General features: G+C 43.2%; 1 protein-coding gene across 2 annotated transcripts; it reads left to right on the top strand.

Annotated features, from left to right (window-relative positions):
* Positions 1-12,218: 12,218 nt before the first annotated feature.
* Positions 12,219-43,457, top strand: LARP6 (La ribonucleoprotein 6, translational regulator). Of its 2 annotated transcripts, XM_074328205.1 has the most exons (3): positions 12,219-12,876; positions 37,790-38,000; positions 41,870-43,457. In XM_074328205.1, exons 1-3 carry the CDS (start codon positions 12,677-12,679, stop codon positions 42,935-42,937), a joined length of 1,479 nt encoding a protein of 492 aa, XP_074184306.1. In that variant the 5' UTR covers positions 12,219-12,676; the 3' UTR covers positions 42,938-43,457. The 2 variants fall into 2 exon arrangements, with proteins under 2 accessions (XP_074184306.1, XP_074184307.1); XM_074328206.1 differs by lacking the exons at positions 12,219-12,876; positions 37,790-38,000 and adding an exon at positions 41,592-41,754.
* The last annotated feature ends 17,169 nt before the right edge of the window (positions 43,458-60,626 follow it).

Genomic DNA, 60,626 nt, shown 5'->3' with positions numbered 1-60,626 from the left:
TCCTGACACACGACTTCACAACCAACCCGGGGATTGTGAGATGAGTTAATGGCCATCTTGAAGTCGTTGCCCTGTGGGCAGCATGTTATACAGTGACACTACCTGCTGTAGACGTGGTGGTAAAGACTCCCTCAGGAAAGGCAGGCAGCATTTTCCTCTTTCCTCCTCATCTGGGTCCTCATCCTCCGACTTTTCTATCGTAACAGGTTTAGTTAGGCATTTTGACTGTACATGATATTTCACCTCAGTGAGGGAACGGCAGAACGTAATTGCTATTAAAATTGTATCAACTACAGGTTTAGATGTAGGTTACCTCTGCTTGACAATCCGTCATTAAGAGTCATTTCTCTCACAGGTCTTGGTATCTCTGGGGAAATAAGATCCTCTTTCTCTCTAGGCACAGGTCCACCCTGTGCTTTCAGATCTGTGTGACTCTCCTCACGGACCTGACAGCTTTCTTAGAGTCTACTTACAGAACTTCTCCAGTGTTGATGTTCTCTTTTATTACAGTGCTAATTATTTTCTCCTTCTTGACAATTTCCATCCTTTTAGAACACACACACCTTTGGAGACCGTAAATTGTATCATCAACATCATCCCCGGCTTCTAAACCACAATTCTAGGTCCCCAAACTGAACCCCTCAGGAAGTTACTTCCAAATACTCGTCCCCTAGGTTCATCTCTTAGCATAATAGGAATACTTTTACACCCATTCAACAAACAGGATAAAATCAGACATGACAGAATCAGCCCTTCCCATAAAGATTTTACAGTGTATCTAAAAATTCTTAAGTCCAATTTCAACCACAAATTCATTAGAATTTGGTTCCCACTGGGGAAGAGGATGAAATGATGACCTTGAGAGAGATAAGAATTACCTAACAGGCTTGTTCTGAATAGTCCTGCCTGAAGTGTATGACCCTTTGGGGTTGATGCAACTTCACATGAATCTGATGTGTTACAAGAAAGTGGTAACCAACTGTGTGGCATTCGCTCATATTTCTAAAAATGAAAAGCCACAATTGAGCTAGTGAGATATTGTATATATATAGTGTGGCATGACAGAGCGTGGCTGCTCTGCGACAGTGCTTTCCAATTCACATTGCTGATGACTCACCCTTTTCGATCTTAAAGTTAGTGGCAGAAACCACGCTCTGCATCTTTTACTTGCCATCAGTCTTTGCTGTTGGGGTCCTCAAAGAGTCTCTGGGGGAAATGACAGGGCTTGGCCCTCCCAAGTGTTTCCCCATTTCAAGTGCCCAAATGCTACCTTCTGGGCCCTGACCAGTTAGTTACAAGGGACAATGTGATGTAGGATAAAGGCAGTGGCTGTTAGTTTAGAGGGTCTCACTTGTAAGTTCTGGATGACTCCTAGTGGGGGATGCATCCAAACGCATTTGACAGTCAAGGTGAACATTCTTCTATGTCGCTTAGCCCAAACGTGACACTGGAGGGAAGTTTTAAGCTAAGTTTCCCCAGATGTTTCATGGTTACGCAAGAGTGCAGAAGAAAACATGTTTTCTCCACTAGACTAAAACACAATATAAGTTTTCTTTAGCAGCTGTGGCTAGAGATTGCAAAATGGAAAATCTGGCCACCCTCCAGGCTGTCCACACCCGCCCCTTCCCCTGAGGGCGAAGGACAATCCAACCAAAGAGAAGGAAAAACAGAATGCTCTCAAGTTCACAGCTAATACTGAGAAATGGAGCTGCCAGAGCATCTGGGATGTGTCAGAATGGAGGTGACAGAGAGGAGGAGTACCGAGGACCTCACCCCATCACCTCTGGACCCGACTAGTTCATTGAGAATGTCTCTGAGAGGCGTAACCCCGATATTCATCTCAAAGCAATGCATGCCAGGATTTCAGGGCATGTGGGGGGTGTGGAAGAGGAAATTGGGGAGCAAAACCATCTTTCCAGTGTCCATCAGAGAGCATGGCAGCAATGACTGTGTTCTTCACCAGGATTCAATCATGCCCCCACTTCTGCAGCTGTTTCGTCCTTGGTCCGTTGCATCCCCGGAAGAGTGCAGTGTGGTATAGTGGGAAAGGTGTAGATTTGGATGGAGTCAGACAGCTCAGGTATAAATATTCATGCTCTGCCACATCCTAGCCATATACCCTTTAGCAAGTCACTTGATTTTGCTAAACCTCAGTTTCCCTAAACAATTGCCTCATTGAGATTGCTGCAAGGATGAAATGAGGTCGTGTGCAAAGCACACAGTAATTGTTCCGTGAATAGCCGTTTCTTATCTCCTTTACAATACTTTGGTGTCTTCTCAGTCTGTCAGTCCCCCACCCTGGTGTGAGGGACACATAAACATTACTCTGTTGATGTTCAGGATAAAAGAAATCTAATCATGTATTTCAAAATTTCTTCATAGTTAGCAAAGCTTTTTTTTTTTTTTTTTAACTTTTCTTATTTATTTTAAGTGTGTTTTTCCAGGACCCATCAGCTCCAAGTAAAGTAGTTGTTTCAACCTAGTTGTGGAGAGCACAGCTCACAGTGGCCCACGTGGGGATCAAACCGGCAACCTTGTTGTTAAGAGCACCGCTCTAACCAACTGAGCTAACAGTCAGCCCCACGCAAGGTCTTTTCTAAATGCTCTTGTCTATCAAGTCTTTCTTTGATACATTGTAGTTACCATGACACCTCTTCCTCCAAGTATCTGAACTAAGTATTCCTGCCACAAAGCCAGCCCTTTATGAGTTAGCCTGGGTCCCAACCGGACCCTCCTTTGGGGAGGGAAGAAGGAAGGCGAGAGCGTGCATTGAGGTGTGGTGTCCTCCATGTGGACCTTGCCAGTCCTGGGCACTGGGCTCTTCAAGACTCTCGTCCAGGTCAGCCTCTAGCTGAATTCTCTACAATCAGGTACCCAATGCTACTCCCAGTTTGTCACCAAATCCTCAGTCCAGAAGACTTCCCAAAGGCCAGACTTGACCTTGAACCAATCTGAAGTTCAGGCCAGCTCCGGAATTACACTATGTTTCAGTTGCCTCCCCAACCCCAGTCCCTCCTTCTTGGCCGCTCAGAAACCAATCATTTAATGGCCCTGAGGGGTTCAAATCTGGAGAATGGCACAAGGACGGAGTAGAATTATTATTTTAATTTCTACCTCACTTAACTGAGTTTTCTTGCAGTGTGGTTGATTTCCTTAGGACCCTGGTACACGGGCCAGCATTGCTTAGCCAATGGGTTAAGTGTCTCCAGATCCCCAGGAAACCCCTACCCTTATCTATCCCCTCATTGCATGAGCCCTCTGAGGACTTGGACGCTAAGGTCTGAATTTGATCTTAAAGATTATTTAAACTTCCAGAATCTTACTGAGCTAGCCAAGGCCATTGTGTAGGATGTTTGTTAAGATTTCCATGCAGGAACATAACCTAATATTAGGGGATTAGAGGCATGGAGATTACCAACCAGGGTTGCAGTCTTAGAAGTATCTTACCTGGACATTCAAAATATAGATGCTGAATTCTACTTTATACATTCGATTCTGAAACACCCTGAAATAATTCAATTATTTCTTCATTCAGTAAATATTTAATAAACACTTGATATGTACAAGGACTATGGGAATACAGTGGGATAAGAGTAATAAGAAAGACATGCATACAAGTCCCTGCCTCATGGAGTTTATAATTTGGGGGGAAATTTAGGCATTAAACAGAGTAAAAAATATGATGAGCGTTGCAAAAGGGGAGTCACATGAAGCTATGAAAGTATTTATGGATCAAGTGCAGCTGTATAATATTGGGTAACTATTTGTTTTAGGGTTTTACCCTGTGCCTTGCGACTATTTAAGCAAGTATCCAATTCTGTGCTTCCTTTCCTTGAGGGTAACCAACTCATCCTAGCTTGTCCAGGACTTTCTTGGGTTTTGCACTAAAATTCTCCTGGTCAGAGAAAGCCCTCAATCCTGAGGAAACCAGGACAGGCTGGTTAAACTTCTTGCCTGAGGGAAAGTTTGGAGCAGAGTTCTTTGGCTTTTATTCCCAAATCCTGAGTCTTTTAGGAAAACTGACATGAATCCTTCAAAAGTCAACATCATGAAGCAGCAACTGCCGAAAGAAGAGGAGGAAATGTTCTAGATTAAAATAGACCAGGGAGATATAAAGAGAAACTGCAATGTGTGACTTTTAATGGAATTCCGGTTTTTTGTTTTTAAGCATTAAAAATGATTGGAACAGAACATTTGAGAGAAATTCAACTATGAACTATATATTAGATGATTTTGTAGAACTGCAGATAATTTTGTTAGATATGGCCATGGCGTTGTGGTTACTAGGCAAATGCCCTTATTTTTAGAAGACTTAGGCTGCAGAACATAGTGGTGAGGAAACAATGATGGAAAAATTTTAACAATTTTTTAATCCAGTAGAGTTTATAAGGATGTTCATTTTATTATTCTTTCAACATTTTTATATCCATGAAAATAAAATTTGGGGAAAGAAGTCAGCAACCATTGAGCTGAATAGGGTTTGAAATGAAAGCAACTTCTTCCTAATCCAGAAAATGATTCCTCCAGAATGGAAGCAAGATAAAAAAAAAAAAAAAGGCAAATGATTGCATGTCAGTGGTGTTGACTCCGGCACATGGGGAACCAGAAAGCTTAGCAAAGATCCCTGTGCCCCAAACTTGGCATTGGAGCAGCCATGAGGCCACTGACTGATGATGTAGACATCTCGGTAGATAAATTCCTGGGTAAACATGACTGGTGACCAGATGCCTGGTATTTTGATCCAAGTCCAAGTTATGGGTTGCACCCAAACTAAAACTGAGAGTCAGTTTCCATCACCCCAAAGAGTTACATTTTCTATATAGCTGAGTTTATGGACTGCATTTAATATCCTATATACTAAACTGGTCCATCAGAAAGGTCCACCGGAGTCAGTGATATTTTGGCTGAAACCTGGAAGATTAGTAGGAGCTGGCCAGGTGAAAGAGGGGAGAATCAGCATGTCAAGCATCTGAAATGGCATGTTTAAAGGCTAGGAAGCTAAAGAGAATGGTGCCTTGGAGTAAACTGAGAGAACGTCCCCATGGCTGGAGCAGAGCGAGTGAAGGCCAGGATGACATGAGATGAGCAAGGAAAGGTGGGCAGGGGCCACACATGCTAGACCTTCCAAAGTGAGCCAAGGAAATGCCCCTCACTGCCTCCCCTCAGGGACTCTGGGGTCCTTCTCTCTCAGTGCCCTGTCCCATCCCAGTGCCCATGCCTCAGGGCTCTTCCAAGGGCTCGGTCTGGGCTACAAATTAGAAGTTACTCTGATTAGGCACAAAGTTTTTTCTGCAAAAGGGATGATGAATGAAAAGAAGCCAAATCTTGAGTCTGTTGCCCATGTTTTAGAGCTCCCTCCACCGGGCCCCCTCTCATCCACTAATGCCGTTAGTACCTGATCCTAGCGGCCACCCGCATACACTCCCAGGTGTCTGTGGGCATTCCCTGGGGTCTCACAACATGTGTTCACAGACAAGCCTGGCTAGTCTGCACCTGGTGCCTACAGGTTGTCCCTCCTCTGCTGTCACACCAGCTCTCTGTTAGAGCCCCTGTGTCCTGTCCCCAGGGCACAGCTGTGTCCATCAGGCACCTCAGGCTGCCCCTGCAGCTGAGGAGCACAGGGGATATCAAAGCTGTGAGCTGTTGTTCTGTGCTGTGGCAGGAATGCCTCCCCCTTTGTGTGTATGTTCAGTTAGTGGGGCCCCAAACTCATACTCCTTCTGCCCAAATGACTCACATGGGTTATAGGGAAACCCTTCTTTCAGTTTGAGCGCACATGCTCCCAGTTTTCCCTGGGACTCAGATATACAACCACAGGGTATCAACGGGGTTTGGGCGTTGGGGCTTTGGCCCACGCATCAGACACTAAGCTGTCCCTCAAATCACTCCTCCCTTCTGACAATGGAGGCTTTGTCAGTGGGTTGGGATTGTGGCGCCTGGCGCCTACTTCCCCAGGATGACTCTTCTTCTGAGAGGAGCTTCAGTCCCTTCTGTAGCCATCTCTGGGTCTGCTCACCAGTTCTCTGAATGTGCCAGACCCAGCTGAACCCAGCAGAGGTCATAGCTTAGGCTCTTGGGACCCACATTTTTTGTCTGTTTCTCCCAGTAGCTCAGGAGGAAGGGACAGGGTCTTGTTTGCTCTTGCAGCCCTGAAAGGTGGCATGGGCCCCGCCTGCAGGAGGGGCTCAACTTATTTTTATTGAAAGACCATCCCATGGCCTAGGCCACTGGTCACCAAGCTTCAGCTTGATGGAAATCACTTGGGATATAGTTAAAACACAGATTGCTCAGTCCCATCCCCAAAGATCTGATTCATTAGGTCCAAGGGCCCAAAAAGCTGTGTTTCAATAAGATGCCAGGCAATTCTCATGCAGGTGGTTCTTGAATCTCCCTTTGCCTCTGTCTCAGGCAGGCCTGAACCAGGGACACTACTAGACCTTTAGCTCCTTTGTGAGAAGTAGAAATAGGCACCTCTTCCCCTTCTAGTTGCACCAAGTCCAGGGCCAGGGTGACGACTCGGCGAGCAGAGTTTACGCTGTGATTTCATCCCCTTTGCTAAGGAAACTTGTGCTATGTACAACCTGCATAGCTGCTTGCAGCAACCTGGTCTAAAACCTGTTCCTGCTAAGAGATGATACGACTGAGAAATGCATCTTTAAGTCACCCCAATCTCTCAGTCAATTCCAGGAACACTGTGCGGTTACTTGCTCCTGGATATGAGGTGAGCCAGTAACCAGGGTCCAGACTTCCTGGGAGGGGTCTGGAGAATACGAGCTTGAAATATCTAACAGAGGTTCTTAACCTTTGCCACGTGTTGGAATCACTTTGGAAGCTTTGAAAGATTCTGATGCCTGGGCTCTACCCCCAGAACTTAATTGAGTGGGGGTGCAGCCTGAGCATCAGAATATTTAAAAGGTCCCAGGTGATTCTAATGCGCAAACTCTGACCTAATACAGCCCTCACCCTGATCAGAAGCATGAGCTGCTGTGTTTCTTCCTAGGGGTTGGAGCTCCCCGGCTGGGCTCACCTCTCTGACTGGAGAACGCAGCTGGCTCTCTTGCTCTTTGTGCAAGTTCTTCTGGCTATTCCTCTGGCATTTCTGCCAGTCACCTTTACCCCTGCAATGTCTGAACACTCTCCTGTACCTAGCCCTCCTCACACCTCCCTCCCCCAAATAAAACCCAACGATTTTAATGTGTCATATTCTTCGTTAGTTTGATAACTGGTCTTCCACAGGCATAAATGGCAGGCAAAGCTTAAATATACTCTCTGAAGTATGTGCCAACACAATCTGTTAACGTGCCACAACAAAGGTAATGTTATACCAGCGCCGTGTTCTTTTTACATGGTGGGAACCCAATTTGGGATTTTGTTGCTTTTTTCGGTGGGGGAATACCTCAAACTTAGGGGAGTGGGAGACAGTAACTGAGAGCCTTTTTGGAAGCCCCACTGTTTTTGCCACTTGCAACAATGGTTGACTTCCGTTAATAATGTTGGTGATGCTATTCTTGCAAAAGGGTTAGAACAAGGAATACAGAATCTAATTCTCCTATTAGAACATGAGTTCTTAGAAAGAGAGACCATATTCTATTCCTTTTTGATCTTGCATCATTCTTACCACATAATTTGTGTACTTGCATCATGCAATGAATGCTACTGAGTTGTCAAATTTTAAAAATTCAAATTCAGCACCAATTTATTGAGTGGCTACTTAGTCCTGGGCCCTGAACTAGGTGCTTCCATACGTTGTTTCATTCAATCTTACTCAATCCTCAGGTGTTAGTTAGGATACAGGCCAAGCTGCTATAAGAAAGATATCTCCAGATACAGGATTACACAAGGTGTGAGTTTCTTTTTTTCTCAAATGATGGTCCAGATGATGGTCCACTAAACAAATCCAGAGCTTGTTTGTTGGCTCTCCCAACCTTAACATGTGGATTCTATCCTTGGGTCCAACTTGGCTGCTCCAGCCAACTGATAGAGGAAAAAGGCCGGGGAAGCCATCCATATTTCTAGAAGCACAACCTAGAAAACATTTTACTCACATTTTATTGGCCAGAATTTAATCATATGGTTGTAACAATATGCAAAGTGTGCTAGGAAATGTAATCTCTAATTAGATGGACATGTATCCATCTAAAACTGGTTGATGTTATTATTTGATATTTGATATTATTAAACAATGGAAAATATGTATTGATGGACAAGTCTTATAAAACACCTCATACCTATGGATGAGTATCTTAGTTTTTATTGAAGCTGGAAATGAATTCTAGGAAGATGCTAATTTGCTGCCCAGAGAAGTCCTCTGTTTTCTCAATATATTCAGAATTAAGTTGGCTCTGAAAGGCTACCTCAATTTATAAGAGCTTTGCATATTGACAAAATAATAATAATAATAATACCAATTTCTTAATTGCCAATGGAGGAAAATACGTATCAGTAACTAGAATGTTTGTGTTCCCCATTCAGGCTAAGATTTTCCCAGAATGCAGTTACTTAGAAGAACACATGACAGTATATACTAGCATGTACTGAGCATCTAATCTGGGCCAGGTACTGTGCTGGACATTTTCCACAAATGATCTGATTTGATCTACATCCCCTACTTGCTGAGGTAAGTATCATTCAAATCATTTTACCGGTAAGAAAACTGAACAGCAGAGAGGTTATGTAGCTAAGATGTGGCAAGGCTGGTGTCTGAACAAAGGTCCATTCGATACCAGAGCAAGTGTTTTTTCCACTACACTCCATTGCTTATGTGGGAGTTTTTCTAGTTAGCTTCATGACACCCTTGGTGATATTTTCACTGGCTTTGCCTCTGCACAGATTTCTGCTACGGAATTTGTTGCAGTAGACACTCTTATGGTCGAAGGCTATCCTTTCCAGGCTTTCTCTATCTCCTGGTATTTATGGATCATATCTCAGTCATTTTACAAAGTCGACACCAGCACAGGGCCTGGTATTTGTTGTATGCGTAAGCAAGTGATTAAATGAGTAAATAAATCCCCCTTTCACCTACAGCTAAAAACGGACACTTTACACTATACCCCATATTATCAATTCTTGCCTTCAACATTTAGCCCACTCCCAGTTTCAGCACATTAATATCTTATTCTAAGTTCTTGGTTTCCAACTCTAATGCCAGGGACATTCAAATATATTTCCAACTGACTCCAAAACAAGAACCTTTTATACACTGGGAAGGTCTTCTGTGGTTGATTTTTACTTCAACCTAACCTCAGTTATCTTGATGTCTTGTCAATGTGTTACTTTTTTGTCTCATCCTCAGAAGCAATAGAAGAAAGCTATTTCCCATTTCCAGTTTACTAGAAAAATGAGCCCTCAAGATTCCAGGGAAAGGGACTGATGCCAGCTCCACACTGAGGTCATGATGTTATTGAAGAAGACTTTACTAATCAGTAAAATCAGTGCTGACGCAAACTCCCGGCAATGATGCTCAACACAGGCCTGGGTGGGACTGGCCTCATCCTCCAGCCACAGTTCTGCGAAGGAAGGAGCTGGAAACCAGAAGGGGCTCTTTCAAAGGCCTGGTTCCTTCACTAGTGACACAAATGATGAGGTCTGTAAGTAGAACTAATCAAATCACACCACATGTGAGGTTGCCTTAAAAATTCCATGCAAATTTTGCATCTGATTCCACAGTATATTCCAAGTTGCTAAATATACATATTTATATAAAATATAAAAAGTATTAAAGTACATATCAGGTGTGTGATCAAAAACTATGGTGAATGCTGCTGCTGAGTGCCATCCAACAGAAAGACAGGGATCTTCAATATGTGTAGCAGTGAGTCAAACCTTAGTTACAGTGTGTGACAAGTTTCAACTTGTTGGGTGCAGTCAGTCGGGTGTGAGCTATGATTGAGAAAAGGTGTGTTTTAAAGTGCGCCGTAAACCATGGATCACGAACAATGGTGAAATTTTGTTTCAAACTGCAAAAAAGTGCTAACGAAGCACACAGAATGTTAAAATTAGTTTATGGTGATGCTGCAGTGACCATGATCTGGCACCATGTAACTTCTGGCTCTTCCCCAAAGTCAAAATGACCATGAAAGGAAAACGTTTTGAATCGATTCAAGACATGGAGGCAGCCATGACAGCTCAACTAAAGACACTCACGAAAGAGGACTTCCAGAACTGCTTCAGGAAGTGGCAAGAATGATGGGACAAGTGCATTTGAAGTGAGGGGGAGTATTTTGAGAGGGATTAATGGCAATGTGACTTTTATTGAAATAATTTTTTAAAATTTAAATAGTCACTGTAATTTTTTTATCACACCTCATATATATATACATATATACATATATACATATATGTATATATGTATATATATATATATACTTTTCTCTCAGTGGAGCCCTGGAAGAAAGGGGTTTGTTCTCTTGGGGGCACCCATTCCCTAACAGGAGGCACTCAGAGCTGTGTGATGTCTGACATCCTTCCTACCATGTTTCCCCGAAAATAAGACCTAGCCAGACAATCAGCTCTAATGTGTCTTTTAATACAAAATTAATATAAGACCTGATTATATTATATTATATTATATTATATTATATTATATTATATTGTATTGTATTGTATTATATTATATTATATTATATTATATTATATTATATTATATTATATGTGGTATTATATTATACCCAGTCTAATATTATAGTAAAATAAGACTGGGTCTTATATTAATTTTTGCTACAAAAGACACATTAGAGCTGATTGTCAGGCTAGGTCTTATTTTCAGGGAAACATGGAAGATCCAAAATTCTTTTATGAAGAGTCAGGAATAAGTAATATCAGAATCGGCATAGGCAAATATATTTGAATCTAAGGGCATATAAAATCATTTTATTTTTCAAAACTCTAACCAAATAAAACCCTTCTTCAGATACCAACTGGCAGTTCTCAAGCTATGGGGGCTTAGGAACCTATATTTTCAGAAAAATCCTCAGGGAACTCATATGATCAGGCAATTGGAAACCCTGAGATAATGTACGCATAAATTCTTCATAAACTTTAAAACCTGGTACAACTGTGAGCCATTATTGTGGGTAAGGATTATAATCCCTCTTGTCTTTGCCACACAGGATGGTTTAAATGAAAGAATGTGTATTGCTTTGTAACATTCAGGAACTAAAGTGATCCGATCTGCAGGCATGGAGAGGACTACAAACTTCTCTCCTCTCCATCCACATTGCAGGGGTAGACCAGCTGGCTAGAGACTTTATAAACTCCATAACCCTGGAGAGAGGCACAGCTGGCTTGGAAAAGATCCTTTCCATTTGTTGCTTCTTCCTTCAGTAGCTCAGACCTAGGGCTGGGAGCTGTCCTCTCCAGAACGCCAAGCGTCTCTCTCTTTCTTCATTTATTCATTCAAAGGCCTCTTCTGTCAAAAGACAGATCTGACAAAGAAATGGTGGCCGATTCCAGTCAAACCTTAATAAGAAGGGCTGTCCTTCCTGCATCCCTGGGTCTTTCCTGGCCCCAGCCCAGACACCCAGCGCCCCATGCATGGTGCTCTGTTATAAGGGCACTTCTTTCCTAGAGAGCCCATTTCTTGAACCTCTCCCGACTTGCTTCCCTATATCAAAATGCCTTGGTGCAGGGTTCTGTCCTTTTGGAGTCCTAGAGTGGCAAATTAATATGATAAATTATGTTTAAGGCACTAAATTAAGAGTTTCCTGAAAGCAGATTCAGGTTTTATTCATTTCTATGCCTCTGTCCCTAGTTTGTGGGTCACATTTGAAGGGTTGAGATGGAACTAATGAAAACTAAATGTGGAAAGGTGGCAGTGTTTTCGAACATACTGGCATTCAATAGCTCCCTTTATTCATTCAACGAGTATTTGAATGCTTACTATGTGCAGGGCGTATTCTAAGAAGCAATACAGGGCAGTGGCTTTCAACCTTTAGTAAACTTCAGCGTCACTCGGAGGGCTTGTTAAAAGGCAAAGTTCTGAATCATAGATTCTGATTCAGGAGGTCTGGCTGGGCCCTGAGAATTGGCTTTTCTAACCAGTTCCCAGGGAAGGCCGGTGCTGCTGATCTGGGGGGCCACACTCTGAGAACCACGGGTATAGGACATGGTAGGCACCAAGTCTGACCTGGCAGGACGCAGTCGTGGGTGGTTATACCAGTGGTTCGTGGGTGGTTATACCAGTGGTATAACGGTGGAGATTTCCGTCACCTTGGCAGGTCAGTGGAAAAGACACTGAAGAGGCACTCAAGCCCCTTAAGCTGATGTCTGCGCCTGCTCCCCCCAGACACAGCAATGAGATGCGCTGTGCCCCTCCACTCCCCAGGGCAGTGGTATAACAGCAGCGGGCTCCAGGCCGGAGCCCTGACTCCTCCCCTCCGGTTCGGGCCCCTCGAGCGGAGGGCGCGCACTGGAAGGCTCTGGGGTCCAGGGGATCGTTCCCGGACAGGCCTCTGCGGGAGCAAAGCAGAGGAAGTTACCCTCCCCGTTGACGGCCCCGCCTACGCTGGCTCTCCGCTAGCGGCCGGGCGGTGGCGGCTGCGGCGCGGGGCGGGGCGCCGCGACCCCCGTCCCTCCCCGGCCGCCTCCGCTCCCTCGGTCGCAGACGCAGCCGCCCGGCTGGCTCGGCCTCGCGGCGCGGGGACCCGGCGTCGCCGCAGTCCCGACCGGCCCGCGCGCCATGGCCCAGCCCGGCGAGGAGGCTCTGCCCGGGCCTGAGACTGCGGTGCAGATCCGCGTCGCCATCCAGGAGGCCGAGGACACGGAGGAACTAGAGGACGAGGAGGAGGGCGCGGAGGCGCAGGGCGCGGGGGACCCGGCTCGGTATCTCAGCCCCGGCTGGGGCAGCGCCAGCGAGGAGGAGCCGAGCCGCGGGCACAGGTAGGCGCGGCAGCGCCCCGGCCCAGGGGGAGCCGCCGACCCCCGAGTCCGGGCGAACGGGAGTTCGGGGACGGCAGCTCAGCGAGCGGAGGGGTTTGAGTCAGGGCGGTCGCACCGCGTCAGGACCGGCTTGTGTCGGTCGTTGGTGCTCGGATCCGCAGCTTTGTAACCCCACCGAGGCTCCCTCCAGGGGCCGGCGGCGGGTTTCTGAGGGCCTGGACGTGGACATGCTCTGGGACCCAGGAGTCCTTCCAGGGCCATCTTCGTCCTGTCTCGCCTTTGGTGAGCTCACCCAAAGACCCTCCAAAAAGCCCGCCCAGCCCGGTCTTCACCTCCGAGGCTGCACCACCCCCTCCCCAACCCACCCCGAGAGTGGTCCCTCCTAGACCTCACTTCCCTTTCTGTTTATCCACATGGCTTCACTCAGTCTCTGGGTGGGGGCAGGCCAGGCATAGCTGACACTTGCTGCTGGGGGATCCCAGGAGGGGTGATTTCATGGTGTAAAGTGCTCTCTTGCCCTGGTTTGGAATCAGTTCCAGGCCTGCTGCCTGCATCCTCCCTGGCTAGGGGATTCCCATTTTCAAGCAGCCGTCCCCATCCGATTTCTAGGTTTGCATCATCAGCTTGCTGCCTTGGCCTTGGGTTCCTGGGTGATGGGTTGTACGGAGCTGGTATGGCACCAGAAACCACCTGTCTCACCTTGTCTCTGGGCTTTGAGCTTGGTCGTCAGCTGGAGATCTTAGTCTTGTGTCCACTAAGGATAGGCCTTTCACAACTCTGGTTTTGTTTCTGCTGTTGAAAGGAGATCCTCCATGTTGTATGGAGTATCCATAGGGATGAGATCCATAGGGCAATGGCAGAACTTGCAAATTATGGGAAAGGCCAACAGGCACTTATGAAGAGCCCTGTTCTGGGGTTCTGCTCATGCTTTTAGCTGTCCGGGCTCTGCAGGATTCTTCTGTGGCAGACATGTATCTTCTTCACTGGGAGAATACTCAACTCAGGGCATAAGGAGACTGGGGCCAGAGCCATTCCCCTTCACTGGCTGACACTTTCCCAATGGAAAGGGTCTGGATTTACGGACCCAGAGATTCAGGGCAGTTCAGTGGAAACAGGTATTCCAGGAGGAAAATCCAGCTCAACAGTTTAGAGCAGGAAAGCTGGGCCACAGCAGATGACACAGGAGATATGTCAGCACTTTATATACTGTAAAGCCTGATTCATTCATTCAGCTCTGCTGAGTATTGAGAGTATATAAATAATGAATCCCTAGTCGCTGGCTTCTCACAGTCTTGAGGAGAAGGCAGCCACCTGGTCAGATAATTTCAGAGGTCACGTATAATAGCCTCAAGTGGTTTATACTTCTGACTTCGTTTTTGCCTGTAACTAGCAAAAAGCTGTCCCCTGTCCTGGGTGCTAAGTTTCGAAACTGTACCATTAGCCGGGATGAAAGCCCTACTTATTTCTTGGGCCTGGAAAGATCCCTCATGAGATCTAGGAGAACATGATCCTCGGCTCTGGGAGGCCTCTTGCCCCCCCCCACCCTCCCCACTCTCTCACTGCAGAGCCACCCTTCTTTCCCAGTCCCAGTGGCTGGAGTCTCATGGAGTTTTCAGTCTGAAGCGTTTCCTGCTGCCCACTGGCATAGAGTTGACCCCAGAAAATCCCTGGGGCTCTTCAGGGTGGTGGAGCTGGCAGAGCCCAGCAGGCAAACATCCAGAGCACAAGGAGGTCCAGCCAAGAACAGGAGCCACACTGTTTGGGCCCAGCCTGGCACGGGAGCAGCCACCACCCTAAGAGAACACTTCTGAGCTCCCAGAACCTGCAGGAAAGGAAAGCCCAGGTTCCTAAATTTGCTGGGTGAGACATGGCGCCCACCCCTCAGCCCACTGCATCATCCCCTCAGCCCACTGCTTCTTTCCCTGCCTGTCCTAACAATTCGTACTACTCACAGAACCGACCCCCTCTAGGTCCCCGAACACAGGGTGCAGTTTGTGTCCACGTGCCTTTGCACTCGCACTTGTGTCCCTCTGACTGACTGATTGCTAGTCACCTGAAAACTTAGCTGCCTCTTCCCCACCATCCCCATCCCTACCCCAAAGCTGGATTTGCTTTCTCTCCGCGGTGTGGCGGTAGCCCTCTGTCCGTTTTATGCCTAGCACTTACCCACAATTGTAATTCTAGAGTTCTGTGTGCCTCACCAGTGTATGAGCCCTGCGAATTCAGGTGCTAGGCTTGCCCTATTCTCATTGTATCCTCAGCACCCGGCACATAGTGGGTGCTTTATAAATATTTGTTGAATGAATGCATGTCTCTATCATCACACTCACTCCATGGAATTGAAATATCTGTGTGTTTCTCCTCTACTAGACAGTGAAATCCTTGAAGGCAGTGACCTGTCCTGAGTCCTCACCGTATCTCCAGTACCTAGCCCAATACTTGGCTTATACCCGGGGGAAAAGGGATAAATGGAAATAAGGAAAAATCTTTATAACCTTCACATGTCCATTAGTCTTCTCACATCTTGTTCACTAAAAAGGTGTCTTTCTTTTCAGTTTTACCTTTTTAACATACAAATTTCACACATAACAGGTGACAGAGTAGTACTGTGAGCAATCATCTATGTACCCACCACCTAGATTTAACAATTGTTAATATTTTGCCATATTTCTTTGATGGACATATAATGTGTGTGGTTTTCCCTGAATCATTTGAAAATATCTTGTGCATAAGATTTACACCCTAAGTACTTCGTTTTGTAGTACTTCATTAATGTTGACATTCTCCCATAAAACCGTAGCTCTATTATTGCAACTAAAAAAACTAACAATGATTTCCTAAAATAATCTGATAGCCAAGTTTCATATTCAAGTTTCTCACAATTGTCCCATACTGTGTTTTACAACTATTTCTTTTCCACCCTAAACTAGAACTCAATCCAGGTCGAGACATTCATCTATTATATCTCTTTAGAATCTTTTAATCTAGAACATTATTCCCCCCGCCACCCCCTCCCACCCCCAATGCTTTGCTATCTTGGAACTAAGAAGCCAGATGTCTTGAAATGTTTCACACAGTTTGGTTATGTTCTCATCATCTAGTTTAACTTGCTCCTTTGTACTGTGTTTCCCATAAATTGGGATTTAGAGCTACAGGGTTGATTAGATTCAGATCAAACATTTTCTCATGAGCACTTCATATGCAATACCAGGAACTTTTCCTTGCATCACCTTAGGCAGCACCCACCGTTAGTGATTCTAAATTTGACCCCTTGGTTAAGGCGATCTTGCCCTTGCAATTAACAAGTAATATGTGTGGGCTTCTTGTGAATATTCTTTCACCAATGAACTTTCCCCTAATGGTTTTAGCATCTGCTGATGACCCTTGCCTGAGTCAGTTCATTGGGAATTACAAATAGGTGGTGTTCTATCATTCTCTGTGTGTTTATTAGCTGGCATTCCTCTATAAAAGAGAGCTTTGCCTCATTATCTGGGCTTGAATAAGAGTTCCTCCTAATGAGGCAAGCAGAAATGGTTCATTATTCCTTTCTTGGAGCACTTCCTTGCTTTCTGATACTAGATATTCTAGGCCTAACTTGTACACTTCCTACTCCAGTCATGGGATCCAGCCATTTCCACAGAAATCCCAAGTACTAGTGGGAAGGTATTTAGAAACCAGGACTTGGAATTAAGAGTGCTGATTTCTACTGGCGTTTCATTGCTTTTAGGCCCTTTCAATAGACAGAACTAGGAAATATGTTTTCTAAAAAGAAATTTGTGTTGATAATTCCAATTAAAATTTAATATTATACTGTTTTTGCTTTGTTTCTTTTATTTCTTACACTGGAAATCTTGATTCCTAATAACATGAACCTATTTACTTGTTTGCTTTGTCTTAGAATGTATAAAAATGATTATAGTACTAAATATCAGTACAAATAATAAAACCAGTGGCATGTCTGCTTTTCATTTAACACACAGAAACATCTAAGTTTCTTTCTTCTCGTGATGTTTAGGGACATTGCACAAGCTATCATTTCCCTGTTCTGGATGATGATAATGCAAGCCTCCATTTATCAACGCCAGCTTTGTGCCAGACGTGGAACTAAGCACTTTGTATATCTTATCTCTGCTGCACACCACAAATCAGTATTTAGATCGGCGGAGACAGCCACTAGTTGTACTCCTTTCCCAGGCTCTAGGAAATACACCAGAATGTCATGTCAAGACAGGTCATGATCTCTGTCATAAATCTATAAGAACCCATGGGCCACAAAACACAGGATGTGGCTTCCCTAGTGCCATCCAAATGTAGTTGTTCCCAAAATGGTTTTTCCAAAGTCGGAAACATACTTGTATATATTTTCTGTCTGTCTCTATGAAGAAACTTCATCTTTTGACTGTGCTCTCGTGTTTTTATATTGCATTATAAATTGTTTGCTTTTTTGAACCGTTTCAGGTTCGTTATCTTTTTCTAGAGGCGAGGCAAAAGAAACTTCACACAGATGGTACTGGACCCTAGTGTTTTTCATAAGTGATGTTTTCTCTTTTCTGTTCAATATCTTTCTTGTTGCTGTCCAGCATTTTCCTGGTCTTGGTGGCCAAAGCGCCACCTTAGGCCATCTGCAAGGATGAGTGAGTCCAGGAAATCTTTTCCGTGTTGAAAGTCACAGTGAGGAGCTCATTGCTGCACCATTTCTGTTTTGGGATTTTCCTTCTGTAAGGTATCATTTGAATAACCACTCAACGAATATACGCGTATCCAAATTAGCTTGAGATTTTATCAGAAAAGCAGCCTTGGAGGTTTTATGCTGCACTTGTTTCTCCAAATTATTTACAAATATGATAAATATTTCCACACTGGTCTGTGGAGCTAAATCATGTGTTTTGAAATGTGGCTCCTTATTGCTACCCCTTGTTTCCGTTTCTTGCAGGTTTACAGCTGTAACAGAACTGAGCACCACTCTAGATTTGCAATACTTTGTTTAAAATGAAACAATAATGTAAATGTAAAAATTAAATGTAAAACTTTTTCAAAGTCCTCTTGAAAGGCCACTAACAAAATATACCTCTGTCTCAAAGAATCCTGATAGGTGTGATTTGCCCTACGGAAATGATTCCCCTTACGTTGGTGACACTTTTTAAATTCCTAGTGTGCAAGGCTCTAGGTTGGTGCTAGAATGAAAGAAAACAGTATGACTCCTACTGTCCAGACACTTAGGGTTCGGGGCACTAAGAGATGTAACTCCCCACTCCTTAAGTGTGGGCTGTGTAGGGTGACTTCCTTCCAAAGTGTACAGTATGGAAAGGGGCAAGAAAGAGTCACTTGACAGTGGAGACAGACTCCCTCAGCCAGGTGATCAGGGTCACACCAGATCAGTCATGTTGATAGTATGTTGCCTTGGTGTGACGTGAGGAAAATGGAAATTTACTTCTGTTGTCCTCCCCAAAACCCACATCCTCAGTCGAATCATGAGAAAAATATCAGACAAATCCCAAATGAGGAGTATTCTACTACATACCTGAATAGTGCCCTTCAGCACTGCCAAGGCCATCAGCAACAAGGAAAGTCTGAGGAACTGTCACAGCCAAGAGGAACCTGGGGAGACATGATGACTAAATGTAATATGTCATCCTGGATGGGATCCTGAAACAGAACAAGGACATTAGGTAAATACTAAGAAAATCTGAATAAAGTATGGGCTTTAGCTAATAATAATGCATCAGTGTTAGTTTATTACATTATCATGCTAATGTAAGCTATTAATAATAATAAAAACGCCTTGTGTGGGGTATATAGGAACTATTTTCACAATATTTCTGTATATCTAAAACTATTCTAAAATAAATTTATGTTTTAAAATGCTTATAAAGAAAAGGATGAATTTTTGACCAGTCACATGAAGAGAATCAATGACATGAAAGTTAAATAGAAAAAGTGACCCCACAGGATACAGAGGTGATACTGTTGGAAACAAAAAGACTAAAAGTATATACTCCAGTTAATACCTTGAGAAACAATTTAAAATATCGCATTCACAAAGCAAAAGCCAGATGATATTAAAAAGGAACAATCTGAAGACACAGAAGAGTTTTCAGAGAAAAAAGTAAATACTTAACAAAATTTAAAAATTCACTAGGAAAGGTTGGAAGGCAATGTCAAGGACATCTCTAACCGTGTTTCCCCGAAAATAAGACCAGGTCTTATATTAATTTTTGCTCAAAAAGACACATTAGGGCTTATGTTCAGGGGATGTCATCCTGAAAAATCATGCTAGGGCTTATTTTCCAGTTAGGTCTTATTTTCGGGGAAACATAGTACCATGTAAATCAAAGACAAATGCAAAGACAGACAACGTGAGAGAAAAGATAGAAGACATAGAGGATCAGTCCAGAGCCAGTCAACTAATAGGACTTTAAGAAAGAAACGTAATCTTAGCAAATACCTTCTTCCTGCAGTGAGCAGTATTTACATAGCCATACAAATACATGCAACTGGTTCACTTTCACTATCTATCTATAGACAAAACATAGAAATTTAGTTACAGAATAGAATGTAAATATTACGAACCATGACAAAATGAAATAAAGGTATGTCTGATAGAATTTGAAAGGTTGGAGGGGGATGAAGAGGTGAAGGAAAAGGTAGGGTAATGATGTGCACATCCTCTATAGTGAGGAATTGAGAAATATTATTTACTGTTGATGGAATAAGCAACAGGGTTTTAAATGTATTATTTAAAAACACAATTAGAAGGTTAATAGAAAAATTAAAAATAATGTAAAGTTTTAAAAATTGGAAGAAGAGGCTTTGGGGGATGAATAACCCCAAATCAACATATAATAGGACATGCATACTGTCTAAAATTGGCAGAGAAACAGAGCCATAAGCATATCTTATAGACAATCAGGCAACTCTCATAGAACAAACTGGTTAAATATAGGATGCCTGTAGGGAGGAGAGGTGGAACAGGGACTTACTGTTTTCTTTATAAGTTCTCTATTATTTTATTTTAGTTTTTGCTATGGATATGTATTGCTTTAATTTTGAAGATTCACTTTTGATGAGCTATTAATATGTCCAAGGGTTACATAAATGAGAACAGTTGGAATGGAAAAGAGAACAGATGGGAGACACGCAGAATGAAATCAACACTTGATAACTGACTTAATGTGGGCCTGACAGATGCATCTTAGGTTTTGAGCCTAAGTGCAGAGATGAGTGAATAGGGAAAGTAGTTGGGGAAGTTTGGGAGGGATGATATATGGTTTTTACAGGACTATTGTGTTTGACCAAAAGTTGCCAATATTTATATTTAAAGAATATAAACTTCTTTAATGTCTGTAAAGGATACAGGGTCTGTTTCGTTCAAAGGCTGTTGCATAAACCAGGATACAGTGCAACATGCTCCCAGATACAAAATAGGTTTTCCTGCTCTTCCAGCGCAGTTGCTGTTGACAGCCCCCATGCAAGGGAGGGGTTCCCTGGGTGCAAGAAACTCACCTCTGCACTCACAGAGGGGTGATAGATCACCTCCCCAGAGCTGCCCGCCTGTTCTAGTATCTCTGGCTACCTGCTATCTGCTCACTGGGTGCAAATAACTGATGCAGAGTCACCACCCAACATGTTATGGGTTGTTGACTGTGAGACTCAAAGGAAGAGGAGCTTCCCAGATAGAATGTCTCTTGGTAGGTCAAGTTCTGCAGAAGCCAATAATTTGATTCTGGACATAATTGAATTTGAAGTAATATCAGACTATTCAAGTGGAAATGTCAGGCAGGCACAAGGCAGTTAGGAATTGAGGACTAGAGCTCAGGAGTGAGAGAAGGATGAAGGGGTGCAAGGAGAGGCAGATTTGAATTGGATGAGCTAATCAGGGACTGAAGTGTAGAGTTTGCCAGGGATAAAGCGTCAAGGAGAGATCCTTGGGGAATACCTACATTTAGAAATGGGAGAGGAAAGAGGAGACAGAAAGGGCAGCTAAATGGGGAGAAGAATCAGAAAAGAACAAATCATATAATCTCAGGGGGAGAGTATCAAGAAGAAGGTGGCCGTTCTGCATCCGGGGCGAGAGGACCAAGATGGAAAGAAAGCACCTGGATATGGCCATTGGGGTCTTTGGTGGATTTCCAGACACAGAACAAACTTGGGGGTAGGAGGGTGAGGCACAGGGGAGGTCTGAGCAAGTCTGATTGGATGAACTTCACTTTCTCAATCAAGTCTGAAATAGAATCATCTGCAGGGAGTAGTGTCTCCCCATGGCAGATCTTGGGAAGAACAGGAGGCACTGGAATGGGTCTGGAGGGTTGAAAAATTACATCACCTTCGTTCCTTTTTTTTTTTTTTTTTAATTTTTTTACAAGTACAGTTTTTATAATAGCTTCAACTGCTCTAGTTTGGGAGTAGGACTTAGTGATCTGTGGGTCCCTTCGATGGTCTGGTCACCTCTGATATACTAGCCACTTGTAGTAAGTTAGGCCATTTTGCTAATACCCAAGTCCACCCAAAATTCTTCATTGGTCATTATTACACACGTCACCCCACCCTCTGCTTTTATTGTCATCCTTGTCAGCTGGGCTCAGAATTTCCTGTGCGTTTGTAGTTATTTTTATCTGGTATATTCAACCTGTTTTCACTGCTATCTAGGGTATAAAATTTCTCTAATAAGTGAAATTTTGTTTTGTCCTTTTTTAAATTAGTTTCAGGTATACAAAACAACATAATGGTTAGACATTTACACCCCTTACAAAGTCATAACCCCAACAAGTCTACTACCCATCTGACATGGTATATAGCAGTTATGATACCATTGACTATATTCCCTATGCTGTGCTTTATATCCAGTGACTTATATATAATATATATGTCATGCCAGGTGTTATGCGGGGTCTCCTCTGGGGTCTCTAGTCCCGGTCCCCACATAAGAACACAGGATATGGTGAGGCCAAAAAGGAACACCCACGGAGCCATAGGTAGGGGAGTCACACCACTATATTCTCACTGGCAGCTGGGTTGGAGACACAGGAAGCAGGAGCCACACTAACTGCAACCTGCCGTCCTAACTGCAATCCGCGCTTGCTAGCCCAGCCACCATCTTCTTGCTAGCCCCATTTTCTGCTAGCGTAGCCACAGCAGTTATATTAGTGGACAATGGCTCACTGGTTACAGCTGACGGCCAACTGGCCACAGCTGATGGCCATCCAATCACAGTTGATGGCCATTTACTACCCGAGTGAGCACCTTTCCACGTGAGGCCGAGACCCTGGAAGCTGCTCTCTGGGGCTCTATCCCCACAATATATTTATCAGGGGTGCCAAAAAATGTATACACATTTTAAGATTTGTTATCTATGCTCACACAGTAGTTTGCGGTAATCAGAAGTGTCTGGACGCTCATGGTAACCACTTTGAGCACCTCTTGCAATTGCAGAAGTCAAACGTAATTTGTATTCATCTTTTCTTATCGGAATATATTGAGTACTATAATTAATATAGTTTCTCCCTTTCTTAAAATGTAGATACATTTTTTGGCACCCTCTGTGTGTGTGTGTGTATATATATATATATATATATATATATATATATATATATATATAATTATAGTTGACATTCAATATTATTTTAGTTTCAGCAGTGATTAGGCATTTATATAATTTATAAAGTGATTTCCCCCAACTCCAGTATCCATTTGACACCTTACATAGTCTTTACAACATTGTTGATTACATTCCTCATACTGTGTTTCACATCCCCGTGACTATTTTGTGACTACCAATTTGTACTTCCTAACCCCGTCACCTTTCTCATCCATCCACCAACCCCTTTTCCATCTAGCAACCATCAGTTTTTTTTCTTGTATTTGAGTCTATTTCTGCTTTGTTCGGTCGTTTATTGTGTTCTTTAGGGTCCACATGTAAATGAGATCATATGGTATTTGTGTTTCTCAGTCTGACTTATTTCACTGAGCATAATATTCTCTAGGTCCACCCATGTGTTGCAAATGGTAAGATTTCTTTCTTTTTTATGGCCAAGTAATACTCCATTGTAGAAATGTACCACAGTTTCTTATTGATGGGCATTTTGGTTGTTTCCATGTCTTAGTTATAGTGAATAGCGCTGCAATAAACTTAGGGTTGCATGTATTTTTTGAATTAGTGTTTTGGATTTCTTTGGATACATACCCAGCAGTGGAATTGCTGGGTCATAAGGTAGTTTCATTTTTCATTTTTATTTGTTTAAAGTCTTCCTCTCTCTTTTTTGTTTGTTTTTTGTATCTTTTTGTTTTGTTTTTTGGGGTTTTTTTAAAGATTTTTATTGGGGAAGGGGAACAGGACTTTATTGGGAACAGTGTATACTTCCAGGCCTTTTTTCCAAGTCAAGTTGTTGTCCTTTCAGTCTTAGTTGTGGAGGGCGCAGCTCAGCTCCAGGTCCAGTTGCTGTTTCTAGTTGCAGGGGGCGCAGCCCACCATCCCTTACGGGAGTCGAACCGGCAACCTTGTGGTTGAGAGGATGCGCTCCAACCAACTGAGCCATCCAGGAGCTCAGCGGCAGCTCAGCTCAAGGTGCCATGTTCAACCTTAGTTGCAGGGGGCGGAGTCCACCATCCCTTGGTGGGACTCGAGGAATTGAACTGGCAACTTTGTGGTTGGGAGCCCACTGGCCCATGTGGGAATCGAACCGACAGCCTTCAGAGTTAGGAGCATAGAGCTCTAACCTCCTGAGCCACCAGGCCGGCCCTATTTTTAATTTTTTGAGAAACCTCCATACTGTTTTCCACAGTGGCTGCACCAGTTTGTAATCCCACCAACAGTGTATGAGGGACCCCTTTTCTCTGCATCCTCACCAACGCTTGTTGATTTATTGATGATAGCCATTCTGACAGGAGTGAGGTGTTATCTCATTGTGGTTTTTAATTTGCATTTCTCTGATGATTCGTTATGTTAACCATTTTTTCATGTCTATTGGCCATCTTTATGTCCTCTTTGGAAAAATATCTGTTCAGGTCCTCTGCCCATTTCGTAATTGGATTATTTGATTTTTTTGGTGTTGAGTTGTATGAGTCCTTTATAAATGTTGGATGTTAACCCCTTATCAGATGTAACATTGGCAAATATCTTCTCCCATTCAGTAGGATGTTTTTCCATTTTGTTGATGGTTTCCTTTACTGTGAAAAAAACTTTTGAGTTTGATGTAGTCCATTTGTTATTTTTTCTTTTGTTTCCCTTGCCTGAAGAAATATATCGGTAAAAATATTACTAAGGGTAATGTCTGATAGTTTACTGCCTATGTTTTCTTCTAGGAATTTTATGGTTTCGGGTCTTACATTTAAGTCTTTAATCCATTTTGAGTTTATTCTTGTAAGAAGGTGATCCAGTTTTATTTTATTGCGTGTATCTGTCCAGTTTTCCTAGCACCATTTATTGAAGAGACTGTCTTTACTCCAGTGTAAACTCTTGCTTCCTTTGTCATAGATTAAATGACCATGTAGGTGTGGATTTATTTCTGGGTTCTCTATTCTATTCCATTGATCTATGTGTCTGTTTTTATGCCAGTACCATTCTATTTTGATTGCTATGGCCTTGTAATGTATTTTGATATCAGGTAGCGTAATATCTCAAACTTTGTTCGTCTTTCTCAGGATTGCCATGGCTATTCGATGACTTTTATGATTCCATATAAATTTTAGGATTATTTGTTCTAGTTCTGTGAAAAATGCCATTGGCATTTTGATAGGGATTGCATTGAATCTATATATTGCTTTGGGTAGTATGGACATTTTTACTATATTCTTTCTATCCATAAGCATGGTATATATGTTTCCATTTATTTATATCTTCTTTAATTTCTCTCTTCAATGTCTTACAATTTTCTGAGAATGGGTCTTTGATTTCCTTGGTTAAATTTACTCCTAAGTTTTTTGTTTTTTTGGTGCAATTGTAAATGGAATTGTTTTCTTAATTTCTTTTTCTGGTCGTTCATTATTGGTGTAAAAAAATGCAACCGATTTCTGAATATTAATTTTTTATCCTGCTACTTTACTAAATTCATTTATCAGTTCTAATAGTTTTTTTGGTGGAATCTTTGGAGGTCTCTATATATAATATAGAATCATCTGCAAAGAATGACAGTTTTACTTCTTCCTTTCCAATTTGGATGCCTTTGATTTCTTTTGCTTGTCTGATTGCTGTGGCTAGGATTTCCAGTACTATGTTGAATAAAAGTGGTGAAAGTGGGCATCCTTGTCTTGTTTCTGATCTTAAGGGGAATGCTTTTAGATTTTCCCCATTAAGTATGATATTAGCTGTGGGTTTGTCATATGTGGCCTTTATTGTGTTGAGATATGTTCCATCTATTTCCACTTTGCTGAGAGTTTTTGTCACAAATGAATGCTGGATTTTGTCAAATGCATTTTCTACATCGTTTGATATGACCATGTGGTTTTGATTTTTAATTTTGTTTATGTGGTGCATCACATTAATTGATTTGCAAATATTGAACCAACTTTGCATACTAGGAATGAATCCCACTTGATCGTCATGTATGATATTTTTAATGTATTGCTGAATTCGATTTACTGATATTTTGGTGAGGAGTTTTGCATCTATGTTCATCAGGGATATCAGCATATAGTCTTCTTTTTTTGTAATGTCTTTGTCTGGTTTTGGAATCAGGGTGATAAAATGGTGGCCTCATAAAATGAGCTTGGGAGCCTTTTCTCCTCTTGGAAGTTTTTGAAATAGTTTTAGTAGAATAGTGGGTATTAATTCTTCTTTGGATGTTTGGTAAAATCACCTGTGAAGCCTTCTGGTGCAGGACTTTTGTTTGTTGGGAGCTTCTTGATTACTAATTTGATTTCATTGGTAGTAGTTGGTCTGTTCAGATTTTTGGTTTCATCTTGATTCAGCCTTGGAAGATTGTATGCTTCTAGTAATTTATCCATTTCTTCCAGATGGTGCAATTTGTTGGTGTATAGACGCTTGTAGTAGTTCCTTAAAATTTTTTGTATTTCTATAGTGTCATTGTCACTTCTCCCTTTCATTTCTGATTTTATTTATTTGGGTCCTCTCTTTTTTTCTTGATGAGTCTGATTCAAGGTTTGTCAATTTTGTTTATCTTTTTTTTTTTTTTTTTTTTTTTAAATGGCTCTTGGTGTCATTGATCTTGTGTATTTTTTTTTTAGTCTCTGTTTCATTTATGTCCACTCTGATCATTACTATTTCCTTTCTTGTACTCACTTTGGGCTTTGTTTGCTGTTATTTTTTCAGTTCCCTTAGATGTAAAGTTAGACTGTTTATTTGAAATTTTTTTTGTTTCTTTAGGTTAGGCCTGTATTGATATAAATTTCTCTCTTAGGACTGCTTTCGTTGTGTCCCATAGATTTTCGGGTCATTGTGTTTTCATTTTTGCTTGTCTCAGGTATCTTTTGATTTCTCCTTGATCCTATTGTTGACCCATTCATTTTTAGTAGAATGTTATTTAGCCTCCATGTGTTTATGTGTTTTTCAGTATTTTCCTTGTAATTGATTTCTAGTTTCATACCATTGTTGTCGGAGAGGACACTTGATATGATTTCAGTGTTCTTAAATTTATTGAGACTTGTTTTGTGGCCTAACATATGGTCTATTTTGGAAATGCTCCATGTGCACTTGAAAAGAATGTATATTCTGCTGTTTTGGAGTGAAATGCTCTAAGAATATCAATTAAATCCATCTGGCCTGTGTGTCATTTAAGGCTGCAGTTTCTGTGTTGATTTTCTGTCTGGAGGACCTGTCCATTGTTGTCAGTGGGGTGTTAAAGTCTCTGCTATGATGGTGTTACTGTTGATCTCTGCCTTTATGTCAGTCAATCTTTGTATTACATATTTAGGTGTTCCTGGGTTGGGTGCATAAATGTTTACTAGGGTGATTGTCTTTTGTCAGATCGATCCCTTTATTATTAGTTAATGTCCTTTGTCTCTTATTATAGTCTTCATTTTAAAGTCTATTTTATCCAATATAAGTATTGCTACCCTAGCTTTTTTCTCATTTTCTTTTCATGAAATATCGTTTTCCATCACTTTCAGTCTGTGTGTGTCTTTCAATCTGAGGTGGGTCTCTTGTAGACAGCATATGCATGGGCCTTATTTTCTTACCCATTCAGCTATTCTATATCTTTTGAATGGAGCATTTAACCCATTTACATTTAAAGTGATTATTGATAAGTACATAGTTATTGTCATTTTATTATTCATATTTTTAATCTTCATTTGTTTGTTTTCTCCTTTCTTCTGCTTAAAGGAGTCCTTTTAACATTTCTTGTAACACTGACTTGGTGGTAATGAATTTCTTTAGCTTTTAGCTTTTTCTTGTCTAGGAAGCTCATTATCTCTCCTTCAATTTTAAATGATAGACTTGCTGGGTAGAGTAGTTTTGGTTGTAGGTCCCTGCTTTGCATTGCTTTGAATATTTCCTGTCACTCCCGTCTGACTGAGAAGTTTCCTTTGAGAAATCAGCTGAGTCTTATGGGAACTCCCTTGTAAGTAACTAGTTGTCTTTCTCTTGCTGCTTTTAGGATTCTCTCTTTGTCTTTAAATGTTGGCATTTTAAGTATGATGTGTCTTGGTGTGGGCCTCTTTGGGTTCATCTTGTTTGGGACTATCTGCATTTCCTGGGTTTGTATGCCTATTTCCTTCACCAGGTTAAAGAAATTTTCAGTCATTATTTCTTCAAATAGGTTCTCAATCCCTTGCTTCCTCTCTTCTTCTGGTACTCCTGTGATGTAAATGTTGTTACGATTGATGTTGTCCCATAGTTCCTTAAACTATGTCAATATTTAAAATTCTTTTTGTTGTTCCAATTTGGGTGTTTTTTGCTACCTTGTCTTCTAAATCGCTGATTCAGTCCTCTGCTCCATCTAACCTACTGTTGATTCCTTCTAGTGTATTCTTCATTTCAGGTATTGTATTCTTTATTTCTAACTGTTTCTTTTTTATGGTTTCTATGTCCTTTGTTATGCTTACTCTCTTTGTTGAAGTTCTCACTAATTTCCTTAAGCATTCTTATAACCACTGTTTTAAACTTTGTTTCTGGCTGGTTCGTTGCCTCCATTTCATTTAGTTCTATTTCTGGAGGTTTCTCCTGTTCTTTTATTTGGGACATGTTTCTATGTTTTCTCATTCTGGCTGCCTCTGTGTGCTTGCAACTATGTCCTAGGTATATCTCCTATGTCTCTCAGTCTTTGCTTGGTGGCCTTATGTAGTATGTATCCTGTGTGGCCCAATGGCACAGTCTCCATGATAACCTGTGCATGTGTTCCAGGAGTGTGCCTTGAGTGTGTTGTGTGTGTTCTTCTGTTATAATTGAGCCTTGATTGTTTTTGGTGCATCAGTGGGTGGGATTGACTCCCACACTGACTGACTGAGAGGATTGGCTACTCCCACAGTGTATGAGCTGCTGTGTGGGGGCTGACCCCTCAGAGGAGGATTCACCCCTATGGGCTCTTTTGCATGTTGAGACTATCCTTTGGGTGTGCTGCTTGGGGGTATAACCAGGTAGTGCTCTGGTGTGGTCTGAAGCTGGCCTCTGGGTGTGTTGTTTCTGGTGTCTCTTGGAGGGGTTTCTGTGCAGGCCAATTTTAGCCTTGCCTGTGACTGGCCCGTGGCTGTGTGGTAGGAGCCACAAAGCTGTATGTGGTTGGCTGCTGCCTGTGCTATACCTGGAAGTGTGTGTGGGTGGCCTTCCTGTGAACTGAGGCCAGCTGCCACCAGTATTGGGCCTGAGGCAGCTTAGCAAAAGGACCAAAGCCCCCTAGGCCTATTGCCACTTTCTGGCACAGTTGTTGAGAGAACCTCCGTAGGTGCACACACCGGACTGGTTGACCCTCTGTCGAGAGTGCCCTTGGCTGTGCAGTACTAGCTGGGTGGGATGGGGTCCCAGGGAGTCATGAGATGTGGCTGGTAGTTTTTACAAAGTTAATGCAGTTTTGGTTCTTGCACTGGTCCTGGGCCCATGACCACTTTGCAAAATCCCCTGAGAACACTGTGGCCAGCCACTGCTCGCCTCAGGCCCGCAGGTCCCTGAGAGCTGCCCAAGAGAATCTGTGGTCCATGTTTTGGGTTACTGCCCACCACCAAAAGTTCTCTGCTGCTACAGGCCATCTGCTGCTGTAAAAGGCTTCCACAACTTGTGGAGCAGGGCCTGTTGCTCAGTAGTCATGAGTGTCCCGGATGATGCAGTATTAGCTGTGCAGGGCATCATGAAGGTAGTACATACATGCAGATTTTACCAGACCAACACAGTCTCAGATTGGGCCTTTTGGGGGAGGGTTCAACATAGAAAAGATGGCACCTTCCTGTAGATAACACATGAGTCAGGCTCCACACAGGGATAATGGCTCCTCTCCCTCCAGTCCTCACTCTGAAGTCGTACAACTCAGTCTTTCCCCATGTATCTCTGGCACCTCTCGAATTGCTGCCCCACTACTAGAGACCAGGTGAGTGATTGCAGACACGTGAGTCTGTGTGTGGGTTCTTTGAGAGGACTTCTGGGTTTCCAGCTGCGTTCCATCTCACCAGGAGGAGCAGACACAGTCCTCACTGATTTTCACTGCCAGATGTTGTGGCGGATCTACTTCCCAGTACAGGACCCCTGGGCTGGGGACCCTTCCTTCTTCCAGGGGGACCTCCACCACCAAGGTGTCCCTCCTGATGTTCAACCACTATCTGTGGGTTTGGGGTCAGTCCATTTCACGTCTCCACCCCTCCTACAAGTCTCGATGTGGTCTCTTCTTTATATCCTTAGTTATAGGGGTTCTGTTCAGCTGCTCTTCAGATGATTCTTGAGATTGATTGTTTTATAATTTATTTGTAATTTTGGTGTGATCCTGGGCTGCATGCAATAGGCATAGTGTTCACCTAATCCACCATCTTGGACCCTCTCCCACTCTTTGTCTTTTGATTGGAACATTTAATCCATTTACATTTAAAGTAATTGCTGATAGATATGCAGTTATTGCCATTTTATGATTATTATTTTCATTTTAAATAAGCCCCTCTAAGATTTTTTATAATACTGATTTGGTAGTGATGAACTCCTTTAGATTTTTTTCTTGTCTGGGAGGCTCTTTATCTGTCCTTCAATTCTAAATGATAGCTTTGCTGGGTACAGTAATCTTGATTGTAGGTTCTTGTTTTTCATCGCTTTGAATATTTTGTGCCAATCCCTTCTGGCCTGCAAAGTTTCTGTTGAGAAATCAGCTGATAGTCTTCTGAGAGCTCCCTTGTAGGTAACTAACTGCTTTTCTCTTGCTGCTTTTACATTCTTTCTTTGATTTTAACCTTTGGCATTTTAATTATGATGTGTCTTGGTGTGGGACTCTTTGGGTTCATCTTGTTTGGGACTCTGCGCTTTCTGGGGTTGTATATATATTCCCTTTGCCAGGTTAGGGAAATTTTCAGTCATTATTTCTTCAAATAGGTTTTCAATTCCTTGCTCTCGCTCTTCTCCTTCTGGTACCCTTATAATGAGAATGTTGGTATGCTTGATGTTGTCCCAGAGGCCCCTTTAACTCTCCTCATTTTTTTGGATTCTTTTTTCTTTTAGGTGTTCTGTTTGAGTGTTTTCTGCTACCTTACCTTCTAAATCACTGATTCGATCCTATGCTTCAACTAATCTACTGTTGATTCCCGCTAATGTATTCTTCATTTCAGTTATTGCATTATTTCTGACTGATTCTTTTGTGTTCTCTATCTCCAATTTTATGTTTCCTATCTCTGTTGAAGTTCACCCTGAGATCACTGAGCATCCTTATAACCAGTGTTTCTAATTCTATAATACATCTGGTAGATTGCTTTTTTCCATTTTGTTTAGTTATTTTTATGGAACTTATTCTGTCCTTTTATTTGGGACATGTTTCTTGGTCTCCCCGTTTTGGCTGCCTCCCTATGTTTGTTTCTATGTATTAGGTTGGACTGCTATGTCTCCTGGTCTTAGTAGAGTGGCCTTATGTAGTAGGTGTCCTGTGGGACCCAGTTGCGCAGTCTCCCATGTCACCTGAGCCTGGTACTCCAGGTGTGTCACTTGTGTGGGTTGTTTGTGCCCTTCTGTTGTAGTTGAGCCTTGGTTGCGGTTTGCACATCAATGGGAGGGATTGGTCACCAGAATGATCGGTTGTGAGGACTGGCCGTGACTACAGTGGAGGAGCTGTGATGCAGGAGCTGACCCTATGGAACAAGATTCACTTTAGCAGGGCTCTGGTGCCTGTCCAGTCTGCCCTTTGGGTGTGTCATCCCTGAAGGTGGCTGGGTGATGCTCCGACTGGGTCCAAAGCTGCCCACCGAGTGTGCCAGCCCCAGGGCTTCCTGGGAGGATTCCCACCACAGGCTAAGTTTATGTTGTAGCATGGTGTTGTCACACAACAGCCTAGCCGATTGTCCCCCTGTGTGTTTCCTTAAGGAAAGAAGGGTCTGTGAGACTGTGCATCTCTGGGACTTTATACTTCTCTCTATTTAGTCTCCAAAAGAGGGTTTGCAGCCAATGACGAGTAAGATTCCCCAAGGGGGGGGGGGCGCAACTCAAGCCAGGCGGAACCCTGTGGAGACCCCCATGAGCTGCCTTAGAAAGATCTAGGAAGGGGCCTTGCCCCACCTTTCCCCTGCCTGGGAAAAGCCGCTGCTGACTCTGGCTTTCCCCTCTCACCTAATTGTGAGTAGAGTCTTTAGAGCGATAAGATTAAGCTCTCTCTGCTCAGCTCTGTAAAACAATTTTGACATGTGATATATGTCCCTCAAGGGAGTCACATATCTCACCTCAAGGACTTTCTGCTTCGGCTGTTTAAAGATCAACATAATTGGTTTGGGTTATTTCTAAAACGTGATAAATGAGACTCACAGACCATGTCAAAAACAGTAACACTCCCTTGCATACTTATCAATAAAAACCGCCAGTTGGCTTAATTCTGGGCTCCAGTCTTTCATGACTGTGAGACCCCTGGCCTTCTGAGATTTAACTGCATTAAGTCTCTGTTTCTTACTTTCTTAAAAACTTAACCCAAAGCTGTCCCTTCTCTTACCCTCACTGCCTGTGTTGCACTAGACGCAACAGTATGGGTCAGAATATTTTTCTTTGAGGCTCAAATATATTTTACCATATATATATATGAAGAATTTTGATTCTGTCCATGATTAAGTCTGAAGATGTGACCAAGTCAAATGATCTCTCTAGGATTTGACTTCTTCATTTATAAATAAGAAGTTTGGGCAACATGCTATCTAAAGCTCTTCTGGCTCTACTGCCATAGGAACCTATGATAGATGATAGTGAAGGTTCTTTTCAAGAGCCTAGCTTATATTTTCCATTCTTAAAATTCTTAAATTAAAAAGACACTTTTGGGGGGTATCCACAAATAGCACTTGGGTAAATGCATTAAAAATAAGTAAACATATCTATTTCTATTTCTTGAAACATCAATTCAAATTTAAAATTAAAGGAGCGTTATATGTTTATTCGTTCATTGACATGGAAGACAAATCTGGCTTATTAAGACAGCTTCAATTATGACAGGGCAGGCAGAGGAACACTACTGAGACAAATGAAGTTGCATCACTATGAATTTGTTAAAACCCAGTGGTTCTCAACTGGGGGCAATTTTCCTCCAGGGAACATTTGGTAGAAACTATTGACATTCAGTGTGTAGAAGCCAAGAGTGCTGCTATTCATCCTACATTGCACAGAACAGCCCCTACAACATAGAATTATTCAGCCCCAAGTGTCAATAGTTTTGAGGTTGAGAAACCCTGATATACCCTCTCAGGTCCACTAACCATATTATATCAAGCTTTAAATGCCCCAGTTGATACTGAGACTAGTACCCTCACCACAAAATGTTCCTTTTGGCTTTGCCTAGAGTGAAATCATTCTCTCAGATGAAATTCTTTAAAGGAGTTTGGCAAAAACTTATTACTTTTGTGGATGCAGGATCCTGGATGCATTTATTCCTGTATTCTGAGTTAAAATCCAGCAAACTCAGCTGTTTCATGTTTCATATATTCTATTCCATGTCTTGATTTCTAAATATTCTTTTTTAACCTGTAGCAAAAAAAGTACCTAATATTAGGTATGGTCATATTGAGAAAAATGAAAACCCAGAAAGCTAGTCAGGTTTTCAGGCATCCCTGAGCACTATCAAATGAGAAAGTGTAATAATAACAGAGAGTTACGTGGTGGTTTCAAGCACCCCATCTGCTACTAACTAGTTGTGTTCTCTGTGTCTGATAGACTTTTGTGATGGGTAGCCTTTTCCATATTTCAAATAAACACCTGTAGCTGACATTTTAAAAAGAGAAATTTATTATTCAACAATTGAAAAGGAATTTCTAAAAGCTCCTGACATAAATACAGGGGACTATATTGACAAAAGCTCAAATGTGTAATGTTAGTCATTCCTACTTTCAAACCTATTGTCTTCTATTAATTACAGTGTGGAGCTTGTATGCAAAGATAGCCACCTCCAGTTCATTCCATTCCTGTGCATGCATGCCACTCACGTATCAAATGCTGTCTATTCCTTCATCCTCTCTAATCTTGGCTGGCCTGGGACTGCTTTGGCCATTAAAATACAGCAGAAATATTGTGCCAGTTGGAGGACCCATCTTTAAGAGGACTCATGGTTTTTGCTTTGTCCCTCTTGGAGCCCAACCCCCATGCTGTGAGGAAACCCAAGCAGCTACATTCTTGTGAAGAAGAATCAAAGGCTCCAGCCAAGAGTCTCTGCTGAGCTATCAGCTGACAGCCAACAACAAACTGTTTACCATGTGAGTAGGTGAGCTTAGAAGTAGATCTATTGGCCTCATTTGGGCCACGCCCACTGAAACCACACAGAATTGAGGCAAACTGCCCACACCTAATCCTGCCCAAATTACAAATTCATGAACAAATAGTTTTGTTCTATTTTTTCAAGCTTATTGAGGTATAATTGACTCTGTTCCTATGAATTTAACTTCTTTTAGATTCCACATATAAGTGAGATCATATATTATATGTCTTTCTGTGTTTTGCTTATTTCACCTACCATAATGTCCTCCAGATTCATCCATTTTGTCTCAAATAACAGGCTTTCTGTTTTGCTTATGGCTGGATAATATTTCATTATACACATCATACTTCATCCATTCATCCATAAATGGACGCCTAGGTTGCTTCCATATCATGGCTATTGTGAATAATGCTGCAATGAACATGGGATTACCAATACATCTTCCAGATATTGATTTCATTTCCTTTGGATAAATACCCAGGAATGGGATTTCTGGGTCATATTGCAGTTGTATTTCTAATATTTTGAGGAACCTCCATAGTTTTCTGTAATAGCTGGACCAGTTTACATTCCCAACAATAGTGCACAAGGGTTCCCTTTTCTCCACATCCTCACCAACACTTATCTTTTCTCTTTTTGATAATAGCCATTCTAACCGATCTGAGGTGATATCTCATTATGGTTTTGATTTGCATTTCCCTGATGATTAGTGATGTTGAGCACCTTTTCATATGCCTTTACCACTTGTATGTCTTCTTTTAAGAAATGTCTATTCAAATTCTTTGCCCATTTTTGAATTGGATTTTTTGTTTTCCTGCTATTGAGTTGTCTGAGTTCTTTACACAATTAGCTATTAACCTCTTATCAATACATGATTTACAAATATTTTCTCCTATTTCATTTGGTTTTGTTTTAAGTCACTAAGTTTTGGGGTAGATTTTTATCAACAATAGAGTACCAAAACATACATCAAAGTCTGAATTTAAAAAAAATGATTCCTATTAATAGCTCTTGTTAATACTGTATAAAGAATCATTCTATTTCTATTAACAGTAAATGTCCTATTATATATTGTTTTTCTTATAGACAGGCTCTTTGGGAGTTTGAGATGTTAAAACATAAACAATGTTAATTTTATAATCTGTTGATGAGATAAGTACATGGTTTTTGCTGTGAAGTACATGTGATTTTCAGGATTCTAGGACCGAATGTCTCACACCTAGCATCTTTTTTGTGGTGGCTTAGGCAAAACAAGGACATGGCATTACATGAATTTGGAATCCTTTACCTATTTAGAGGCAATTGTTTCCAATACCCTAACTCCCTCCACTCAAAGGAATGGAGCTGAATCCATACCTTGTGGAAAGGCACAGTTAGCAAAAAGTTATGGGGCTATAATGAGAAGCCACTTCAATTCTTCTTTGTAGTCGGCAGCCACCATTGCACCTTCTGCTGACTTTGTATTTCACGCTTACCAACCCTAAGCCAGTCAGGATTTAATAGGATGTCTTCAAATATATTAGTTAATGCTTTATATTTTACGTACAACGTAAGGAGCCTACGCTAGAGTGAAAGCACCAAGAAATTTGGAAAGTGTTTCTTTTTCTTGTTTTATAAGAACATTCCAAATATTAATATTTTTTATAAATTCTAGCTGGTTGTCCTGATAACCTTTAAAGTATAATTCAAACTGACAAAGGCTTACTTTATCAGAAACTACAATCAAATCTGACTGCTACAGATCCAACTGCTGTAATTTTTATCAAATGTAATAGAAAGTCTGGAGGCCAGAGGTCACAGACGATAGGCCTCTTTATCTATATCTGAAACTCATGCACTTTAGAAAAGATAAAATAGTCAATGAAAAGATTTGGAGTAGACTTAATATAAATATGCAAATTGCATTTAAAAATAGAAGACATAGGCAGAATTAAAAAATGGGTAGCTTATATCAGGAAAATCTATCCTATTCACTTTCTAACTGCAACGTCTAGAGCCACCGAAATGTTGAGTCACAAATATTTCTATTGATATCTTTGTGGCCCCTGTGTGACCTGGCAGTTATTTGAACAGATAAAAATGGAAAACTTTGAATTTCACCCAGCGAGAGGAAGTCATTCACAATAAAAGTAACTATACTTTTATTTCAGGGACAAGAACTTGATGTTCCATAAAGCTTTGTGAAGCGTGGTTACTATAAGAGTTGGAGTAGTTTGAGGGAAACTTTTGACTTCTAAAGGCAACTGAGAGAGAGGTCAGCAGAACGGATTATTGGAGTAGTCTGGACAAATGAAAATGTCTGCAGCACCAATCAACTAGGAAAGGGGACTGAAACGAAATGGGTCATTTTAATGGACCTGACGCCACATGAACTGATCTCATTTTACCTAGATTTGCTTAACCATGCCTTCCATGCAATCACTGGAATATATTTAATCCATGAATTGGGTCATTCAATGTCCAGTTTGGAAATAATAATAATGTGCATTATAAATCAGTATAATAAGTGCTGTCTATTCAGTACTTGAAAGAGCAGTTATACCATGACAACATGCATATGTGCATTTGTGTATCCATGTATACTTTGTGAGAAAGCCAATTTCTCTAGTTTGTTTTTGCTTTTATTGAATAAGAACATTTATTGTGAGATCTACTCTTTTACCAAAGTTTAAGTGTATCATACAGTATTGTTCACTATAGGTCAATTGCTCTTTTAATCAGTTTCTCACATCATTTTAACCAACAGAAAATAAAAGTTTCATAAAGTCAGGAAAAACACCTTCTGTGGTTAAATTTGGTATACAACCATCTGGGATGGGGCCTTGAATATAATTGGTACTAACCAGGTCTAGGAGGATTGAAGAAAGAGTACCATATATATATATACACACATATATATATATATATATATATATATAGTATATATATATATATATATATATATATATATATATATATATATACTACATCTTGTTTATTCATTCATCAATTGACTCTTGAGTTACTTCCACCTTTTGGCTGTTGGGAATAATGCTGCTGTGAACTTTCTGAGCCTTTTTGGGAGGCAGGCAAGTTCTCCCAACAGAGTAGAAGCATACAGGTGGACTAGATGGCTGATCTAGATTGTTCTCTGCTCTGAACATGTCAATGGAAGTTCTGGGTATGATGGTCATGTTATTAGACATCAAGATGCCATATAGGATAACTCCCTGTTTATAGATAAACGATAAACTGGGAGTTATGATGCCCTATTATCATAACTCCCAGTTTATAGATAATGGAACTGAGGTAGGTGTGGCAGTGGAGTTCCCTGCCTCAGTTAAATCAGTTAATAAATGGTGGTGTCAAGATTCGAACCCAAGCAGTCTAACTCTAGAAAGGGGACGTTTAGTTGCCCCACTAAACTGTCTTCTAGGGATTGAGATTTGCTGGGTGGGAGAGGGAAGAACAATAGCATATGTGAAAATCCTCCTGCCAGTGTCAGGGTGCCCTGTAAATGTTGGTAGAGGGTGTTGTTTTTTAGTGATCCTCCCTCCTTGTTAAAGACAAAAGCTTGATTTCTTAGCTCTTTGGAGGCAAAACCCATCCTCTTGTGGTCATGCGATCACCACCTCTGAGGAGTCCCGCTCAGGTGTGACCCAGGGCAGTTTCCCGGGGCCGCTCTAGCAAAGTACCACAAACTGAGGCTCTAGAACAACAGAAATGTATTGCCTCACAGGTCTGGAAGCCAGAGATTCTGGAAATCAAGGTGTGGGCAGGGACACGCTGCTTCTCAAGGTGCTAGGGAAGGCTCTGTCCTAGGCCTGCCCCCACCTTCCGGTGGTTTGCTGGCAATCTTTGATGCTCCTTGACTTCTGCATCATCCCATCTCTTCCTACATCGTCACATGGCGTCCTCCCTGCGTGCACGTGTCTCCAGATGTCCCCTTTTAAAGACACCAGTCATACAGGATTAGGGCCCACCCTACCCGGGTATGACTTCATCTTTAACTAATGACATCTGTAAGACTCTGTTTCCAAAAAAGATCACATTCTGAGGCGGGGCGGGTTGGGACTTCAACATATATATTCTGGCAGGGAGAAACAATTCAGCTCATGACACCTAACGTCTCCTCCTGGTCTCAGTGGCGCCACGACAAGTGGGGGCGAGAACGAGCGTGAGGACCTGGAGCAGGAGTGGAAGCCCCCGGATGAGGAGTTAATCAAGAAACTGGTGGATCAGATCGAATTCTACTTTTCTGATGAAAACCTGGAGAAGGATGCCTTCCTGCTAAAGCACGTGAGGAGGAACAAGTTGGGATATGTGAGCGTCAAGCTACTCACATCCTTCAAAAAGGTGAGGCTTCATTCTCAGGAGCAGCCTCAGGGATTTCAAGGGTGTTTGGGGCTATGGGTCTAAATACTTTTCACCCCCTTGAAACCTAATGACTCATGATTCTTTATTTCCTCTGAGGCCTGTTAGTAAGAATACTGGCCCACACTATTAAAAGGGCCTGGGTGTTGGGACAGATCTCAGCTGGCAGCAGTAATGAAATGACATGGCTTATTCTTAGTAAAGTCAGGCACTCTTGGCAGGCGAGTGGGTCGCCAGGAGGATTCTGTGCCTGGACAGGGGGACTCGGTGGCCTTGTGAGACACCTGCCAGGCCTAGGAGGATATGAAATCCAAGCTTTTCATTTGTCCAGTTCAATAACTAAAAGGAGGCAGGAGTGCTCAGAACTCTGGAGATGAGTCTTCTCCAAGAAGCCAGCGGTCTTTGTTTTGCTGTGAAATGCCCACCTCCTCATCTGCAGGTGGAGATCTGAGATATCTAATGATCGCTGCCATCTGGGCAGCAGACCACATGTCCCTGCTGTGTACACAGCCAGCACCTGGACTGTGTTTGCCCTGCTTCTCAAAGGGCTGACAGGCCCATTGGAGTAAGAACTCTGTGTCTCTCTCGGGGGAAGTGTACTTACTAGGATGGAAAGGCACTGTGCGGCCTGTTGCATCACGAGATCTGGAATGAGTGGGGCCTGGCCAAGTTGCCTGTCCACTTTGTCAGGGAGCACGAAGGACAGCTGTTCTCCCAGAGCTCTTCTTGCCTTGCCTCCTGGTAACTGCTCTCTTCCATTGCTCTCTATATTCAGTCATCAAACATATGCATCCTGTATACTGAGTACTGATTAGACACAGGGTGTATTAAATGAACTTGGCACTCCCCCTGCCCTTGCAAAGTCCAGTGAAGGAGAGAGATCAGTGAAGGATTACAGCATGACCATAGACAGTACCACAAAAGATAGAACAAAGCACTATTGGGGGTGAGTTGATCGGGGCAACTAACCCTGCATGGAGAATTGAGCAGTCTTCCCAGAAGTGGTGACATTGAAGTAGGGTCTTGGGGGAATGAGAAGGGGTTTTCAAGGTACAGGAGAGGGGAGGGGACATTGCATGTTGTAAAGGAAAAACTCTTCCTCCTGTGCATGTCCTCTATGCTCACACTGCTGCCACCAGATGTGGGGGAGAGAGTTCTCACACCAAGCGATTCTGATACCAGCTGTGTCTCCTACAATTTAACTCAACTCTGACACTGTCTACCTGGAGATAGTGTCAGATCCCAGAAGTTAAGGGCTCACGCCCACAAAAATGCCTCCCATTTCAGATGCCAATTGCAAGTAGTAGGTCCCCAGGTTACCCACAACTTCTGTCCAACTTGGCTACAAATTGGAGATTTTGACCTCCTCCCCTTGTATTTGATTATTTGCTAGAATAGTTCGCAGAACTTAGGGAAACACATTTACCAGTTTGTTAAAGGACATGATAAAGGATACAAATGAACAGCCAGATGAAGAGACACAGGGTAAGGTCTGGAAGGGTCCTGGGTGCAGGGGCTTCTGTCCCAGTGGAGTTGGGACATGTAACCCTCTAGGTAGGTAGATGTGTTCACCCACAGGGACTTTATGGAAGCCTCCTCACGTAGGTGTGATCAATTATTAACTCTGTTTCCAGACCTCCTCCCTCTTTGGAGAATGGGGGGCTGAAAATTCTAAGCTTCTAATCATCGCTTGGTCTTCTGGTGACCAGCCCCGATCCAGGAGCCACCTGGAGTCACCGCATTAGTACAAAAGATGTTCCTAGTGCTCTTATCCCTCAGGAAATTATATAGGTTTCAGGAGTTCGGTGCCAGGAATGGAGATGAAGACTATATATATATATATATTTCTTACTATGAATCACCGTATCACACATGTGCGGAGAACAGAGAGCACGCCCTCACATGAAGTATTTGTGGGGGACCTGGAATGAAGCAGTTAGTGGGATCATTTCCGCCCCTGGGACTCTAAGCTTCAGCCCAACTTTCTTTCCTTTTTAAGTTGCCACTTATGGATCCATGTGGGAGGGGTCTTCTCTGCTGAACAGAGAGGGGTCTTCTCTCTTCACTGGTTACAGAGTGGACACAGGCTCCCCAACACCTACAAAATGAGAGCAAAACCCTTTTCCTCTTAAAGGGTTTCCTGCTAATCATAGTAGAAAACTTATGTGACAAAGGTCACAAGCAGGGAAATTACAGAGTTTCTGGAATTCTCACAAAGCTCTAGTAGTTGCACGAAGTCCTCAGCACCCTGGTTCCTCTTCTTAGATGGCACCTGGATACTCCTCCTCAAGATTCAGACGCAGGCTGGGACACAGAATGGCTGAGATTGCCCAGTGGGTCCTCGCCACAGCTGCTTCTCTGGAGTGGACGTGGCTGCCCATCAGCTTCCCCTGCCCCCTGAGTGAGGCAGTGCTGGCCTCCCCTAGTCACCTTGTGCTTAGGCTTCAGGCTTAGGTGGTCTCTTCTCCTCTCCTGACTGCTCCCTTTTTGACGGGTTGTGTTCTACCCCCCAAGAGAACCACTGCTGGTTTCCCACCAGCTGGCACTGACCTGCAGCCATCATCTTCACCCTGTCCAGACCCCTACTTGACATCATCCACTTGAAGTCTGACCCGTTGCCTGGACACACTTCTCTCTGCCCTTAGCCTGTGTCATGGTGATCAGCCCATGGAGTCTGTGTGCAGGTGACTTGGGGTCCCTGTACCCTAAGCCCAAATCTGGGCCATTTCACCCAGAGGCCACAAGCTAGAGTGGATAGTACCCTCTCTCCAGGAGCCTGCCTGCACCTCTAATAGCTCTGCCTGCCAAGGTGCCCCCCATGCCGCCCTCCCTTCTTGAGTCCTGGGAAGTTCCTGTTTTGGTCTCAGGGTTCCTCTACAGAGCCACGGCTTTGGGCTGGCCTCAGAGGACTCGGGGTGATCTCGCCATTCCTGGCTCAGGCTACCCACTCCACCCACCTCCACTGTGTCTTTGGGATGACTCATTCTCCCTGGCATTCCCTCCACTGGAAGTGGGCCTCCTGAAAATTACTGTTTTACGATGTAAATATAGCCTTCACGTATTGCAACCCTGATACACACAGTTTCCACTCAGGGAGGAGGGGGACTGTTTCATCATTCTCCAAGGGGCCCAGGTTTAATTTGATTCTAAGTTGAAACAGTCCACATCATTCCCAGGAGACAGTGCAGTGAAATATGAAAGATCTTTTGAGAACTTCTCTGTGTTAAACGTAGAAATACAACTTCAGAGTAGCTGAGAATCTGTGAGTCCTATCAAAATGATAGAACGTAATATTTGCAATAATGACAGCACCTAATATTGAGTACTCACTGTGAGCTAGACACTGTAGTAAGTTACGTGTGTGTAGGTAGGTAGATAGATAGATAGATAGATAGATAGATAGATAGATAGATAGATAGATAGATAGATAGATATTCATTTAATCCTCACAACGACTCTATGAGGCAGGCACTATTATCTCCATCTTACAGATGAGGAAGGCGAGGCACTGAGAAGTTGAATAACTCCTCAGGTCTCACTGCCAGTTGGAGGTGGGCCTTCCATTTGTGTATCCAACAGCTTTGTTCCAGAGCCTGCAGATTTAACCTCCAAACTTGTGCCTGATAGAGTATTTCTGTGTCATGAAAGCGTCCCGTGGACAGCACTACTACAAACTGCTGCCTCATTTGACGTTACTCATTCATTCACTAGAATTGTGAGCAGCTGCTCATACCAGGTATGATTCTAGGTCCCTGTGTTCCAGGGATAAGGAAAGGAGGGAGGGAGATTACAGAGGACACACGGTGGACAGGACATGAGGTGCCATTTCCTATTTGCTTTGTGTTCTTCAGGTAAAACACCTCACACGGGACTGGAGAACCACAGCACATGCCTTGAAGTACTCAGTGACCCTGGAGTTGAATGAGGACCACCGGAAGGTGAGGCGGACCACCCCTGTCCCGCTCTTCCCCAATGAGAACCTCCCCAGCAAGATGCTCCTGGTCTATGATCTCTACCTGTCCCCCAAGCTGTGGGCCCTGGGCACCCCCCAGAAGAATGGCCGGGTACAGGAGAAGGTGATGGAACACCTGCTCAAGCTATTCGGGACCTTTGGCGTTATCTCGTCAGTGCGGATCCTCAAACCCGGGAGAGAGCTGCCCCCTGATATCCGGAGGGTCAGCAGCCGCTACAGCCAGGTGGGGACTCAGGAGTGTGCCATCGTCGAGTTTGAGGAGGTGGAAGCAGCCATCAAAGCCCATGAGTTCATGATCGCGGAATCTCAGGGCAGGGAGAACATGAAAGCAGTCCTGATTGGTCTGAAGCCACCCAAAAAGAAACCCCCCAAAGACAAGAACCAGGACGAGGAGCCCACTGCGAGTGTCCACCTGAACAAGTCCCTAAACAAGCGAGTTGAGGAGCTTCAGTACATGGGTGACGAGTCTTCTGCTAACAGCTCCTCTGACCCCGAGAGCAATCCCACGTCCCCTATGGCTGGCCGGCGGCACACGGTCAGCAGCAAGCTCAGCCCCTCTGGCCACCAGAATCTCTTTCTGAGCCCGAATGCCTCCCCGTGCTCGAGCCCTTGGAGCAGCCCCTTGGCTCAACGCAAAGGCGTTTCCCGAAAATCCCCGCTGGCCGAGGAAGGTCGGCTGAACTCTAGCACCAGTCCTGAGATCCTTCGCAAGTGCATGGATTATTCCTCTGACAGCAGCATTACTCCTTCCGGCAGCCCCTGGGTTCGGAGGCGCCGCCAAGCTGAGATGGGGACACAGGAGAAGAGCCCCAGAGCGAGTCCCCTGCTCTCTCGGAAGATGCAGACTGCAGATGGGTTACCTGTGGGGGTGCTCAGGTTGCCCAGAGGCCCTGACAACACCAAGGGGTTCCATGGTGGACATGAGAGGGGCAGGGCCCAGGTATGATCACCTTTGGTTTTTAATGCCAGCTCCATTGAAAACCACCTCGGTTTTCAAGCTTCTGACAAATACCTGGCATGACATAGAATGAAATAAGTCCCCTTTGAAAGATTTTGTATACATGTAGACCTCTTAATTTATATATTTGTAATGTATATAAGTTGTCTGGTACGCTCTGGGTTTACAACCATCTTCCAGTTGAGAACACCCGTTCCTCCCAGCATGGCCATCATTTTGACGCTGCCTGGCGTGTGTGAATTTCATGGCTCTGTACAGCTGTGGGACAGAGGCTCCTCGGGGAAGGCCTGGCAGTGGGTCTCTTCTTTGGGGCAGGGTTCTTCCCTCCGGTTACGGAGCTGTCCTCTGTGGGCCACGCAGGTGCTGCCTGAAAGCCCAGAGGAGTTCTCTCATATAATGGTAACTAATGAAGCCGGTAGCATGGTTGCTTCTAAGACCAAATGTATGTTTCCTGTCAAATGAATAAATAATAAAACACCCAACTGGGAGTGCCAGCTCTGAAGTCATAGACTGTGCCTGACAAAATCTGCCTGTCTGACAAGGCTGTGGTTAGTGTGTCCTGAAGCCCTGAAGAGTAACGGGGACACATTTCTTAAATGTGCCCGGGGGCAGCCCTGGGGCTCCTGGCAGCCTGAGGGGTTGGCAGAGCGTGTGCAGATGTTAGAGCATCTCTCATCACAATGAATCCTGCCCATGAGGCAGCTGAGTATGATATAAACCAAGGTCTCTAGACGTGCCCCCCTGGACTAGCAGTAGTGACATCACCTGAGAACTCGTTAGAAATGCAAATTCTCAGGCTCTGCCTCAGGCCCACTGAATCAGAAACTCTGAGAGAGGGGCCTGGAATCTGGATTTTAACAAGCCCTCCTCACACCCCAGGGATTCTGATACATGCTGGAATTTGAGAGCCACTGTCACGGTCAAAGGTGAGGGGATTCCCACATCCTACCCCCCACTTACTAGTTCTGTGTGTGACCTTAGGACAGTCACTAGCCCCTCTCAGCCTCATTGTAGCCCTGCAGAATGATTTGTCTCGATGTCAGTGTCTAGAGTGCAGTTGGCCCTCCATAAATGGTAGCTCATTGTCCTTGGGTTACTGTCCATTATTACTGGAAGCTGCCTTGGTGTCACAGAAAGAAGACCAGCCGAGATTCCAGTGTTGGCTTATCCATTTGCCATTTGGGGGGATTTTAGACAAGTCACATTCAATAGAATTTGTTAATAAGTATTGAACAGTGATTAGATACCAGCCACTATGCCAAGGTTTTCCCATGCATTATCTCATTGAATTCTCCCAGCATCCACACAAGAAAGGTTCAGATATTATCTCTGTTTTATACTGCAAGAAACACTTTATGTGGGTACCTTGCTGATGAACCCGAGCTCTAAAGCTCTGGCCAAACCTTCAGCGGGGGCATAGGCTTCCTGTTTGTTAGCAGAGCAGGCTTTTCTTGAACAGCTTGACTGGGAAACTCAGCCAATAGCATTTTTACAGATGTTTTGTGATTTTTTTAATGAAAACCAGCTCCCTGTCCGCATTGGGACACGAAGCCCGCTGGACCTCTCCACTGAGGTGCTGGCAGCACATTTGGACCCTACACACAGCCACAGTATCATCTTGTCTGCCCCCCACCCACACCACCTTCTACACACATATGCACGTCTGCTCCTCCTGACTTTCCATCTCACCTGGGGACCTCACCGTCTTCCATGTCCCCAGACTGGAAAAGAAGGCAGGTTCTGGAGTTTGACAGCCTGGGTTCAAATCCTAGTGACCTTTGACAAAACAATGACTTTGCCTCTCTGTGCCTCAGTTTCCTCTCCCAGAAAATGTGGATGATAATAGTCCTACCTTGTATGATTTGTCAGAACTAATTGAGTCAGTACCCGTAAAACGCATAGTAACTTGCACATGGTAAACACTCAATAAATGTGAGCGTCTCATATTTAGACCTTTTTCTTCACCATTTTCCACCTTCAGTGAACAACTCAGAGCTGTCAGTTCTAGCCCTGAAAGGTTTCTTACATGCTCTCTCACTCCCCACATGCTCACTTACATCCTTACCCCCTCCTCCCAAGGCCTCCCTGTGTCCAGTCCTCCTTGTTTGCCCCCCTTATAATGCCTCCAAACCCATCCGACTAGAGTTCTGTTCACATAACTTCCTTACTTAGAAAAAAAGTGCTGGCTGCCCCTTCCCGTGCCATGGACTAAGGAGCGAACGTCCTTTGCACTGTGCATAATGGGGGGGGGGGGGAGGCCCTCTGGACGTTCGCAGGGTTGATCCAAAAATGTGTCCATGCCCGTGTCTCATTTCCCATTGCATCACTCCAGGGTGTGTCTGGGTTGAAAAAGGCTCTGTTTGGTTTCTGCCACACAGGACTGAAACACGTGAGAAAGGACTCTTTGAAGACACATTGGTCACCAATTATTTTTAACTACTTTCCCTAAAATGTGAACTCGCCTTTTCCGATAGTATTCAGCTGTGTGTTCTATCCTTGGGAGTTGTAAACATGATGGAAAAGTACCCAGAAATGAACAGCCATGCTCTAGGAGGAAAGGACTGAAACAGTAGGGAGTGTCCACTTCTTGTTCCAGGCACTGAGGGCGATCCTGGCGGGCGCCCTTCTCATAGGGGAAACGCGATGCTGTAGGCTCCAGCCTGAGTGCTTCGTTCACATGTAGCTCCCCTCACAATGATGGGCATGTTGATGCGCCAGTCCTTTGTATGCTGCCAGTGGAGCGGGGCCATGCCAGCCACTCATTGCTCTGGGAGCTGGAATAAATGGGGTGGTGAGGGACGTGTCTGGAATGTATGCAGCCCAACAGGTGAACTAAGCTACTTTCCCTTGGACCCATTTCTAGGTGAGCAGCTATGTTTGCACCACACCCCGCATTTGGAATCAGCTATGGGATGAGCAGAAGCGAGCGAGACATGTGTCTTGTCACTGTACACAGTAGATAGCTAATTAAATTCCACAAGCCTATACTTTGGGGAATAGAAACAGTGGGCTGAAGTACTTTGGATGAAAGATGTATCCTAAGTGATCCTTGCCCTTATCTGTAACCGGAATGTGTAGTAGGTTCAGGCCTGCTTTCTAACCCCTGTGGTCACAGTTAACTCACCTTCAAAGATGACTTTGGGAAGGCCAATTCATTATGGCTGGTCAGAATGGTATCCCTGGAGGTGAATTCCTCCCGTGGGTTTGCTCTCTGGGCGCCCTCTAGTGTCCAAACTGGGACATAGCCCTGTCTAAATGGATCATAGCCCTGCATAGAGTCCAGCTTACACTTTCACGATTGGGGAGTAAGAAAGACCCTAGTTCAAATTGCAGCCTTGCAACTTGCCAAACTAGGATGCCTGTCTCACCTCTCTAGGCTTCCGTTTCCTCATCTGTAAAATAAGAATGATAATACCTACAACATTGTGCTTGTAAGGATTAAATGGGCTAATACGTGGAAAATACTTCACACCATCCCAACTTTAAAACATTGCTCCAAGCAACTTATCGTCACTAAAACTCTCAGCTATAAAGTCATCCTAAGTAAGAAGGATGGGAAAGACTTATCTGGAGCACTAATCACTTTACATTATAGTCAATTGTTTATGCACCATTTCTTTGCTGGATGGTGAACCATGAGGTAAGGACCACATTTAATTAAGTCTGGCCCATGGCTGGAGTTTGGGAAGTATTTGTTGAATGGATACTGAATAAAAACCTTGTTTTCCTCAGCTTTAAATATATTGTACAGTGTACTATACATTTAGTGTTTCCACCCATCCAAGCAGACCCGTTTGCAGGCCATACAGATTGCAAGGGCACTGCAATTCAGCTCTGTTTGACAACTCCGTGTCCTGAAACACTCTGGCCCTGGAATGCACCTTGGAGTGTCTGCATGTCTCATCGCAAGGTGTGGGAAAGCATATTGTGTATGATTAAGTCTAGAATGGGGACTCCTGAACTCTGAACCCCTGAGGAATCCGAAAAGGAGCGTGTGAACCTAGGACAGATGGGAGGAGCTTAGGAATGGAGGCCAAGTCAGGACCAAGAGACCACTGAAGCTGCCTCTCGTGTGTGTAAAATGAGGGTGATGGTCCCATCCTGAAGCACCTGGAATACACTCTGAAGGGCCAACCCAATCAACATGTGCCCAGATGAATTCAGTTGCACACATGTACATGAGTAATATGTCATTTCAAAAGGCCATAGGGCAGACTTCAGGGAAAGAACAGATAGCAAGCATTATGAATGCGCATAAATGTTTTCTTTATCCAAAAGCAATTCTTCTAATACCACAGGCCCACAACCAAGAAAAGAAAAGAAACGACACAGACAAGTAGATTTGTTCTGCTTTTAAACACAAGAAATATCATGTGAGAAATTTCAACTGTTTTTACTTTTAAGGAGCTAAAGTTTGGAATAGAAACTTGCTTATTCTGAGTTGCACAGCCTCTTCAAAGTTGGAGAAGCTGCCTTTGACATTGAGAACAGATTAGCAGCTGGTAATGGCAAATTTATAGAGTTCAACATCTGTTTTTTGTTTAGCGTAGCCTTACAACAATTTAAGGAAGATGGAGTCTATAAAACTCCAAAGTAGTCTGAAATTAACACCTTCAGTGGGGAACTTAATAATAGGTCAAATGAAATCGCTGGGCTTCGTGGTCTTTACAGATAGGCAAATAATCAGATTTCGGGACTATGAAATGATTGTGGAGAACTCCTTGGGGGCAGACTTAGTCTCTGCATCCACTAAAATCTTGCTGACCATCCAAGGAAAACAGAGCTAGGACACCTACGTGAAGAGCTGGGATCCCTTTGAGACAAAAAGGCTGTACTGAGTTCTTAGTTTTTAAATAATATAAAAAATAAAATCCCCATCAACTACAACATGTAACCTGTTTGAAACATCATATTAGATGTAAGATGCTGATAAAATTCATTGTTTTTAACTGTTTTCATTGCTGGGAATAAAGGAGTGAGCAAGACCCAGCTACATCCTGTACTCAGTGTGCTTTTATTCTGGGAGGAGGCAGGCAATACACCAATAAGCAAGATAATTTCAGATACCAATTTAGAAAAAAATCAAACAATGTAATGGTGTAGAAAATTATACCAAATGAAGGGGTGAAAGTTTATTTATTTTTAATTTTAAAATAAAAAATTTCAAGCAAAGACAAAAGTAGAGAGTATAAGAAATTCTAATAAGTTCCCCAGATTCAACAATTATGAATTTTTCCCACATTTACTTCATTTGGAACTTTTCCTTTCTTCTTTCTCCTTTTTGTTTTTCTAAAAATTTTTAGGGCAAAGTTTCTGGATTTAATAGCTAAAATATTTAAAAACGGATCCCATGCTTCGTTCAATTCATCCCTACATACTTCAGTATGCAGCTCTAGTAACTGAGGGCCAGATAAGTATTTCTAAAACTTTTGCTTAAATTTATAATTCCTAAAAATTATAAGTTATATAAAAATATAACTAGACATTTTAATAATTATTAGTTATATAAATAACATACAGTTATAAAATTGTAATTTATAAATTATAAATTATAAAAGAATGACTAAACATTATAAAATAACATTAAAAATAAAATTATATAAACAGCCCAAATCTAATCACCTGAACTTAACAACTATTTCAACTTAAGTGCTTTTTCTTCCATCTTTAAAAAAAAAAACATTTTTATTTTTACTACAATAGAATGTACTGTTGAAAAGTACACCTGTCATAAAGGTATGACTTGGTAAATAAAGCATCACGGAGTAAACACATCTGTGTTTACTACATGTAGTAGCTGGCACTCCAGGTGTTTTTTCTTTTAATTTATTTATTGAAGAAATTCATCATCATCCTGTAATTTCCCACATACTGGATTCATTCAAGACTGAATCCAGTCTAGACCAGAATCTAGACTGAATTCTAGACTGAATCTAGACCAGAGTCAGGATTAATAATAGTCCGAGCCATAACGGAAAGGAAAACCAGTACTGCTGATCCTGTCTTTATTTAAAATGTTGATATTTAGTTCATCATGAATTTTTTGCATTAATTTTGAGTTTTTAAAATATTGCATTAAGATTTTATTTGTCAGAGCGGCCGGATAGCTCAGTTGGTTAGAGCGCGAGCGCTGAACAACACGGTTGCCAGTTCGATTCCCACCTGGGCCAGTGAGCTGTGCCCTCCACAACTGGATTGAAGACAACGAGCTGCTGCTGAGCTTACGGAGTGGCGGCCGGGTGGCTCAGTTGGTTAGAGCGCAAGCTCTCAACAAGGTTGCCGGTTCAATTCCCACATGGGATGGTGGGCTGCACCTCCTGCAACTAAAGATTGAAAACGGCAACTGGACTTGGAGCTGAGCTGCGCCCTCTACAAGTAGATTGAAGGACAATGACTTGGAGCTGATTGGCCCTGGAGAAACACAGTGTTCCCCAATAAAAAAATAAATGAAAAAGAGATGTTATTTGTCTTGATCACTGAGGTTTTTGGCCTCTACTAACTAGTGGCGTCATCCCTGGCTAGAGGCTTGGTCAGTCTCAGGTTCAATTTTTTGCCAAGGATGCTACTTCACAGCCGACTGTGTATCCCTCTTGCATCACATTAAGAGGACTTGCCTGGCTGTGTCTCTCTTTTCTAATGTTAAGCATGGTCAGCGAAGGATGTCAGCTCTGAGCACAACTGTTCCATATTGTACTGGAAATCCTAGCAAGTGTAATTAGACAAGATATAAAAGGCATTCAGAATGAAATGGAAGAAATAAAACTAGTCTCTATCACAGGTGAGATGTAGAAAATCCCAAGAAATCTACAAAAAAAGAAAAAAAAACGCTTCTAGAACTAAGTGTGTATAGCAAGGTCATGGAATAAGTCAACATACAAAAATCAATCATTTTTCTATACCTACAAATGAACAATTGGAAACTGAAATTTAAAAGAACATTACCATTTATAGTACGTAGCTCCAAAAAGAATATGATATACTTATTATAACTTTAACAAAATATGTGCAGGATCTATATGGTGAAAATTACAAAACACTGATGAAAGAAATCAAAGAAGACCTAAATAAACAAGGGGACTTATTCTGTTCATGTATTAGAAGATTCATTATAATTAAATGTTAAACTTACCCAATTGATCTGTAGATTAAAGGCAATGCCAAGGGAATCCCACTATGATTCTTTGTAGGTATAGACAAGCTGATTATAAAATTTACATGTAAAAGTCAAGAAACTAGGTCTTCCAAAATAATTTTGAGAAAGAAGAACAAGTTGCAAGACTCACCCTACCTGATTTTAATATATACTATAAAATAAAACTACAGTGATCAAAACAGGATAGTAAGGACTCAAAAATAGACATAGGTAAGTGGAACAGCATAGAGACTCCAGAAATAGATCCATAAAACATGGTCAAATTTAAAGAGTTTTGTTGAGGTATAATTGACTTACACCAAATTGTACAAATTTAAAGGGTACAATTTGATAAATTTTGACATGTATAGGTCTGTAAAACCATCACCTCAATCAAGATAATGAACATATCCATTATCCCTAACAGTTTCCTTGCCTCTTTTGGTAATCCTTTCTCCCTACCCCTCTCCACCTACGTGTTTTATCTCCTGGTAATCACTGATCTGCTTTCCATCATTTATGTTAGTTTACATTTGTTGAAATTTAATATTAATGGAATCATGCGTAGTGTACTTTTTTGTCTCGCTTCCTGAATTCGACATAATTGTTTTGAGAATCATCCATGTTGTAGCATGCATCAATAGTTCATTCCTTTTTATTGCTGTGCTGTATTCCATTGTATCCATTTTGCATATCCATTCAGTTGTTGATGGGCATTTAGGCTGTCTCATGTTTTGGCTATTACAAATAAAGCTGCCATGAACATTCATGTACGAGTTTTTGGACATGTGTCTGGACTTATGTTTCCATTTCTCTTTGTAAATAGGAGTAGAATGGCTGAAAGAAGTGGTAATTGTGTGTTTAACTTTTAAAGAAACTGACAAACTCTTTTCAAACTGTTTGTACCATTTTATATTCCCACCAGCAGTGTCCGAGTTTCAGCTCTGTCACATCTTCACCAACACTTAATTTTAGCCAGTCTAAAAGGTGTGTGGTGATAACTCATTGTGGTTTTAATTTGCATTTTTTTAAACATTGAAGGTCTTTTCCTGATGTTGAAGACCTTTCTACATGCTTATTTGCCATCTATATATCTTCTTTTATGAAGTGTCTGTTCAAAGTTTTGACAAAGGTATGAGAGAAGTTCAATAGATTTTCTTTTCAACAGATGGTGGTGGAACAATTGAATATTCATATGCAAAGTTTGAACCTCAACCTACACCTCACATCAAATACAAAAATTAAATGAAAGTGAATCCCAGATCTAAATGTAAAATTAAAAAACTATAATACTCAGATTAAAAAATAAGAGAAAATCTTCATGCTCTTGGATTGAAAAAGAAATCCTTTAAAAATGTTGATAAATTGGAATTAATTGAATTAAAGCTTTTTGCTCTGTGAAAGACACTATTAAGAGAATGAAAAGATGAGCCACGAACTGGAAGGAAATATTTGCAAATCACATATCCAACAAAAGATTTGTTGTATCCAGAATATATAAAGAACTCTCCCAACTCAACAATAAGAAAGCAAACAACCTACATTTTTAAATGGGCAAAAGACTTGAACACACACCTCACCAGAGAAGATACACAGATGGCAAATAAACATATGAACAGCTGCTCACATCATTCGTCATTAGGGAAATTCAGATGAAAAGCCAGAATGGGATACTATTACATACCTATTAGAATGGCTAATATAAAAGGTTCTGATACTATGAAGTGCTGATAAGGATGTGGAGCAACTGGAACTCTTGTGCATGGCTGGTGGGAAGGCAACATGGGACAGAACAGGCACTCTGGAGAACAGTTTGATATTTTCTTACAAAATTAAACATAATACTTCACATTTGACCCAGCAATCTCATCTGTGGGTATTTATCATTGAGAAGTGAAAACTTATGCTCACACGAAAACCTACACACTAATATTTAATAGCAGCATTATGAATAATTGCCCCCAACTGGAAACTATTCAAATATTCTTCAATAAGTAAATGGATTAAAAAAAATGTGCTGCATCCATACAATGGAATACTACTCAGCGATGAGAAGGAGTGGGCTATTGCTACACGCAACAAGGTGGATAAATCGTAAATGCATTATGCTACATGAAAGAAACCAGTCTTAAAAGAGTACATGCTGAATTGTTCACTTCATGTGAGTCTGGAAAAGGCAAAACTCTAGGAACAGAGCTGTGGTTGCAAGAGGGTGGGAGCAGGAAGAGATTATAGAGCGGCAGCATGAGGGGTTTCTTTTGGGAACTGGACTCATTCTGTGTCCTGTTTGTGGTGATGATTACAAGAATCTATGCATGTTTTAAACCTCGAAAACAATGGAAGTGAAGCTGATGTATGTGAAGTTTTAAAAAGTAATAAAAAAGATTGATGGGCGGTTTCAGGTGTTTGTGCAGCCTGATCCATCCTTCTTAGTCCCCTAAACCTGAAATACGTGGTGAATAAACCCAAGGCCAGTACGGCTGCAGCTAAGAGCTGGGGGACACACAGTGAGATCAGGGAGAAGGGCAGGGCAAGCCCAGGTACAGCCACAGAAACAGTTGGAAAGGAATCTCTGCTTCTTAAACATCTTTCTGGCTGCTATGTGGGGAATGGATGTATAACAGTGGATTATGGAAAAAGGGCTTTCTTGTTTCTAAAGCATGATTAATTAAAGAGAAAAGTAATCATACCTTGAGAAAAGCGGGCCAAACAATTGGAATATTTAACTGGGACCGAGGATGGGAATGGACAAGAAACCAGTTCCCTTTGATAATGCGGTGTGGTCTTGTGGTTAGAATTTCCTTGTCTGGCTCACCCCACTGATGAAGGGGCAGGCCTTCTTTCCAATGTGTTTTCCTGGCCTTCTGCCTCGGAATAAACAAACGTGGTGTTGCCAAGCTTTTCCGAGGGTCCCAGGCACAGGGTGACCTGATCCAGATCACAGAAGCCTTACTGCCAGCTTCCTTCAGCCCACACAGCTTGCATACTGTTGCTATAAACACAGCACTCAGGGGGCCCAGGCAAGTTTGGACACCTCCCAGAGCTACCTCCTATGTCATCCCTATTCCTCAGGGACAAGTGTGGGCTCAGCCACAGAGCACAGAGCATCATGGGAAGAGCTAGCACCTTGGACCTGGAAAATGAGTGTGGTCAACGTTGTTGGGAGGCCCACAACTCAGCACTTGAGGCGGCTTCTCATTTAACACAGAAAAGAGATAATACTTGGGTGCCAGTATAAGTCTCTATTTTGCCAGACCCTCTGACCAGCAGCAAAAATGCCATCCCAAACCCCCAAGTCTGGATGACAAAATGGCATTAATTCTGGAGGGGTGGAGGAGAGAGAGAGAGAGACTTAAGCCTGAGTTCTAAGAGTCATTGACGCTTCCCAAGGGGGCATTTCAGTTGGTTCCTGGGATGTTTCTGCTCCTGCTTTGTTTCTCTTCTTCAAAGCTCTGATCACCTTGGTTTTGGGCATATGACTCCTCAAGGAGAGGGTTAGGCTGCCCGCCTTGGAATCACTTAGCAAGGGAACTACAGCCAAGCTCTGTGGCTCAATTTCAAGTTCCCTTTTAAATGGAAACCATTTGATACTCTTTGCCCATGCAGTTCTAAAGTCTTTGAGTATACTGCAAACAAAGGGGAGAGTGTTGGCTCAGATATTTAAATCCCTGCCTACAAAAACAGTGGTAATTACTAAAAACAAAACACAATAAAAATAGATTTAAAAAACAGAAAATAAAACTTACCTTTAATTGTCACCAGAAAGCCCAATGAAAGAAGATTGGTTGTTAAGTTCCCCAGAACAGCCCACCCATTGCCTTCACGTATTCTTTCTAGTCAATATTCATATGACCAGGATCAAGATGACACATGGGAAACCAGGAAACAAAAACAAGACCTAAAGTGGGAGTCAGGAGAGGTAGAGTCAAGCCATGGCTCTCAGGTCAAATAGCTCTGTACCTTGGGGACGGCAGTGACCCTTGCCTCTCTCAGGGTCTGTTTTCTCGTGTGGAAAATAAAGGGCTAGGATTTGGCCTATGTCTCCCAAACCTGTTATACCTGGAAATTTTTCATACTGGTTAGACACCCCAATTTTTACCTCTGGTCTTAAATTTTACACTTTTTTTCCCCATATATGTCCTCGTATTTATGGGATGTCTCTGCTACTGCAAACTAATTAAGTAAAAATCACATCTCTGCATCTGCCCTCGCAATTACCTGCCTTTCTCTTTCCCCCTTTAGCTCAGTAATGAAAAATATATGGTGTAATCTACATGACAGCTTTCCCTTCCCTCTTAAGGGTCTCCACCCTCTATATTTGGGAGAAGTGCAGGTGGTCACCCTCCTCCTGTGTCTGAGGTTTCCTGACCTCGGTGCCTCTGAATTCTGTTCTCCTGGTGGCTCTGGATTCTGTGTGGGCCACGTTGATAGGTTAGGTAGATAGATTGAAATGAGCAAGAGAAGGAGAAATTTAGTCCCTGTTAGAAAGCCCCTTGCTGCAGCTCCTACTTGGGTCAAGACCCCTTGCAGCTGCCCAGCAGGACTCCAGGGCTACACATACCCCTAAGGAGTGTGTTTACACATGCCCCCAAACCAAGGGGTGTGTTTGCACATGCTCCTAAATCAAAGGGGTGTGTTTACACAGGCCCCTAAATCAAAGAAATGCACTGCTAAATGCCAGAGAACTAGGCACCTCAGGGGGAGAAAGAGAGAGAAGAGAAGTGAAAGGGGGAGGCAATTCTACCCATAGAAATAAAGGCCTTCACCCAATGTGAGGCTGGGCCGCTTCCCTCTCTCCGGTCAGCCCCCTCCATATTTCAGAGTGTACTTTCTTTTATTAATACATTTCTGACTGTTTCATTCTGCACAAAATTCTGTCTCTTGATTGAAGTCTTTCCTTCAAGAACCTAAGAACCGAGGATTCAACGTCATCTCCCAGTAACAACGTCTCGAGTCATCTTAGGGCAAGCTGACTCAGCATCCTGCCGCTTCCCGAGTCACGCATGGTCTATGGGGGAGGCAGGTGAATGCATATTTTTGTTCTTTACAAAATTATCACACAAATGCAAATAAATGTATCAGACTTTACTAAAAGTTGAAAAAATAAAGTTACAACAAATAAGAGAACGAAATTTAAACAAGCACCAGTAACTTTTTTCTTGGAAAAACACCCAAGATGTGGAAAAACATCCAAGAAATTAAACATTTCACAGGAGGAAACTCTTTAGGCGGGTGCTCTCCAGAGCCTAATCGTGTTCCTTTGACCTTGTAACAGGTTCCCTCTTCAAATCTCTCCACTCTGGGGTAGGCATACCCTCCTGTGTTTGAGAAACTCCGCCTCCCATCTATAGGGACTGGTCTGTCACATGAAGATCTCCCACTCCCCCATCCAAATCCCAGAAGCTCATTTAGCCAAGTCTTAGTTACTCCATCCAGAATGGCTCAGCAAATGGTCCAAAATGAATCTGGGCTCTCCAAGTCCTTCAGAGCCAGATAACCTGTGGGGGATGTGGGACCCCAGATCTGGTCCTCTTTAAGATGTCCCACCAATGTGAATTGAAAATGGACCGCTTTATTCTTCCAAATGTCTATGGACTAAGAGTTGGTGTGCACACACACACACACCCCTCCCAATGACAAACGTTAATTTCCAGGATTGCATAGATTCAGTTTAGAACCTGAAAGAGAAAACAAAACAAAATTTATTCCCCCTAACTTCCCGTACTTTGCAAGGCTCCCCTTGGAGTTTTACTTAACGTTCTTTTGGTGACCAGAATATGTTCGTTTGCACAGCTCTCCCCTCACCCATTCTACTTTCAGACTGTATTCCCTTAGTCTGAACAAGAATAAGAAAAGTGCCCTACTGGTCATATACCCTTTAAGAGTAGCTTGTGGGCTTCTCAAAGACCCCCGGAAACTTGGAAAGTATTCCTTGTAATGTGAGAGACTGATGAAATTCTTAGATGATGGGGCCATGCTGCTCCCCAATTTCTGTCTGTGTGTGAGGAGTGAGGAGAGGTGTGTGACTGTGACGAGTAATTCTAGTTATAACAGCAATGCTTACCAACTCTTACAGCAGCTCTCAATTCTGACTGCACGTTAGAATCACCCGGAGAGCTTTAAAAATACCAATGCTTCACCCCTGAACTATGAAATCAGAATCTCTTTGAGTGAGTTCTGGGCATCACTGTTTCTAAAAGCCTGAAGGTGGTTCAGCCAAAGCCAAGAACCACTGATGTGTAAGGGTGGGAAACTACTACAGCTGGAAAAGGTCACGTTTTGTGGCACCTGAAATGAATTCTGAAGCCCCGGGCAGCCTTATTCCATCAGGTTCCTTCAGCTTCCAAGATTGTTGGGGAAATCTCAAATAGAGTGGGGAGCAGGTTATTGGATTCCTGTGATGCAGCTGCTGTGGAAGGTCTGGAATGGCAGTTACCACCAGTCCCAGGGGCAGAGTCCCATCACATAGGCAGACTCTTATTTTTAATGTAAAGAGATGACGGCAATTGCCATCCAGTGCCTGATGCAGAGTGGATCCTCAACAAATACAGTGTTTGTTGAAATAATGACTACGACCCCAGAGCATAAATAGGCAGTTACCCTCTCCTACCACGAGATGGCGACATACCAAACATCACTATAGAACAGTGGTCTCCACTGCCAAAATAAAAAGGAATGAATAGTTGAACCAGGAGATGAAAGATGTAGCCTAAGTGGGTTTTTTTTTTTTTTTTAATCTTTATCCTTTTATATAAGTGAATCAACAAAATTGAAAGTGGCGAAAAATAAAGTGAGACATATAGCTCATCTCTCTCCTAGACGGTCAAGCCATTTGGTTGCCATCTGTGTCATGGTGTCTCAGGAAAGTGGGCCAGGGCTGAAAACTAAGCTCTTTTATATATAAGTGGTACCCATTTGGTTGCTGTGCCAATAAATCCTCTGCCAAGAAACATATTTCTAAGTCACATTGGTCCCTAGCTCTCCCTATCCACAATGGGAAGTTTGGGAAACTACTCTGTGGAAACACAGATAGAGTCAGTTATAATGAAACCTCTGTGAACATGCCCTTGTAAATAAAGCGGGCCTTGGCACCAGGGAAAGTGGGTGAGATTTTCTGTCTACGTGTTGGGTCCTCAGAGAAGAGGCAGAGTGACATCCCCTGAGCAGTTTTTGATTGACAGGATGAGATCTAGGCCTATGGCCCCAACATTTAAAGAGAATATATACCCCAGGGAATCAGAGGTCCCACCCTGTCTTGGCTGCGTGCTGCCTCTGTGACACTGAGCACAGGGAGATCAATCATTGCCGAAGAGGCAAGTTACCTACCTGCCCATTTCTTCCTGCAGCCACTTGACTCTGGAGGGTGAGGAGAAGGAGCAGGCACAGAGGGTAGGACAGGATGGGCTTCTGGTGATTAAACTCACTCTGAGCCACTTAGAGAGAGGGATGAGGGTTAATGAGACCTAGGGAGAATCACTATTCAGACTCCAGGCACTGGGCAAGATGCTTCCCATAATGACGTTCTCTACTCCCATAATAGGTGATGTGGGGACAGAGTCCCAGAGAACAGTTTCCAGGCTCTCGGCCTCACATGGAAAGGTGCTGGCTCGGGTAGTAGATGGCTGTCAGCTGTGGCTAGTTGGCCATCAGCTGTAACCAGTTAGCCAATTAGCCACTGATATAACTGCCGCGGCTGTGCTGGTTGTTCAGTCAATTGGTTGGCAGGCAGAGAAGCAAACGGCAGGTTGCAGGTCATGTGGATCCAGCCTCCATTGAGACTATAGTGGTATGACTCCCCTACTTATGGCTCCGTGGGTGTTCCTTTTCGGCCTCACCATATCCTGTGTTCTTACGTGGGGAGCGGGACTAGAGGCCCCGCAGGCTGCCCCGCACAACAAATGGTGCAGCAAGCAGGGTCTCCCACACAACAGGTGACCTGAGACTAACCCCAACTCTGCTCTCTTGAACCCTGGGTCTGTACTGCTAGATGCTGCCAAAGAGGAAATCATAAATTCAGTCTTCAGTGCCTCTGAGCCATCCTCCGCCATGTCTCTAGAAAACACCCATGGTGGCTATTCCAGATCTTCACCGCTACTCCCTAATTCCGTCCTTACTTCAATTCCCCTCCCAACAGATGACTTTGCCTCCTAGTTCCCAGAGAATATTGAGGCCACCTGGCATGAAGTCCCTCAACGTCCAGGCTCCCTCCTACAAACATATTTCTGTCTGCCACGCCCCCATATTCTCCCACCAGTGTCAGAGAACAGAGGTGTCCCACCCAAACAGAGATTAGAGTCTCCTCACTTGTGTCCTAGATTCCACAGCTTTCAACCCTTCCCAGTTTTCCTCTAGGTCTTTGCTCTACTAACTTTTACTTCTCTCTCTTTCTGGCTCATTCCATGTACAAATTCCCTCATCATTAAAAGTGAAATAGAACAAAACAAAATCCTCTCTTAAGCCATGGTGAGACCTATAGCACATTTTCAAGCCACTCAGTTGCCCCAGACCTAAGGGGTGCTTTAGATATGGGGCAGGTATAGAGATACAGGGGAATGAAGAAAGGATAGGAAACCCCTTCCCCTCTTCTCTTTAGTCTGCCTCATCAGTGGTTAGTTACTACTCAGAAGTGGAGCAGTGAAAGTAAACGCAGGGCCCCAGCAGCAGCCTGCTGTGCGAATGTGACAATGACCTTGAGATTGAGTCTTGACATCCAAGCTGGCATCAGAGGCTTCCGCAGGCTGCTGAGACTGTGGACAGGGAGCGTCTCTGTCCTAGGTTGACCTGGGCCTTACCTCCCGCCAAATTGCACCTTCAGTCTCCAAGACCAAGGCCAGAGTGGAAACAAGCCATGCAAGAAGCCTGTCCTTTCTGAGGATGAAACGCTGGCAGGAGCAGCAGCGGAAATAGCACTCATAGGTGAGGGGTGGACAACGTCCGGGCCCAGGTCAGAGTGGGCAGCTGAGTGGGCATGTGCAGCCTGTGGATGACATGAGTGACCAGGGAGGGGGCAGAACCTGGATTAATGTTCGTGTCACTCTCCTTGTTCAAACAGTAGAGAATCCCCACACTCAGAATCTAGTCTGGGAAACCTTCCAGACCGGCCTTGGCCATCAGTCACACCCCTCCCACAGGCCACGGATGTCCCTCTCCGCAGCTGCTGTCACAAGGCACTGACTCAAAGGCCTCCTGGGTGCCTACTCTTCCATTTTCCTAACCATCACTACAAAACAGCATTATCTGAGCTCATCCTCCATGTCGGACAATCTGCTAAATATTCTACATGTATGATCTCATTTCATTTAATCATCACCAACTCCATAAAGTAAGTTTTATTACCTCCATCTTGCAGGAGAAACCAAAACTTAGAGAAGTCAAGCCATCACCCACGTCATCGCATCAGCTAGTGAGCAACGGAGCCAGGATTTCAGCCCTGGTCTGTTTGCCTCCATGCCCTCTTGGTTCTACAGCCCAAATGTCTCTGACAAGTATGGGTTTGTTCCAACACACTCAGGAGCAAGAAAAGAGCCAGGACTAATGTGGCAAGCCCTCACTCGCCAGGGTCCGCAAGATGGCAGTAGCAGTTATTATTGAGAACGCTGTCTTAGTTCAGTTTCCCTACAAAACAAGAGGCGAAACTTATACTATGCTAAAGCTGTAGGGGAAAGGAGAGTTAATCCCAGGGCAATGACAGTGAGAGGGAGGAGAAATGAGGGAGGTCAAAATTCACCCCATGGGGCCTTTACTCTGGCATTCTTCTCTACTTCTCTTGTACCTGGGCGCTCTGGGCAGCTACGGGGCCAGTCTCAGTGATTCTCGGTCAGGTTCCACATGGGTGCTAGAGCTGTTTCAGTTCCTCCTAGCAGAGTGGGTATAATAAAGGTCATGCCAAAACCCAGTGCTCACTCCCAGGGGGCTGAGACAGCCTGTGTATTAGGAGGTAGGTGACAGTGGCAGCAGAGGCTTTCCATTGAGCAGGGCCAGGGAAAGTGTGGGGTGGGGGGAGACAAGTGAGTTCAAGCATATCTGACTTTCCATTTCTTTCAAGATCAAGTCCAAGTTCCTTAGCTTGGCATCCCAGACTCTCCACAGGGTGGCCTCAGCTATTTTTCCAATCTCACCCACTCCACTGCCATCCCTCACTTTCAGGGCTACCATTAGCCCATGGAGCTCCTATACGCAAACGAAAAACAGGCACCACTCTAGGTAGTCATGGCCCGGTGGGCTCTGGGTTTGGCAGGCAGAACAATGTTTGGGCATAAATTAGAAAAACAAAGCACTGTCTTCCTGGTCGCTGCTCATGGCAGATTGCACAGCTGGATTTCAGTGTGCCCCTTGGCCACCCATGCACGGAGGCCGGGCCAAACACAATAAATCCCAAATGAAGAAACGGGCCCAGAGAGGCAGAGGCTCTGTCCAGGGTCACAGACCCAGACACAGGGCTCAGTTTCTGACTTGAATTTAGTTGCTGCCTCCTATTCACCCCCAGGGCCCAGGTGGGCAGCCAAGGGACTACCCCTCCCGGATAGAAAGAATTTCTGCAGTTTT

Source organism: Rhinolophus sinicus, linkage group LG03 (genome assembly GCF_036562045.2).
Source record: "Rhinolophus sinicus isolate RSC01 linkage group LG03, ASM3656204v1, whole genome shotgun sequence".
Taxonomy (NCBI): Eukaryota; Metazoa; Chordata; class Mammalia; order Chiroptera; family Rhinolophidae; genus Rhinolophus; species Rhinolophus sinicus.
The sequence above is the reverse complement of the archived record's forward strand: the minus strand, read 5'-3'. Positions and strand labels throughout refer to the sequence as shown.

What these genes read in the sequence shown, in the direction of transcription:
- LARP6 (XM_074328205.1), top strand. Translation starts at nt 12,677, where the DNA reads ATGGCCCAGCCCGGCGAGGAGGCTCTGCCCGGGCCTGAGACTGCGGTG. An exon ending in GAGCCGAGCCGCGGGCACAG is followed by an intron (nt 12,877 to 37,789) that starts GTAGGCGCGGCA and finishes TCCTGGTCTCAG; the next exon opens with TGGCGCCACGACAAGTGGGG. An exon ending in TACTCACATCCTTCAAAAAG is followed by an intron (nt 38,001 to 41,869) that starts GTGAGGCTTCAT and finishes TGTGTTCTTCAG; the next exon opens with GTAAAACACCTCACACGGGA.